At 53.7% G+C, this 71,276-nt stretch overlaps 1 protein-coding gene across 1 annotated transcript; it reads right to left on the reverse strand.

Moving 5' to 3' along the window:
* Nucleotides 1–7,500: 7,500 nt before the first annotated feature.
* HIF3A (hypoxia inducible factor 3 subunit alpha) lies at nucleotides 7,501–41,104 on the reverse strand. The gene is made up of 15 exons (XM_075536607.1): nucleotides 41,079–41,104; nucleotides 31,989–32,179; nucleotides 29,130–29,275; nucleotides 27,847–27,931; nucleotides 27,231–27,343; nucleotides 26,390–26,598; nucleotides 24,333–24,439; nucleotides 23,925–24,072; nucleotides 18,515–18,633; nucleotides 16,107–16,297; nucleotides 14,823–14,921; nucleotides 13,045–13,316; nucleotides 11,756–11,873; nucleotides 9,582–9,663; nucleotides 7,501–7,598 (listed from the first exon to the last, which is right to left on the reverse strand). The coding sequence occupies exons 1-15, from the start codon at nucleotides 41,102–41,104 to the stop codon at nucleotides 7,501–7,503; spliced, it is 2,004 nt and encodes a 667-aa protein (XP_075392722.1).
* Between the last annotated feature and the right edge of the window lie 30,172 nt (nucleotides 41,105–71,276).

Raw genomic sequence — 71,276 nt, forward strand, 5'->3', positions numbered from 1 at the left:
CTGAGAGGAATTCTTTATGGGTGTAGCAAGTCCCGTGTTTTTTTTCCCCCCAGGGACCGGTTGGTGGATTTGAACTGCTGACCTTGTGGTTAGCAGCCTTATGAGTAACAACCGCTCCGCGACCAGGTCTCCTGCAACCTTCATAACTTAGGGTTATTAACACGCTTGCCTCTTCAGTTTCTGAAATCCTGTTGACTTTTCAAAATGAGTCTGGTTTCTCTCTGCGGCTTCTCTCAGGGTTGCAGCTGCTGTCTGGCTTGCAGCTCACCTTCAGCCTCCCTTTAGTTTACCAACAACCCCCCTCCATCCCTACCCCCCCACTCCCACGAAGTTAGAAAGATCTTTTCCAATATGTGATCATCGTTGCCCCTCCCAAACTTCAAACTCACTGTCATGGGATCCGTGCCATCTCCTAGCGACCCAAGAGAGGAATCTGCCTTGGACGAAGTACAACTGATCGGTGGGAAGATTAGGGATTAAAAAAGGGGGTTCTCTCCACCGAGTGCCTACGCTAAAAAACAATGAGCTGGCCCTGCCACCACAGAGGGGTTGGGCCGAAATCAGGCACCTAAGGAGATAATCCAAAACTGGGGAGGCTCAGACCAAGGTCACCTGGACACAGGTGAAGGTCAACCTGTGAGGCAAGCACGTTAGGCACCAGTGACGACATCAACATCACATTACAGGTGCGCCTGAACTCAACCACTGAGAACGGCCAATACCCTCAACCACGCCCCTCACCCCATGGGGATTGCAGCTACTCCCCGCACCCCCCACCCCGGTGGGGAATGCAATCACGTTGTCGTTCCCCCACCCCCAGTATGGATAGGAGGGGATAAATTGCACAGGCGGAGGGCAGGCCTCTCCCTTTCAGGTAGAATCTCTCCTGGGTGTAAGGTGCATGTACTGTCTTCCCCTTTTGTGTCTGTGGACTCCGCTTTCTGGCCGCTCATGCTCCTCTGAAGCGCTGTTTTCGCTCGAGAACTTTCCCACTGCCCCGCCATGCAGCCTCGCATGCTTTCCAGAGATAGCGCGTTACCTGAGATTGTAATACCTGAGACTTCCCTTTCCCTCAGCAAAAGTGCTTCTGCTGCCTGAGTTCTTTCAGTGTTGAGATGCAAGAACCGAGGTAAACCATCCCAGAATACCTAACACAGCCCTTAGAGGCCAGCAAGTGAGACGCTTGGTCTCACGTGATTTGGACATGTTACCAGGACAGACCAGTCCTTGGAGAAGGACATCGTGCTTGGTGAAGTAGAGGGGAAGCGGAAAAGAGGAAGGCCCCCGACAAGACAGACAGACACCGCGGCTGCAACGAGGACAATGGTGAGGATGGTGCAGGACCGGGCCATGTTTCAGTCTGTTGTGCGTCGGGTGACTGTGAGTTGTAACCAGCTTAATGGCACCCACAGCAACATATCACGTCACCACCTTCACCCTTCTTCAGTGGCTCTCCAATGTCCTCTTTCTTGCACACACATGCTTCATTACAGAGATTATAACACACACACACATACACACACACACAGTCCAGGTAGACTAGAGAAACAAATCCAGGTGACTCGTGTGTGTAAGAAAAAGCTTTATATAAAGAGTAATTGTACCTTTAAAGCATCCTAGCCCAGTCCAGATCACGTCCATAAGTCTGATATTAGCCCAAATGTCCAATACCAATCTATAAAGTCCTCTTCAGGCTCACAAAACACATGCAATGATGCCGAATGCAGGAGGATCACAAGTCTTGTGGATCCAGTGGCATTGTCAGCATCTCGGCACTGGCAGGCGGTCTCTACATGGCTTCTCCGGCTCCAGAGGTCTGGTTGCATCAGGGTAGGTCCATGTGGCTTCTCCAGCTCCCAGGGCATAGCATCATGTGTCTTGTCAGTAGAGCATCTCTCAGAGAGTGAGCAGAGAGAGAGAAGTGTCTCCTGCCTCCCAGGAAGAAAATCCTGGATTTCCCAGAATTCTTAGAAGGCTATACCCACACAGAGGCCTCATTGGCTGTAATCTGATTGACAGACTAGACTCCATCCCTTCACTCTTAATCCTCTCAAGTCCCAAATTGACACCAGAGGATGTAACTGCCACAGGAACCCTATAGGATAAGGTTGAACTGCCCCCGTGAGTTTCATAACTCTTAGTAGAAAGCCCTGGCTTTCTCTTGAGATGTGGCTGGTGGTTTCAAACTATTGACCTTGAAGTGAGTAGCCCCATGCCACCAAGGATCCTCAGACATTCCCAGGGACCAGAAAATTCCAGGACTTCAAACTGGTTCTTCCCAGTCAAGTCATATCTAACCAAGTACAACCACAATGCACCTGAACTTCTAAAACGTAAGTGTACCAGAATGATAGCCAGAATGGGCCCTGATAGAAAGCTCATCTTGGGAGTGGTGGCCCTCGGACTGATTGTGTTTGTACAACTCATTTTAAAGGCGATGTAAGTGGTTGGGGCCGGGGGAGGAGAGGGGACAAATGTTCTAAAACGGATGTGGTGATGATTTCACAATAATCCTCCTGGATAGGATCGAACAGTTAAATTGTGTTATATGCAAATGATGTGCCAATAAAGATGTTGGAGTTTAAAAAAAAGAAACTGAGTGTCCTTGGAAACCGAGGCAGTGGGCATGTTGCATGCCAACGGTCTTGCCTGACAGGGTCAGAGATCACAATACGGGGCGCAAAGGTGGCAGCCAGCCATGATGCTTTGAGCGTGCATTGCTCTGCAGAGCCTTGGCCATAATCAAATATCCTATATCAGGCTCCCTAAAGAGCTCACTGCACCTTTTCGAATCACCTACTCCTGGGTTTCCACCTGTAATTGAACCCCTTCTCGGTATCATTCGGCCTCATCCAAATTTTAAAAGTTGGAGTCTGTTACCATCTCACTGCCTTGGGTAATTTGAATCACTTCCAAGCCCCGGGTGAGGATGGGTAGGGTGGGTGGAATCACATCGCCCCTGTTTATCAAACAGAGACTCAACATAACTAGCTACACATAGGATGCAGAATCAATTCACCCAGCTATCAATACATATGTAGAAAGAATTACCAGTCCCCCCCCCAGATTGTCACACAATAGTATGACATATATACATACAATGATGACCTCACTGGTAATACACCGGTTACGTGGCCCCACATGATAGATAGGTAGACAGGTAAGTAGGTAGACAGATTAAACAAAGCAACTCCAATTCCTTGCCACCCAGTTGATTCTGGCTCATAGCTACCTTCTAGTCAGGGTAGAACTGCCCGTATGGGTTTCCAAGACCATAACTCTGCAGAAATAGAAAGCCTCCCCCTTTGTTCTGCACAGCAGCTGGTGGTTCAAACTGCTGACCTTGCAGATAGCATCCACTACGCCACCAGCTCCTTGGATGGATGCACGGATGGGTGGGTGGGTGGGTGGGTGGGTGGATGACAGCTAGGTAGGAGAGAATGAATTCATCACCTTCCACTCATGGCAGTGAGTGGTATGCACAACAGAACAGATGGTTGCCTGGTCTTGCACGAGCCTTATGATAGCTGGTATATTTGAATCCATCGTTGTCTGTAATTGCAAGGTCAGCAGTTTAAAAACTACCAGCGGCTCCGACAGACAAAGAGGAGTCCTCTCTATTTCCATAAAGAGTGACAGCCTCAGAATCTCACTGGGGCGGTTCTCCCCTGCCCTACAGGGTCGCTAAGAGTCGACCTCGACTCGATGGGGTTTAGATGATGGGTCCAGAGGAAGCAAGTCGGATGGTGTTGGGGTAGGTTCATTCTCAGAAGGGTGCTGTCATAATGTGTTCATCTGGAAGCTCTGGTCTGTCGTAAGGTGTTCATCTGGAAGTTCTGTGATGGGACCCATCGGCCATGGGTGATCCTCCTGGCACTTGACGCACCAGGGCAGAGCGGGCCGCATCGCAGTGGACCGACAGATGAGTGACAGGCCCACCCAGACACAAGGACAGCTTCACCCATTCATTCCTCTTCCCCGTCTCTCTCTCTCTCTCATGCACACACTCGCTCAGGAAGTAGCGGGGACACGCAGGTGCACGCAGTGAGTCACCCGGTACACCCACAGACAGACGAGTCAACACAGATCTCTGGTGCCTACGGAGGCAGGTGAGCTCTTTATGGTAATCTGATGATTAGTGGGTTTCAGAGCCAGCCTGTGGCTGGTCTGGCTCCTCCCCTCCCCCATCCCGGTACAGTTCCCACCACGGAAGGCCAGGATCAGGTTGCCCCCCCACCCCGCCCCCGGATTAAACATAGTGGGCAGTGCCTTCCAATCAATGGGTGAATCTGGCTATCAAGGGGAGGCCTTTCCTGTAGGAGGCCAGGAGTAGCACCATCCTAGAAAGGGAGGTGGGGAGCAGCGGGGTGCACAGGAGGGGGCAGAGAGCTGAGGAGGCCTGGCCTGGGTCCCCACCCTGCAGGGTACAGAGAGGGGTGTGCGTGTGCCTAGGTGGCAGCTGGAGGAGTCTCCTGGTTTGCAAACCCCCAAGTAGGGCAAGGGGGCCCACAGGACCCCCAGACACCTGGGGTGTGTCTACAGGGCTGGGATGAGGAGTGAAGGGGGTGTCGTTGAGACCGAGAAAGGAGCGTCCCAGACATAAGGTCTCCAAGCAGAGAAGCCCAGTAGGCACAGGAGGGATCTGGAGTTTGAAGACAAAAGACAGAGGGTGAGAGCCACAGAGAAAGTTGAAGGGGGTCCTGTTATGGCTTGAGTTGTGCCCCCACCTCCCAAATACAGAGGTGGTAGGGAGCCGCAGGGCTTCCAAAATCTCATGGGGGGGGGGGAATGGAATTAAAAGATCGTGGGACTTCCCCACCTGAAGAGCCCTCAGATGTGTTGAACATCCTATTCCCCTCTCCCTGCATGTGGTTATCTTCACACGCGGGAATAGGTTCCCTCGGTGATGGTGAGGAGGCCAGGTGTGTGTCCAGCCTCCTCTTCTGAGATAGGAAAGAGACTGACAAGCAGGTGAGGAAGCAGAGACGGAGGAAGCCAGATGCCGAGCCACCTGAACATCACTCAGGAGCAGAAGCTCAAAGAGGACCGGGACCTTCCAGTTCCTCCAGAGCTCACAGGGCAGGGAGAGCCCTCTCCTACAGTGGACACCCTGAACCCGGACCTTCTAGCCTTCCTCCACTGTGCGAAGACAAGTCTCTGCTTGCCAAAGCCAGCCACGTGTGCTGCGTCCGCGAGAGCAACACCAGAGACCTGAGACAGATGGGAAGCCCAGAACCCAACTTGGAGGACAAGGCCTGGGATCAAGAAATCGGAACCGGAGGAATTTACAAGGCAAGGTTGGGAATCAGAAGCATTCGGGTCTCAAAGCAAAGGGAGCTGGAGGCTGCGGGGCCTAGAACCAGAGAAGTTCATCGCGGAAGGACTAGAATGAGAGGAAATCTGAAGGTCAAGTTCTAGGGTCATAGGACTTGCTGGAGCCCTTGACTCCAAGGCTGGGTAGAAACGGTCAGGCCTGGAACCAGAGACGTTTATACGACCCCAGGGGGTATGTGTCTAGAATTAGAAGCAGTTCAAATGCTGAGTTCTAGGCTGAGAATATTTGATCTGGAGTGAGGGGTGCTGGGGCCTGGGAGTTCAGAAACTAGAAACTAGAACTAGGAGACCCTGGTAGCTGAGTTCTGTGGCCAGAGAAATGGGAGATCACCAGGTGCGGCGTCAGAGAGCTCCGGAGAGAGCCTTGGAGGTTTGCAAGGTCTAGAGGTTGGATAGTCTAGAACTGAAGAGACTCAGAACACGGTGTCTTGGTTCTCAAAGAAACTGTTGAGATCCAGACAGAAGACCCACTCTAATGCTTGTCGGAAGTTGAGAAAGCTAGAGCGAGTGGGACGAGGGCCCTGACGGTACAGGGGTTACGCAGTGGCTGCCAACTGCAAAGGTGGCACCTGGAGACCACCAGTCACTCCCCAGGGAAAAGAAGACGGGGCGTTCTCCCCCCATAAAGAATGGTGGGGTTAGAAACTCCCAGGGGAAGTTGAGTCTGCATTGACTCGATGGCAGTGACTGGAGGGGACAGAACGTGGAAGCAAAAGGAGCTGGGTATCATATTTAGAACCAAGATCTTTTAAGACATCAATTGGCCTAGATTTGGAACCGAATGGACTGCAGATAAGGAGTTCTAGAGCCAGTAGCAAGCTTGGGGTTGTGGGGTCCAGAATCTGAGGAAATCAGAGGTCCTAAGACCTGAAATCAGAAAGCAGGCTGTGTTGGCATGGAGTGGAACCACAGGGTGTTAGAACTAGAGGCATTCCTAAAGCGCAGTCTAGAGCCCGGAGGCATCCCTAAAGCATATTCTAGAACCCAGAGGCATTCCTAAAGTGCAGTCTAGAACCCAGAGGCATCCCTAAAGCACATTCTAGAACCCAGAGGCATTCCTAAAGTGCAGTCTAGAGCCCGGAGGCATTCCTAAAGCATAGACTAGAACCAGAGGCACGTCTAAAGCGCAGTCTAGAACCCAGAGGCACACCTAAAGAGCAGTCTAGAACCCAGATGGACCCCAAAAGCGCAGTCTAGAACCCAGAGGCAGTGAGAGGGTGGCAGCTAGAAGGGAGAGAACGCTGGTTGCTCCAGGAGTCTGGAGCTTCAGTTCTGGAGCCAGGAGGAGTTGGAAGCTGTGAGGCAGTAGAGCCTCCGTGGGGTCTGAAGATCACGGGGGTTTGCAGACAGAGTTGGAAGATGACAGGCCAGAACGGAACACGCTGAAGGCTCTAGAATCAGGGTTGTGGGCTCCAGAATCAGAGAAGGGCAGCCGGAGGCTGTGCGGTGTGGGCGCAGAGGTAGTTGGCGGTGCACCTGGAGCGGGAAGACCATGCAGGAAGTCAGTGTGCACGTGGGGCTGGGTGCAGCAGGAAATTCAGAATGCTCCAGAATGAGGCTGAGTTGGTGCAGCCTGAGAGCTCCATCAGAAGTAGCAGGGGTGGGGGGACAGGGCAGGGCTGGCCCAGAGACACCCCCGCTGATGCCTGAGGGCAGGGAAGGAATCCTGAGCTCCTATAGTCCCCAGAAACCTATAGCCTGGAAAACCCTATTGGGCAACAGCAAGAAAAAGAAGAAAAGAAAGATGGAGAGACACAAATGTGATCATGCCTATCAGTCTCCACCCAGAGCCCAGAAAACACAGATCCACCGGACCCTCACCTCGTAGCTCCCCCAAATAAAGGCGAGAGGGTCTGAGAACGGGATAATGAGGTAACCCCCAAACCAAGAAGAACCCCAAGGGAAGCCCTGAGAGAATGAGGAGGAGGGGAGCAGGGACCCCCACTCTCCCGGAGGTCGCTGAGCTGAGAGACCCCCACCAACGAGCCCCCAGACAGGGGGCCAGAAGGCTGGGGGGCTGAGGTAGGCCCGAGGTGGGTGGGGGGGCACACGGAGGAGAGAGGGAACCCCTCTCTTCGCACCCCCATCCTGTGTGTTGGCTGTCAGCTTGGAGTGTGGGCGGGGTCCTTTCTGGAGGAACGGAAGGGAAGGGTGGGAAGGTCTGGCTCAGTTGACCTGGGCCAAGCCTGCTGTGGGCAGGACACAGGTCAGGGGCCGGGCAGCGTCCTCATCCGTGTAGAGAGGGAACATGTAGGGGCCCGAGCCTGCGGGGGGAAGATGGAAGATGAATTAGCACGGCGCCCCGTCTTCTCTTCCTGTGGCAGGAGAGCCTGGAAGGATGTAAAGAGCCAACCTCCCTTCAAGGCAGTTCTCTTATCAGAACTTCAGGGCCCAGGGACACTTGAGGCTAAGGACCCGGCCTGGTCCAGGTGGTGTGTCGATCCATTTGCTCCGCCCCTCCCCCCTGTAACAGACACGCAGTCCACGAAGGACCAGGTCTGAGGCCCTGTCCTCTGGAGACACAGCCGAGAGTCCCCGCTCATCCTCATGGGACTCGGATGCAGCCTGGGTTTGAATCCGAGCTCTGCTACCGACGTGGTGGCGAGCCTCCGTGGCACTCTGGGCTGCGAACCGCAAAGTCAGCAGTTCAAACCCACCGGCTGCTCTGCTGGAGAAAGAGGAAGCTCGCTTTCTGCTCCCGTGATGATCCACAGCCTCTCGGAAACCCCGGGTGGGGGAGTGGGGGGCAGCACTACTTGGTGGCCAATGAGTGAGCTGAGCACCCTGGGGCAGATGTTGACTTCACTGCTCTGTGCCTCGGTTTCCCCATCTGTCAAGTGGGCTGATGACAGAGCCTTCTGGGTTACCGTGAATGCGTACATCCTAGAGAAAGTTCTGTGAGCAGCCTTGAGGAGGTGAATGCTCAGTGCCGTGTGGCCTGGGGAATGGGACTCTGTGCAGGTACCTACCTCCCTGATGAGAACCCCCTTACTCAGAAGTATTTCCTGAGCACCTACTGAGCGCTTGGCCCTGGTGCTAAGTGCTGGCAGCCCCTTAAGGAGCTGATGTTCTAGTGGGAGGCATCAATTAGATCACAGATATAAAGCTTAAGGGGGGTGCAGTGGGTTAACAGCACTGAGCTGTTTACCGCAAGGTCAGTGGTTCAAACGCACCAGCTGCTCCAAGGGAGAAAGAAGAGGCTGCTTGGTCCCTAACGACAGACACCTGAGGAACTCTAGGGAGCAGCTCGACTCTGTCCTGTCAGGTCTCTCTGGGTTGGACTTGATGCTGTGACAGTGGATTTGGTGATATAAACCTGGACAGAAGAAAAACCACTTGCTGTGCAGTTGACAGGAGCTCCGGTGGCCTCGTGGTTACTTGGTGGACTGCAGCCCGCAAGGTCAGCTGTTCGAAACCACCCACCGCTTGGTGGGAGAAAGATGGGGCTTCTGAGTCCCCATAAAGAGTTACAGACTCAGAAACCCACAGGGGCAGTTCTACCCTGCCCTCTAGGGTTGCCAGGAGTCGGCAGGGACTCGATGGCCGTAAGTCCGTTTTGGCGATAGGTCTTGCCGTCCATGCGTGAGGAAGCTTGTCTTTGCGAGGTACGAGGGAGCCATGGGAGGGCTTTGGGCAGAGGAGGGCCAGCGTCAGAACCCTGCCTTGTGCAGTGGAGCCATGCCTACTAATGGTTGTGCTGGGTGACACTGTCAAGTGTGCACAGCAGTTCATCTCAAGTCCTGTGGCCGGGCTGCGGGGACCCTGCGGCCGCCACGGACCCAGCATGGAGGCAGCGTGAGTGCCTACCATGGGCTGGGGACTTGTGCCAAGTACTTCCCGCGCTGCATTCCTGTGGGTCACCAAAACATCTTCAGGAGCCAGTATGGTCCCAATCAACAGAGGGCAAGACTGAGGCTCCAGAGGAGGGCGTTTCAAACTGTGAGGAGGTCAAGGCGGCTGCACCAGCCATTCCACCAGGCACCAAAGGACCACCCTATGCAGGTTTCCAGAGACCAAGGCTCGGGCTTGGGCTTGGCTTTTACCAGCCAGGGTGGCCTGGGTAAGCCATGCCCCCCACAGGGACCTCACTTTCCCCAGCGGAGCCCACAGCATCCCTGGGAAACTGCCTCCCCAACATCCCAATTGCCTCCAGGGAGGGCTCCATCCTCTCTCACCCACTGGGGTTCCTCTCAAGGGCAAGGGGGTGGTAGAACCCCGGGGCCCTTGAACACCAGGCTGCTACTCACCCAGGGTCTCCCGCAGGCCCAGGAAGTGGGTGCTGGGGTACTGCTGGCTCCCGTGGGCTGGCGCTCCTGTCAGCAGGAAACTCTGTGAACGGGGACAAAGCCACGGGGATGGTGAAGTTTATTGTTAATTGGCCGTTTGACCAAAACACATTTGTCTGAACACTGCCGAGAAGGTCTGTGTGGGTGTGATGCACATTTTTAACCAGAGGATTCTGAGTAAGGGCAATAACAAGGGTGGGCCTTACACCATCAGTTGGTGCAAGGTGTACACCATAAGAACAAATACCGAGGTTTCTGAGAAAAGGAATTCTGCCATGAGATTGTAACCTTTAGACGTCCTGCCGGAGCTTCCAGCCAGCTGCCTGCCGAGTTGGGATTTCCAGGCCCCATTATTGCATGAGCTAATTCCCTAGCACCAACCTCGCTCCGTGTGTGGGAATTACATCACCTGGTATCAACTTGAGACTATTAAGAGTGAAGGGGTGGAGCATAGCCTGTCCATCAGGTCACAGCTTGATTACCTTATTTGGAGGCGCTACGGAGCTAAATAGCTCACTGGAGGCGGGACACACACACACTCCCTGGGAGACATTCCTGTTGACAAGCCACATGGAGACACACTGATGGAGCCAGGGCCCTGGCGCTGGAGGAGCCACGTGGAGACCCACGCCAGCGCTGAGATCATTCCACTGCCACTGGATCCACAAGACCTTCCACCCACTAGCCTGTGATCCTCTTGCACTTGGCGTCATTGTGTGTGCTGTGTGAGTCTGAAGAGGAATTTGTGGTCTAGTATTGGATCTATGGGCTAATATTGGACTTATGGACTTGATCTGGCCTGGGTTAGGATGTTTTCTTAATATTCAATTGCTCTTGTAGATAAAGCTCTTTCTTATACACATTTGAATGTCCATGAAGTTGTTTCTCTAGTCAAACCCAGACTCACACACCCTGTCTCCCTTTGTCTGTCTGTCCCTACCTCTGTCCCTGACCCCCGCTCCATCTCTCCATGTCTACACACACACCTCATGGCGTGTAGAATTTCAAAAGATTTGTGGAAAAATTCCATTATCTTTTGATTCCACTTTTCCATGCATTTTTTTGCAGCCCCTGTGCTTCTGGGTATGGATATGTGTGTCCACATATGTGAGTACATGCATGTATATGCACACAGGTACACACAGAGAAGCATACTATAGACGCCGTGCGTATATGCAGAATATACACAAGACATAGACACACACAGGGGTTTTGGAACACTGGCATAAAAAGTCCATCTTCCACTACCATGTTGAAGCCCGTGTGTGTATGTGTGTGTGTGTGTGTGTGTGTTTTCACAGAGATCTACCTGGATGGGTTGACACAGTGGCCACAACAAGGGGCTCCAACATAACCACTGTCTGGCAGTGTTTCCTTCTGTGCACACCCCATTGTCAGAACCGGCTTGACGACGCCCGACACCACCACCACCACCACCATCTTTCTGGGCGTCGCTGGGGTGGTGTGGAATCGCTGATCCACTTGGCTGTGGACCAAAAGGCTGGAGGTTTGAGTCTGCCCCGAGGCGCCTCAGAGGAAAGGCCTGGCAGTAGCCTTCCACAAAGGCGGGCATGGCAAACCCCATGCAGCCCGCCTCCACTCAGGCACCCGTGAGTAAGCGCGGGCCGGAGAGTGACTGGTGTGACTGGTCTCCCTCCCCTCTTCTGTTTCCTGGGAGAGTCCCGACAAATGCCACCACCACCATCGCCCTCACCAAACTCCAGGGAGACAGGGTGGTGCAGTGGTGAAGGGTGGTGTGGGTGAACCTGGGCACACCCTTATGTCAGATACCCTATGCATGTGCCTGCGGGGCCACCTTGTTCCCCTCCCCTGCCTCTGTGACCCTGGAGGCTGTGACCTGGCTCTGGGGGTGCAGATGGGTTGGGGCATTTCTGCCTTCCTCACTGTGGTTTCCCTGGTGCCCCCCACGGTGGGGCACCTACTGCGTGTGCTCAATGACTGCAGAGCCCTTCATACCCCTTCCCTGAGCCAGAACGCCAAGGTCCTACCCTTAGCTCAACTGATCACCTCCAGCAGCCCACGACACTCCCTGGGCCTTGGTCTTCCATCTAGAGAATCGCCTTAAGTATGTTAAATCCCAACAACCAGAGGGTCCTACCAATCTCCAAGCTTACCAGGCTGATGGGAGGCAGCAGGAAGTGTTCGGGCTCTGAGCTGGGGACACGCTTAGGGGGTCTCAGCCCGAGTAACTCCGCCCCTTCATCCTCATCTTCTGGGCTGGGGGCCAGGGTCCTGAAGGAAAATAGGCAGGAGTCTCAGAAGATAGGAAATCTGGACAGGTGTGGGCACCCAGTTAAGCAGGTAATAAGCACTCATTCACTCTTCTAAGTACCTGTTTATTTTCTACTCATATATGCAGCAGTCCACCCATCTACCCATCTACCCATCCATCCATCCACCTGTTCATCCTCTGTCCAGCTCCACATCATCCATGTGCTCACCAATCCACCCATCTATCATCCATCCATCCATCCATCCATCCATCCATCCATCCATCCATCCATCCATCCACATGAACACATCCTCTGTCCAGCTCCACATCATCCATGTGCTCACCAATCCACCCATCTATCATCCATCCATCCATCCATCCATCCATCCATCCATCCATCCATCCATCCATCCATCCATCCACCTGTCATCCTCTGTCCAGCTCCATATCATCCATATGCTCACCAATCCACCCATCCACAATCCATCACACACGCAGCCATCTAATCCTCCCATCGACCTTTTATCATCTACTTACATATCCATCCACAAGGAGCCCTGGTGGTGTAGTGGTTATGTGTTGGGCTGAGATCCTAATGGTCAGCAGTTCGAAACCTTCAGCCGCCCCATGGGAGAAAGCTGGGGCTTTCTACTCTCGTAGAGTGACAGTCTCCGAAACCCGCAGCGGCAGCTCTACCCCATCCTCTAGGGTTGCTATGAGTCGGCAGGGACTCGCTGACAGTGAGTTTGGTTTGGTTTGAGGTGTTAACTTGGGCGAAGGGGGAGGCAATGACCTCAGAGGGAAATGGGGGGAAGGGGGTGGGCGGGAATTGGGCACGCGTTGGGAGGGTTGATAAGTTGTGGAAGTTACAGAATTACAAAGGCAGACACATACACTCTTACCTAATTCACAACACTCACTGCTCTAGAGTTGATGCTGAGTCAAAGGGACCTCATAGGGCAGGGAAGAACTGCGCTTGTGCTTTTCCGAGACAAACACTTTCTGGGGAATGGAAGGCCTCCTCTTTCTTCCTGGGAGCAGCTGGTAGTTTTGAACCGCTAACCTTGCAGTTGCCAGCCCAATGCATAACCACTATACCACGAGGGCTTCCAAACACAGAGTGAATGAGGAGGCTGGAGCGGTACCCCAAGCAAGACGGGGATGGGGGGGCCCTCCTGGAGGGTGGCTCACCTTTTCCGAGCCCCAGCCATGGGGGAGGGCGCCGAGGCATCCCCTCCGGAAGCGCTGGAGCAACTCAGCCGAGGGTCACTCCCCCAGCGGGGCAGCAGCGAGGGCTCAGGGGTTGGGGGCGACGGGCCATGGAAGCTCCGGGCTCGGGGCCGGGGGACAGCCCCTGGAGGTCTGTGGCGGGCCCTGGGAAGCTGCTCGCTGGAGCTGAGCTGGAAGTCGTCATCCATGGAGATGTAAGGGGCCAGCATTTCCAAATCCAGGTCATCGATGCCCTGTGGAGGGCAGTGGGGAGTTAGAGCAGGAGCCTGGGATTGGAGGGGAACCCGGGCCAGAGTCCCAGCTCCGCCACTTCTGAGCTGAGTCTTGGGGGTCAAAAGTCTGAGTTTCAGTTGCCTCATCTGTGGAATGGGGGTCAGGAGCCTGTTGGTAGCCGGTCCCCAAGATGTCCCCTAAGGAAATACACATGGATTAAGTCTCCGGTGGATTCCTTCTGCCCACAGAACAGGGATGTGCATAACCTTTCCATCCATGCAGGAAGCTTTGGAAAGTGGATCATTGCAGACGCAGTTAGGTTAAACTCTACCGCCTTATCATTTGCTCTCCCCTTTGACCCATTTAAATTTGGTTCTGGTTTTTAATACTTTCTGCTTTCTTTTCGATGGGAGGTTTCCTTTGTTATTGCTGTTGCTTTTTTGTTGTGTTCGTCTTTTTGGCGGGGAGGGGTATGTTTGTCTGTAATATGCAATCAGGATGGGTCAATCTATAGAGACAGTAACTGGATTAATAGCTACTTGAGGGCATGGCAGGGGGGGATGAGGGGTGGGTGGGAATGGGGACCTAAGTACATGTTCTGTATTGGGGGTCTCTAGCTTTCAAATTACGTGCTCTGGGAGAAGCCAGGTGCCATGTTGTCGGGACATTCTGACAGTTTCTACCCAGAAGCTCACGTGTTAAGGAACTTAGGTCTCCAGTCAAAGCCATCAGGGAACTAAGACTTTCCAACAGAAATTCGAGTGACCTTGTACTTAGTTCCTATAGCCTCAGAGGGCTGTAACCCTGGCTGACAGCTTGACTTCAGGTTCATTGAAGACCTTGAGCCAAAAACAAAACCACTGAGCGAAGTGACTCCCAGTGTCCCGATGCTCCGAAGTGTTGTGGCTTAATAATGCTCGTTCTAAGCTGTTAAGTTTTGGGGTGACTAGTTATACATCAATAACTAATCTATGAAGCCATTGTCATCTCTACTCACTCATCCATCTGTCCAATGAACTGATGGTCCACCTATCTATCCACCCATCCACCCATCCACCCATCCACCCACCCATCCATCCATCCATCCATCCATCCATCCATCCATCCATCCATCCATCCATCCACCCATCCATCCACCCATCCATCCATTCATCCATCCATCCACCCATCCATCCATCCATCCATCCATCCATCCATCCATCCATCCAAATACCTATCTAAAAATCATCTGTTCATCTAATACCACCCGCCTAATGAATCAATGATCCATCTATTCAACTATGTCTTCATCCATTCACCCACCATATCTATCTGATGAACTGATAGTCCGCCTATCCATGTAGCTATTCAAACATTCATTCTTTTATCATCTACATAATAATGCAATAGTTATCTAACCATCCATCTATCCGTCCATCCATCCAACCATTCCACCATCCTTCCCTTAAACCTTGGTATGTCAACCCCAAAGGCACAGACCCAATTCCAACGCCAACCCCAACCATTCTTCCCTTACTTCGCCTCACCTGAGCTACGTCTAGATCTGTCTCCACTACCTTGAGGTTCTTCCCAGAGGCAAAGAGTCTGTGTGACTTCTCCACAAGTAACTCACTGGGGAGATCCACCTGTGGGGGAGACAGAGTGGAGACTTTAGGAGGTCTCGAGCCTGGGGGATGTCAACAGTCAGGAAGTCTGGGCATTTGAGCTCAGGAATAGAAGTGTGTGTGTGTGTGTGTGTGTGTGTGTGTGTGTGTGTGTGTGTAGTGTCACATGGATCCCTAAGGTCAAAGGTCAGGCTATCTGTATCCTATATAAGAAACGATCATGTCTATAGCTTATTGAGCACCTCCTTGGGCCAGATCCTTCCTTAGCGCTTGATCTTGAGTGATCTCATTTAATCCTCTTGTGGTAATTACATTCTCTGGTGTCAATTTGAGACTATTAAGAGTGAAGGGGTGGAGTTTAGCCTGTCAATCAGGTCACAGTTTGATGGCCTCATTTGGAAGCACTACAGAGATACATAGCTCGCTGCTAGACATTCTCTTCCTGCGAGACATTCCTGTTGACAAACCACATGGAGCTAAGCTGACGGAGCCAGAGCCCTGGAGCTGGAGGAGCCACATGAAGACCCACACCAGTGCTGAGATGCTTCCTCTACCGCCACTGGAGTCACGAGACTATCCACCCACTGGCCTGTGATCTTCCTGCTTTCGGCGACACTGCATGGCTGCATGAGTCTGAAGAGGAATTTATGGACTAGTATCGACATATGGGGTAGTATAGGACTTATGGACTTGATCTGGACTGGACTGGGATGTTTTCTTAATGTATAATTGCTCTTCAATATAAAGTTCTCTCTTATACACATGAGTGTCTCTGGATTTGTTTCTCTAGTCAACCCGGACTAACAGACCTCTCACCTGGTTCCTCTTAATCCTCATCATATAGGTGCAGCAACGGAACTCACAGCTGATCAGTGGCAGGTCAGGATTGGAATCGAGCTCTGTGTAGCTCAAGACATTACCCATTCCTGATGCCTTGTGGTCAAAGGTCAGAGACCCTGTGTCCTTGCTCAGTCACCACAGAGGCCACCTGGGTCAGCACCTAACATCTCTGGTGGGGTCCAGACTCTGGAATTATACTGGTTGAAGAATCGGAAGCCTAGCTCTTAGGAGAACCCCAAGCCTCACCTCGTCCCACTCTTCCCATCACACAGGTAGAGAAACTGAGGCCCAGAGGACAATAAAGTAGAAAAACCAAAAGCCAAGGCAGCCTGGATTCTGAGGCATCACATGGGTGGGACCGCTCACCGGCAGAGGGTTTTGGGGGCGTCGTACAGCCGGGGGTGCGCTGGAGCTGGCCACTGCTGAGGCCCCATCCAGGATGGGCGCCAGGAGGCGGCGGAGGTCAGGGCTACAAAAACGGCGGGGGTCAGCGGCCAGGGCAGCCTCGCTCAGGGCAGGGGGGTGTAGGAAGGCCAGGATCCGGGGGCCAGGGGGCTCTGCGGCAAACGGAGAGAGGGGAGAACATGGGGCGCGCAGTCAGCCAGGGCCACGGGACCCAGCCCTGGGAACATGACTGACATCTCCAACTGCCAATCAGGATGTAGCAGCAAATGATCCAAGGCGCTTGCGGTCAGCACAGGAAGCTAAGCAAACTCACTGCCCTGGAGTTAGTTGAGTCTGATTCGTGGCGAGCCTATAGCACCGGGGGTGGGGTGGGGGGGTGGGGGGGTGGAGCTGTAAATCTTTACAAGCTGTAAATTCCAAGCTGTCCATCAGAAAGCCTCAGCTTTCTCCCATCGAGCCACTGGTGGCTTTGAACTGCTGACCTTGTGGTTAACGGTCCTAGTCAGGCAGTTAGGAACAACACCCCCCCCCACCACCACCACCACCCCACCCCAGAGGGTGTAAACTACTCTTGGTGCTGGGAGGAAGGCTTCTGAGGAGCCCCTGCTAGGCCAGAGGCTTGGAGTGACAGGTTGGTAAAACCGAAAAGAAAAAAAGGTCAAAAAACACAAGCACACTGACTGCCCACGGAGTCGCCGCCGACTCACAGCGACCCTACAACATGACAGTGGGTGTGGGTGCAGGCAGCCTCCTCATTCTCCTTTGGAGCGGCTGGTGGTTTCGAACCACGGACCTTGTGGTTATCAGCCCAACGTGTAACCCACTACAGGAGCAGTCTGCCGGGTGGCACGGAAGTGCTTTCGCCAGTCACATCCCCGGGGTTCCCACCGAGTTGGCGTTCGACTCCCAGCGACCCCATGTGTCAGAGCGGAACTGCCCCCAGAGGGTTTCCCAGACTCTCAGAGCGCATCGCCAGGCCTTTCTTCTGCTGAACCTGTCAGTCGCAGGAGGGGCCTTGGTGGTGGCGTGGTTACACACTGGGCTGAAATCCACCAGGTCAGCAGTTTGAAACCACCAGCCGCTCGGAGCTTAACAATCTGGTGTCAGCTTAAGACGATTCAGCGCGAAGGGGTAGAACTTAGCCTGTCGATCAGGTTGCAGCTTGATGGCCTAATTTGGAGGCTCAATGGAGATAGATAGCTCACTGGAGGCCAGACCCACCCTCTCTCCCTGCGAGACAGTCCTGTTGACAAGCCACACGGAGCTACGCTGATGGAGACAAAGTCCTGGAGGAGGCTCCATATGGAGACCCACACCAGCGCTGCAATGCTTCCATCACCACTGAATCCACAAGACTTTGCACCCACTGGCCTGTGATCTTCCTGCATTCGGCGTCATTGAATGTGCTGCGTGAGGCTGAAGAGGAATGTGTAGATTGGTCTTGGACACAGGGGCTAATATCTAACTTATGGACTGGATCTGGACTGGGAGGGGATGTTTTCTTAATATATAATCACTCTTTTATAGAGAGCTCTTGCTTCTACAAATGAGAGTCTGTGACTTCGTTTAAATCAGTGTACCACCAAGGCCGGAACAGATGAGTGAGCCCCGATGCCCCTGGCCACAGAAGCGATGCTGGCATGTCAGGCACCCAGCCTGGTCTAAGCCCTCCAGGGGATGACAAGGTCCATGTGGGGTTCGAGGCTCAGGAAAGGGCAATCAGTGAGTGGTAAGATGCACACATTGACGTGTGCCCGGACTGCCCGTGTGAGGGTGGATGGGGCAGCAAGCCTTTCTGGTTATCTCGCCTTGTCTATTTGGGAGCCCCGGTGGCGTAGTGGCTGTGCATTGAGCTCTTTGCCACAAGGTCAGAGGTTTGAACCGATCAGGTGCTCTGAGGGACAAAGAGGAGGCTGTCTGGTTCTCTCCTGTCTTGTAGGGTCTTGGTGAGTTAGCATCGACTCAAGAGCAGTGAGTTATGCATCTATTTCATACACACACATGTACGTCTTACCATTTAAAAAAAATAATAAAGAGAATTGGCTTTGAGCTAGATCAGCAAGGGTAGGAACAGCCCCCATACCCAGGCCCGGTTGCCAGCCAGCAATAGCAGTTAGGATGGAAGACTTCGCGGCAAGACAAACAGGACGATTGGGGGGGGGGGGGGGCGAGGGAGGACGAGGTGAGAATCAGCTGGATTGGGGAGCACGAGGGGGATTATGGGGAAGGGGCAACGAGTACAGGAAGAAGCTGAGGGGGGAGGCCATGGGGAGCCATAGCAGGTTCTAGAGCAGAGGCTGACAAGTGCTTGAAGCAGCCTTCCCGGAGACGCAGCCCACCCCCCTCCCCCCCGCCCAGCCAGCCCATACCCAGACTGTCCCCAGGACTGGAGAAGTCCTTCTGAGAGGCGGTGGCCCTCGGGGTGGGTCTGCGAGAGTGTCGCTGCGTCTGCTCCAGGGACAGCACCACTCCGGTTTCTTCTACCCGGCTGGGGTACAGGGCGGAGACAGGGGAGCAGTGGTCAGGAGCTGGGGCCCCTCCCAGGCTTCCCAGCCGCCAGGTGTGGAGGGCTGTCCGAGGGCTGGAGGGCATTGGGTGAGGAAGATTTTGCCACGTGTGCTTGTTTCTTGTAAAGATTTCAGCCTGTTTTTGTGCCTGTTTTTCCATAGAATGGCCTTTAAAAGAACAGAGTGTGTTTCCTCCAAAGCTCCCTCCGTGGAAAGGAATACGGAGAAAGGGGCTGGATTCAGCCTGAGGGGTGGAAGGGGGAGGGAAAGAGGAGGTGGGGGAGAGGGGACTAGAGAGAAGGGGTACTCAGGGGCAGAGAATGCAGGAACATGGTGGCAGAGAATGCTGGGGGCTGCCCAGGGGCAGAGAATAGGGGTGGGGGATGGGGACCCAGTGACAGAGAATGGGGAGGCCAGTAGAGAATTGGTTGGGCAGGGTCAGAGAATGCTGGGGATCCAGGGGAAAGAACAGGGGGGTTCTGGGGCAGAGAACTTGGGGGCCAGGAGCAGAGAATGGGGGCCCAGGGACAGAGAATTGGAAGTCCAGGGTCAGAACACAGAGGAACTCAAGGGCAGAGATGGGGGAACTCAGGGATGGGGGGTGGTCAAAGGTGGGAGGACATAAGGGCAGAGAAAGAGATCAGGGAAAAGGGGACCTGAGAGGTGGGGTGGGGGGCACTGAGGGGAGCAGGGGGGAGCAGAGAGTCAGAGAGGGGGGAATCCAGAGGCAGAGGGACCCTCCTCCTTATAGATAGTGACTTCAGATCATATTCTGCTGATCACACGGAAGAAGAATATATTTTCCTATATGTTCTGGAATTTGTTACCAAATAAGAATCGACAGGGACATGCTTTTATGAATAAGATGGTATTTATGAAGCTTCTATTCATAGGCATTTTTTTCACCAGCAAGGGGATAGGTTTATAAATAGGCCCTTCCGATGTCCCCGCATTTTCCACCCCCAGGCTCTAGCTGCAGCGAGGATCGGAATGTTCAGAGAGCAAATTAGTGACAGCGGTGTGGTCTGGTCTGATGCAGGCAGAGAGGGGGCCAGCTCCTTGCTTACATCTCATTTGCATCCTACCCATGGGCTCCCAAATCAAACCTGCTAGAGCACCGACTCTCAACCTGGGGTCCGGGGACCCCTTTGGGGGTTGAATGACCCTTTCACAGGGGTCTCCTAAGACCATCAGAAAACACATATTTCTCATGGTCTTAGGAACCGAGACACCACTCTGTCCGTCTCCAGGTCTGTTCAATTTGTCACAATAAAAAGACAATCCTGCCTATCAGATATTTACATGATGATTCATCACAGTAGCAAAACGACCGTGATGAAGTAGCAATGAAAATAATTTCATGGTTGGGGGAATCACCACCCCATGAGGAACTGTATGAAAGGGCCACGGCAGGAGGAAGGTGGGGAACCACTGGTCTAGAGCAACCCCGTGAATAGCGTCCAGAGCCCTAGGGGCAGAGTGGGGTACTCACTGAGTGGTTCACCACAAAGGTCAGCTGTTTGAACCTACCGGCCACTCTGTGGGAGCAAGAAGAGGCTCTCTGCTTCTGTAAAGATTTAAGGCCTTAGAAACCCACAGGGGACAATTCTAGTCTGTCCTATAGGGTCACTAGGAGATGGGATCTGCCCAGTGGCAGGGACTTTGGGGTTTTTTGTTTTTTTTTTTTTGCTTGACCAGAGTAGACATGCCTCCCAGGGACGCTCCAGGTAGTCAGTCGTCAAGGAAGCCGTCAGTCACATCTTTCTTCCTCGAAGCTGGTGGGTTTGAATCCTTAACGTTTGGTTAACAGCAGAGCGCGGAAGAAGTTATGATCCCCTCCCCACCCTCACCTGGGTCCTCCTGGGTTGGAATGACCCCACTTTAGACTGGATTGAGCTATCAGCACCCTCCTAAAACACACACACACACACACACACACACACAATTTTACAATGATGCTTGGTAGACCAAAGCACAAAGGAGCACTGAGATACCCAAATGTACACACACATACACACACACACACACACACACACAGATATGATAGAATGTACTCGCTGGCTCACACAGGTAGACACATCACATGAAACGTATTTATTCCACAAACACTGGCTTGATAGCATCATAGTGAAGAAGCAAGGATCCCATAGCCAGCAGCCCTGAGTTCAAATCCCAAGTCTGTTGCTTACGGGAGGAGAAAGCCTCATCTTTTCCCCTAGAAGCCTCTGGGGGGTTCGAACTACTGACCCTACCCTCTCACTTAGCCACCCAATAGTTAATCCACTGGGAACTCAGCAGTCAACAAGATGGGCAGAATTCTTCGCTGTCATGGGGATTCAATGATGGTGGGCAAAGACAGATTTTAGATAGAATACATTGTTTGCATGCTAAGTGTATTTACCTGGGTATGAAGCATGCTACATATCTTATATCAGCTTATCTTAATCTGAAAGAACTCAAGAGAAAATTCAAGCCTCGAGTCGCAATCTTGAAAGATTTCACGCGATGCAGGAAGCACCAAAAGATGGAAAGAGTATACAGAGTCACTCCACCCCCAAGAACTAGGGGATCTTCAACCATTCCAAGAGGTGGCATGTGAGCAAGAACCAATGGGGCTGAAGGAAGACACCCGAGCTGCACGGAAAGCCTGAGCTAAAGCAAGGCTCCAGACATTGATGGAACACCAACTGCGATGTTTCCACAAGCCATTGAAGCACTGGGGACACTCGCTTGTCGACGCCGAGACATTTGGAGGACAGCTACATGGCCAACCGACGGGAAGAGATCCATAGTTGCGCCCCGACAGAACGCTCAAATTATGGAACACGATCAAGGACATCACCTGCAAGCAAAATGTTGCTGAAGTTCATCCAACATCAGTTGCTGGAGTCCACGGACAGGGAGCTGCCCGAGGTTCGGGCCGGATTCAGAAGAGGACGCGGCATAAGGGAGATTGTTGCTGAAGTCAGACGGAGCGCGACTCAAAGCAGCGAACACCAGAAAGACGTTCGGTTGTGTTTCATGGACTGCGCATACATCATTGTGCTCAGGCAGAACCTGGATCTGGATAAAGAGGCCGTTGTGGGACCAGAACACGGGAATGCTGTGTGGTTGAAAGTTGGGACTGTATCCTGTCACTATATTTGCTGAGCCAATCATCAGAGACGCTAGGTTATATGAAGAAGAGGCATCAGTACTGGAGGAAGGCTTGTTAACGACCTGCGATATACGGATGACACCGCCTTGCATGCTGAAAGTGAGGAGGATTTGAAGCCCTTGCTGGTGAAGGTCAAGGATGGCAGCCTTCAGGATGGATGACAGCTCAGTGGAAGGAAGACCAACATCCTCACCACTGGACCCGTAGGAAGCATCCTGATAAATGGAGAAAAGATGATCGGAGTTCTCAAGGATTTCATTTTTGGCGGGTCCACCATGCGTGCTCACGGAAGCAGCAGGCAAGAGAGCAGAGAGCTCATTGCACTCCTAGGTCAATCTGCTGCACCAGACCTCTTCAGGGTCTCGCAAAGCAAGGAGGTGACGTTGGGGACTACGGTGCACCTGAGCCAAGCCATGGTATTCTGAGGAGACCCAGATGCATGTGAAAGTTGGCCGTTGACTCGGGAAGACTGGAGAGAGCTGGATGCGTTTGAATGGCCGTGTTGGCGGAGGCTTGTGGAAGTACCCCAGACTGCACACAGCACAAACGCATTTGCCTCGGAAGCAGGACAGCCAGAATGCTCCTCAGAGGCAAGGACGGTGACACTTGGACTCCTGTGCTTTGGACATGCCATCAGGAGACCCCTGTCCAGGGGGAAGGACGTCGTGCTTGGTAAAGTGGAGGAGCAGCAAAAAAGAGTGAGGTGGAAGGATGCAGTGGATGGCATCAGCTCTTCCCTCATGAGGGAAGCAAAGGATTCTGGGTAGGGCAGCAGTTCTCAACCTGTGGGTCGCGGCCCCTTTGGAGGTCAAACGACCCTTACATAGGGGTTGCCTAAGACCGTCAGAAAACATAGGACATTGGTCCTCTCTCCATCTCCAGGCGGGTCCGCCCACATGCAGACACGCCCACCTACGAGTGTACCTGGCATGAAGACTGTGGGCCATGCTTCAAGACATGTCATTGATTTGTCATTAGAAAGAAATCTTTCACAATCTATAATTACATATTGTTTTGTGATTCATCACTCTGCTTTCATGATGTTCTATTTGTCACAATGAAAATACACCCTGCCCATCAGATGTTTACATGATGATTCATGACAGTAGCAACATGACAGTGGTGAAGCAGCAACGAAAATGATTTTATGGTTGGCAGGTCACCAGCACAGGAGGAACTGGAAGAAAGGATCGCGACATCAGGAAGGCTGAGAACCACCAGGGTAGAGGGAACTGCAGGTGAAAGGGTCCAGGACCAGGAAAGAGTCTGGCCCATTCCAAGAACATTCAGAAGTTGGGAAGTGGGGCGAGGCAGGAGTCAGCTCCCAGGCCACATGCGTGTCAGAGCTGGAGCTCGGCTCAACCCAGGCTGGCCCTGTGGCACACACACACACACACACTGACACACACACCGACATAGACACACACACACACTGACATAGACACACACACACTGTACACACACTGCAAAAGGTTCCTAGGAAAATTCCGTTTCCCCAGGAACCTAACAAACAGTTTATTGACATAGAATTCACGTATCATACTCTTCCATGGTTCCGTCAGATTGAAAAGAGTTGTACAATCATCACTAGAGTCAGCTCTAGAACATTTTCTTCCAAATCCATCCACCCTCTCCTCCCCCACGCCCAATACGCCACGAGTCCAGTTACTGTCTCTCTATATTTAACCATCCTGGATTCCTTACAGTGGAAAACATACAAACAACAACAACAACAACAAACAAACAAAAAAAGACCAACAGCAATAACGAAATCAACCAGAGGGTCAAAGCCACTCAATGGAGAAAAAAGCAGGATGATGAACACGGAGAACAAAGTTAAAATAAATCAAAAGGAGATTAAATGGGAAAGAAAGGAGATTAAATGCTCAGGTGTTCCATGTTCAACCTAATGGTATCTGCCACAACCCAGTTTACAGTCCTCTGTCTGATAGCAAGGCTGCTCACACCCCTCACCTGGGATCAGAGAGGGTCCCATGAACATTTCAAAGAGCCTTCGGACCTGTCCCCTCCACTGCCCCCCCATCCCCCTACCCCCCACCCCCATGAAAGCCATGCCCACCCACTCAGCCACCCCGCCCCCTGCATGTCACTCACCTGATCAGGAAGTGGATGCAGATGATGCTCTCAGATTGGGGGCCCCGGCCCCCCGAGACCACAGTGGCCTGGGTCTGGGTCCACAGGTAGCCACCACTCTGGGCCAGGAAGCGATACTGCCCGGTTACTGCCTGGCCCTTGCTCAGTACTGAGAAAGGGGGACAGAGAGGGGTAAGGGCTGAAGAAGGGGCTGCTGGGAGTAGGTCTGGGGGGAGTGCTGGGGGCTGGGAATGAGGCAGGCAGGAAGGGGAAAGTGCCTTGGGGTTTGGGGAAGAGTGGGGCTCACTTGTGACAGGGTAGGTGTAAGGGAGAAGACACCTTGGAGTTTGGGGGGTATGTGGAGGGCAGGCCCTCTTTGGGGAGCTGGGGTCTGAGTTTGGGGTCAGGCCTGGGGCAGGGTACACGCACAGGTGTGGATGCTCTTGCTGACCGCATCTGAGTCTAGGGCGTGGATGTACTCGTAGGCAGAACAGCCAATCAGGTCCTCGGGACGGTAGCCGGCGACCTCCGAGATCCTGGGGGTGGGGTGTACGAAGCCCGGTCAGGCCTGAGTTCAGCAGGCTGGGGAAAGCAAAGGGTTCTGGGGGCACAGGGACAAAACCAGCCAGGTGGAGAGAGTCAGGGTTAGAATAAAGAGAATGGGAGAGGGTGGTAGAATAAATAGGGGAGGGGGAGCGGTGTGGTAGGCTGGAAGAAAGCCCGGGGTCACAGTGACTTCTACCCAAGAGGTCTGCAGTTCAAATCCACCAGGTGCTCCTTGGGACAAGGATGATGAAGAGTGTATAGGCTTGGGATCCCTAAGTTAGTAGTCAAACGTGAGCCATCTGTGACCCCCAGGGACCCCATGTGAGTCCCAGCTGGACGGACGCATTTTGGAGACAGTGTGGCACCCCATCAGACTCGACCGGAAAACACTCGTAAACAGACCTTGAACTATTGATAGGCTTAAAAAAAAAGAAGAATTTGGTGGAGAACACTCAAAGTCCCACGGCTCAAAGTCCCACGACCGGCCACAAGAACAAACCGGTCTGTCTTGGAAGAAGTACAGCCAGCATGCTCCTTAGAGGCCAAGCATGATGAGACTTCATCTTCCTGACTTTAGACAGGTTGTCAGGAGAGACCAGGCCCTGGAGAAGGACATCGTGCTTGGTAACATGGAGGGGGCAGCCGGGGGAAAGAGAAAGACCTTGAACGAGAGAGGTGGACACAGTGGCGGACACAGTGGGTTCAGGCCTAAGAGCCATTGTGAGAATGGTGCGGACCGGGCAGTGTCTGGGAATCAAGGTTAAAGACCAGCTTCGCCGGAGCCTTTGGGGCAGATTCCAGCTCATCCTAAAGGAAACCCAAACCCTCCCAACTGGGCCGAGAGTTTCCCTCCATCATGCCTCTTGGAGAATGGGGAACGGAGGAGAGATGAATGTTCTTCACAATTATATCTGGCTCTGCTCTACAATCCACGCTCCTGGTAGGGGCAGCCAGGGAGATCAATCGATAGACAGGTTGCCTTGGGTCCTGCCGCACAAGACCTCTTCAGCACCTGCTATGCGGGTGAACGTTGGATACCCAATAAGGAAGACGGAAGGGAGATGGATGCATTTGAATCGTGGCGCGGGGGCAGAAGGCTGAAAGTACTCTGGCCGGCCCAAAGGACAAACAAACCTGTCTGGGAAGAAGACAGGGCAGAAGGCTCCTTGCAGGCAAGGATGGTGGTCAGCAGACATCGGTCCCTGGAGAAGGATATGGGGGAGGGGGTGATCAGCGAGGGAGGGGCAGGCCCTCCAGGAGGTGGATGGGCACAGAGCCTGCAGCAGTGGGTCATGGTGAGGATGGTGGGCACAGGACCGGGCAGAGGTTTGTTCCTTTGTGCAGACGGGCATTCTAGGTCGCCACCGACCGGCTGACCCAAAACCACAAGAGCCGGAGTCGGAACTGACTCCATGGTGACAGGTTGGTTTGAAGCGCGGCTAGAGACTTCTGAGCATGCGCACTGGGAGAGACTCGCTAGGAGGCCCGGGGATGCTACAGCAGCCACCGGAACCTAAAGCAAGGAGAGAAGAAATTCCCAAACTCACTGCCAAGGAGTGATTCCAACGCGTTGCGAACCCTCATAGGGCAGGACGAAACTGCCCCGGCGCCTTCCGAGGCTGCCCGAGGTTTCTAAAAAGCCTTGCGGAGCGGCTGGGCTTCGAACCACAGACCTCGCGGGTAGCAGCGCGACGCGTCCCCACTACCCCACTAAGATTCCCGAGGGAAGACCAGGAGGGAGAATTTAGGCAGGACGGGAACTGCCTTACCGGAAATGATTGGCTCACAGCAAGCCACCAGAGGACATGGCTGGAGGTCCTCGGAAAGTCAGAGAGAGACAGACGGACAGATAGCTGGAGTCAGAGAGAAGCACACACCGGGAGGAAAACATGGGGGCGGGGGGGGGGGATGGGAAGCAGTGAATGGGGACCGCCGCCCACCTCTCATCACAGTACGTGAACTTCATGTCCAGGCTGTGGCGGCTGAGGAAGGCCCCCCTGCCCAGCGGGGGCTCCAGGCTGCCTGGGTGGGGGATGGCCTCACAGATGAGCACCAGGCACCTCAGGGGGGGCTCCAGGTCGGGGGTCCCAGCTGAGCAGATCTGGGCGGGGGGCTTGTAGGCCCTCATGTGCCCGGAGCAGTGCAGCACCTGGTGGTGGTGTGGACAGGTCAGTAAGAGCCACCTGAGAACCTGTGGGAGGGAATCACTGGGCCTGAGACACCAGGGGGCTGAGATGGGAGCTGAGAGATCCCTGAGGGTGGCAGTGCACACCTGCCTGACCGAGCCACGAGGACCCCCAGAGCCCAGCCCCTTAGAGACCCACACACTCAAGACCTAATAACCCCACAGTTCCCACCCCATGGGGACCCAGGCCCAGGGGTCCAGGCAACCCAACAGTTCCCATCCCATGGAGACTCACGCTTGGGGGGGTGTCATTACAAACAGCCCCCTACATTCCTAATCTATGGAGACCCAAAGCTGGGAATCCTGATAATCCCCAATTTCCAACCCCATGGAGACTCAGGCTCGGGGATCCTAATAACCTCCCAGGTCCCACCCTATGAAGACCCAAGCCTGGAGTCCTGCTAATTCCCAGGTTCTAATCCATGGAGACCTCAGTCTTGGAGGACTGAGAGGTCCCAACCCCAGGCCCATAGAGCTCTAGCCCAAGAAAGAACCCCCACCACAGGCTCCCCATACCCTCATAGCCCAGGGCCCATTAGACTCCACCTCTGGGGGCCTGCAAGACCCCACCCACATAATCTACCCATATGACCCACCTTCCAGGTGGCCGCTTTGAGGTTGAGGGTGCGGCCACGGCTGGTGAGAGTGCTCTTCATGCGCAAAGAGAAGCACCTCTGAGTGGGGGCCTCCAGCTTCTTCTTAGACAGGCCTAGAGAGGGCCACAGGGGTGGGGTGGGAGGGGCATGAGCAGGAAGCTCGGAGAGAAGCCCTACCTGGAATGCTCCCAGGGTCACCTTCATAATTGGGACCTGGAACCAGAGAGGGTCCCCCAGAGCAGGGTCATGTCCCTTCAGACCCCAAGGAAAGGCTACATCCCCTCAAACCCCCTAATTCAGGGCCAAGACCCCTTCAGATCCCAGGGCAAGATGATACTCACTGACTCCCACAGGGCAAGATGATACTCACTGACTCCCACATTCAGGGCCATGATCCCTCATATTCTAGGGCAAGGCCAAGCCCCTTCAGGGCAGAGCCACATCCCCTCACACCCACCCACCTACTCAGGGCGGCATCCCCTCAGACTCCAGGACATGGTGTTCTCCAAAAGCCTCCCCCTTCACATTTCCCTCAGTTCAGGGTGCAGAGGAGGAGAGGTTATGCCTCCATTTTCTCCTCTGTCGAGGGGGGACTTTGAGCCCCCAGGACACTCACTCTGCGTGGGAGTCAGGGCGTCCTGAAGCTCCTCTTGGTCACAGGGGTGGATGAAGTCAAAGATACTGTGTCCCATGAGCTCCAGCTGCCGGCAGGGGGCGTGGAGAGGGGGGTCTGGAGGGAGCGGGCTCTTACCAAGGCCTTAGCACCCTCCGCTCACCCCCATGGCCCTGCCTTAATTCAGAGCCTGCGTGATTTCACCTGTTCTCCTCATTCATCCACCCGCCTGCTCACTCGACAACACCTGCTTATTTCAGTACCCACGATGGACAGACAAGAAAAAGAGGGGCTGTCTGCTCCTCTTAAAGAATTACGGTCTCAGACACCCTACAAAGCAGGGGTGGGGAAAGCCTGGCCTTCGGGTCATATCCAAAAAAACCAAGCTCACTGTTCCTGAAGTCGATTCTGACTTATGGTGACCCTACAGGACAAGGTATAGCTGCCCCTGTGGACTTCTGAGATGGTAACTCTGTATGGGAGTAGAAAGCCCCGTCTTTCTCCCTTGGAACGGATGGGGGTTTCAAACTGCTGACCTTGGGGCTAGCAGCTCAATCACAACCACTATGCCACCAGGGCTCCCCGTTACATTAAGTGTGAGTTAATTAAATGACCAACTAGAGCAGACTAATTTTTAGGTCAATAATTTCGTATGGCCAGAGAATGACATTTTAAATACCCAGGAAAAAATGGTTCCCCACCCCTGTTAGAAAGGGTCGCTGCTATGAGTTGGCCTTGACTCGACACAAAGGGGGTTTGGTCTCTAAAGTGTTGAAAAGCAGGGAGGTTACTTTGAGGACTAAGGGGTCCCTGACCCACACCATGGTATTTCAGCAGCCTCATTTGCACACTTGGATTAAGGGAGATGGAAGAAAAGGCGATGCATTTGAACTGCAGTGTTGGCGAAGATGACTGAAAGTGCCGAAACAAACAAGCAAATCTGTCTTGGAAGCCACAGTGCTCCTTCGAGGCGAGGATGCAGTTTCATCATCATTCTTCCTTGATGGAGACTGTCCCATTCTGGGAATCCCCATACATCTTGAGCTGCCTCACGCCTTCGGGTTGTAGCTCAAATGCCTTTTATTCCAAAGAAGCTCTCTCTTACCTGCCTCCCACCCCACGGCTGGGCCAGTTATGCACCCCCATGTCCCCACTTGGGGTCCCACAGCCTTACCCAATCTGAGTTTTCCTGTCTGCTGACTGTGAGTCCCATGAGGGCAGGACCAGAGACTGCCCAGTATCGCCCAGCAGCACCGCCTGGATAGTAAGCAGACATCTCTTCTCACCTGACTGAGGCCCAGGTGTTTGCTGACGTTCTCCGACAGGTAAGCCATGTCTCCCTCCGCCGTGAGCACCATGACGAAGCCTTCCAGGGCCTTCAGGTAGCAGGCATCCAGCGCTTCTCCCCCAGCTCCTACCTGGTTCCACTCCCCTGGAGCCGGGGCAGGGGGTGAGCAAGATTGCTCTAGTCAGCCCTGGGGGTCACCCTGGCCCACCTCCCTCGGTTACAGGTGCCCCAGGGGACACATCTGAGGGCCTTGAGTCCCAAGGAAGTGGCCAGGGTCACCAAGGAGTGAATTCTAAGATCTCCCAAACGGACATCCAGTAAGCATCTGATTGCTAACCACAAGGTGGACAGTTCAAGTCCACCAGTTGCTCCTCAGGAGAAAGAAGAGGCTACCTGGTCTTTAAAAATTTAAACTCACTGCCATCGAGTCGATTCCAATCCTAGTGACCCTGTAGAACAGAGCAGAACTGCCCCTGTGCATCTTTATAGGGGCAGACAGCCTCACAGTTCTCCCCTGGAGCTGCTGGCAGTTTCGAACTGCTGACTTTGTGGACTGCAGCACAATTTCTAACCCGCTAAGCCCCCAGGAAATCCTATCAAGGGTTGCTGTTATTCAGGAATGACTAGGCAGCAGTGTATGTGTTTTAGGGAAACGAGGGGTCTCCCAAGAGAATAGAATTAGAAGGGGATGGCTTTCCTAGGAAGACAGCATTCTGAGAGGATGGATCTGCCCCGGGGTCAAAGTTCTAAGGTGGCTAAATCTCCCAGGGGTTCGGAATTCTTGGAGGGTGGGGTCTTCACCCCAAACAGCCTCCAATCCCCTGCCAACAACCACTAAACCGCCCCCCCCAAAAAAAACTAACAGTTGTCTTTGAATTGCTTCCACCCTAGGACGCCCTCTTGTGTCACAGATTAGAACTGCGCCCCATGGAGTTCCCCAGGCTGTGGATCCCTGTCGGAAGCAGATGGCCAGGCCTTTTTTCTGAGGCGCCTCTGGGTGGGTTTGCCAGTCTTGGGGTCAGTAGGTCAGGCCTTAACTGTTGGTGCTCCTAGGGGATCCAGGTGTGCCCCAAACTCACTGCCATCGAGTCAGTGCCGACTCACAGCCACCTTATAAAAGACAGGGTAGAATTGCTTCTGCAAGTTTCAGAGACTGTAACTCATGACCAGAGTAGAGAGTCCAGTCTTTCTTCCGCAGAGTGGCTGGCGGTTTCGAACAGCTGACCTTGCGGATCCCAGCCCGAAGGTGTAACCGCGAGGCCACCATGGCTCCTTCTAGGGGTTCCCCAGGGAGTCAGAGTTATAAATGAGCAAGAACTCTCAGGGGACACGTTTTCAAAGGACCAGAAGCTTCCAGAAAAGTCCAATTTTGCGGGGCCGGGAATTCGCATGCATAGGAACAATTGTGAGGATGGCACAGGACTATGCGGTGTTTCGTTCTGTTGTGGATGGGGTCCTTATGGGTCGGGTGTCCAGTCGATGGCACCTAATAACAGGAAGGAATTTTCTTGGGACCCGTTAGACCACTCTACTTCCTTCATGAAAAAAACAAAACAAAACTTTTCGGGCACGTGGGATACCAAGGAGGAGCCCTGGTAGTGTTCTGGTTAGTATTGGACTCCTAACCACAAGGTCAGCTGTTCTAAACCGCCAGCATTTCCTAGGAGAAAGACAGGGCTTCCTACTCCCATAAAGAGCTACAGTCCCAGAAGCTCACTGTGGCAGTTCTACCCTCTAGTCCTCTAGGGTCGCTGTGAGTCAGCACCGACTCGATGGTGGTGACGTTTGGTTTGGGGTCTGGGGACTACCAAGGTGGGAGGGGGTGGGGTGGATAAAGACTCCCGCAAAGTGGAATTGTCATTGAGTAGAGGACACAAGGGATGGATGGCTTCTAAGGGGGCAGGGGAGAGCAGTAGGGGGAGAGAGAGCAAAGGCAGGCAAAGACATTCTTCCAAGTAAAAAAAAAAGGGTGGGTGGTGACACTACACAGGAGTGGGACAATCTCACACATTTTCTCCACATCAGAGATTGTGCTTCCAGGTCTGGCTGCCATCTGTCTCTTTCCTTCCCGTAAAATGCTTTCCTTTAGAATCAAAGCCCCTTTTGGGGCAGTTTTTCGGACCCACACGCTGCTCTGAGGGAGAAAGGTGAGGTGTCCTGCGTCGGGAACGATGGACAGCCTGGGAAAGCACAGGGCCAGGTCTACTTTGTCCTAGGGGATGAGTGAGACTGCGGTGGAGCAGGCAGTCAGTAAGGTAAGCACGGACTCACTTGTGCTTACTTACTGAAAATAAGCGGTGCTCACGTTGCTGAGTGAAAGGAGGCGTCCTGGCGGCACACTGGTTATGTCTTGGGCTGCCAACCGCAACGTCAGCAGGTCAATGTGCTAAAACCATCTAATGCACTGAAAAATCTACAGCCTCTGAGACCCACTGGGACAGCTCTATCCTATCCGATAGGGTCACTCTGAGACGGGATTGACTCCATGGCAGCGTATTTTTTTTTTTGTTTGGAAAGGGGCAGACCCAACCAGGAAAGTCTCCCAGGATGCCCAACCACTTAGGGTGAGGCCCCCAGGGGCTTATCGCGCCCTCCCATTCCTTAGAGTTCGAAGGAGGCGGGGCTCCCAGAGGGGCGGGGCCTCGAGAGTGATAGACGTTTAAAGAGGCGGGCCTTCCCAGAGAACTCGGCTCAGAAGTGGATTCCTAGGGCGGTGCGCCGGAGATACGTCATCAAGGGGCGGGAGCTGGCGTCCAGGGGGCGGGGCTTTGCCTGGACCGTAGCTTTGCCCCACGAGCGGGGCAAGTGGGTGCAGGGACCTGCTTCGCCCCACGGCCCCGTCAGGGGCTGGGCTCACCTGCGGCGCAGAGCCGGTGCATCCGCAGGTAGCTGATGGTGAGGCGCATGATGGAGGCCTTATCCAAGTGGGCGCTGACCCCGCGCGCGAAGGGCAGCGTGTGCGCCAGCTGGTACAGCACTTCGGTCTCCTGGCTGCGCCGACTGCGGGCCGCGTCCCGGGATTTCTCCTTGCGCAGCTCCGTGCTGGACCTGCGGGCAGGGGCAGCGCTCAGTCCGAAGGGAAGTGGGGAGGGGAGGGTGGACGGGCCCAGGGACAGCCCGCAAGGAAGCTGCCCACAGTGTGTGTGTGGGTATGGGGGTGGGGGTGAGCAAGGGGTGCTGGATCACAGGGGCCTGGCTGCGTGGTCAGGGCATATATCCAGCGCTCTCTGGACCGGGAAAGATTCCCTCCGGAGCGCTGAGCCTTTTGTTACGTGTCATCGAGTCCATTCCGACCCACCGCCACCCTATGCACAGCGGTTCCTAGGCCCGAGCCTCTTGTTACAGCCATGATGTCCACCCATCCCGCTGAGGGTCTTCCTCCGTTTCGCTGCCCCCCTGCTTTCCCAAGCATGATGTCCTTCTCCAGGGACTGCTCTCCCCTGACATGTCCCAGCTATGTGAGGCGAGGTCTAACCTAGCCCAGGAATTTACCTGTGCGAGATCGGGCCCATGCTGCATTCCCAGCGCCTGGCTCCTCTCTGAGGCGCGCCCCGGGGGCACTGGGTCCCCTCCCTGACTTATCTGTTTATTTCCCAGACTGGGGACCGGAGAGGCCTCCTGCTGGGAGGGGGCTGACAGAGCTGGCTCCGGGCCAAGAAAACAGGGAGCCTGAAGCATCCCACGTCCCCTGTCCTGCAGGCCGGAGTCCCCTCCCTGCCCTTTCCCCTCTCAGCTGAGTCTTCAGAATCATAGCGGATGGATCAAAGTCCAGCAGGGTCCCTAGAGGGGTCAGGGCCTCTCCTGGGTGACAAAGCAAACAGACCTCTGGTTTCATTGCCACCCAAACGAAAAACTCCCTGATATGGAGCCAATGCCGACTCATAGCAGACCCTATAGGGCAGGGTAGAGCTGCCCCTGTGAGCTTCTGAGACTGTAGCCCGTTACAGAGTAGAAAGCCTCCCCTTTCTCCTTCGGAGCGGCTGGTGGATTCAAACTGCCGACCCTGCAGTTAGCAGCCCGAGTCACAATTACATTACTTAGGACACAGTCTGCACAATCTTATCCAGATGTGATGGGAAGCCCTGTTGGCACCGTGGGTTAAGCCTTGGGCTGCTAGCCAACCACACGGCTGGCAGTTCAAACCCACTCGCTGTACCCAGTGAGGTTGTCTGTTCCGGGAAAGATTTGCAGCCTCGGAAGACCTAGATAGACAGGGTCACTGCGAGTCGCTAACGACTCCGTGGCAGTGAGTTAAGTTTGGGGGTTTGGTTTACATGGTCAAAGCCATTCATAAACAGCAATGACGTACACACACGCACCCCTGCCTTGTATTCTACCTCCCAGACTCTAATTCCTCGGGGTGTATGTCAGGGGTCAGGTAGAAGTGGGGTGCCAGGACTGCGTTTCATTCTGTCAGAAATAGGTCACTCCGGTGATGCATTCAGTTGTCAAACCCCGTGGTTGGAAGCCAACCTCTGGACAAGCTCTGTGTCCCAGTCCTGCTCATAGACACACACACAGGCTTCCCCATAGGGTGGACTCACTTTAAGGCAACCGGGGATGGTATCCAGTGCTTATAGACCGTTTTTAGGACAGGCATGTAACTTCATACACACACACACACGCTCAAGTAGTGTTCTAGAAGGTGATAGTCTTATCTCTAAGCTACAGGCGAGGAAACCGAGGCACACAGAAGGGCAGTGTGAAGCCAGACTGGAGGGAGCTCCCTGCGACTCTGGGCGTGTCTCCAGGTTTTAGACCTGCTCCCTATTCCTGCCAGTCTTGCCCGTCAGATCAGGGAGAATTCAACGTCTGTACACGTGAGCTTTTTGAGTAATTATACTGGAGCATTGGAGCGTATGTTACATCTAAGGCGCATCTGGTGGTGCTGTGGGATTGACACTGGACTGCCAACCGAAAGGTCGGTGGTTCAAATTCACTAGCTGGTCAGAGAGAGATAGAGGCTGAGTGCTGCGGTAAAGATGGACAGCCTTGGACATGGCACATCCGGTAGCCCGTGGAGTCATTATCAACTTGATGGTAGTGGGTTTAAGATTTATATATATAATATTGTTAAAACCATGATTACACCAGAAACCCAAACTCGCTGTTGGCAAATCGATGCCAACTTGTAGCGCCCCCATAGAGCAGGGTAGAATGGCCCCTGCAGATTTCTGAGATTGTAACTCTTTACGGGAGTAGAAAGCCTCGTTTTTCTCCCATGGGGCGGCTGGTGGTTTTGGACTGCTGACCTTGAGTTTAGTAGCCCAACTCTATGTAACCACTATGTCACCCAAAACAAACCCACTGCCATTGAGTCGATGCCGACTCATAGCAACCTTACAGGACAAGGCAGAACTGCCCCCGTGACTTTCCAAGACTGTAACGCTTTAGGGGAGTAGAAAGCCTCATCTTTCTCCTCGTGAGTGGCTGGTGGTTTCAAACCGCTGACTTTGTGGTTAGCAGCCCAACTGCGTAATCATCACGCCACAGGTGAACAGTCATGATTTGCTACGCCCTCCTGTCTCTCAATTTGTTGGACTGTGTGGTGTTATGATGGGGGATGTTATGCCACCAGTATTTCAAAAGCCAGTGGGGTTGCACACAGTGGACAGGTTTCAGCAGGCCTCCCAGACTCAGACAGACTAGGCAGAAAGGCCTGGCAGTCTATGCCTGAAGAGTCGCCGGCAAAGACCCCACTGATCACAAACTCTGGCCTAACACTTCCACTTGCTTGCCTTGGATCAAGGTATCAAAAGGGATCGACCGACCAGTGGAGAAAGACATGCGATGGCCATGAGGACAGAGTAGGCCTGGCAACATTCCTTTTTTTCTGTAACCCACAAGGTCACCAGGAGTCAGATTCGACAGGACAGACAGCAACTGACACCACCCACATTGTGTGCTAAGTGTGCGTGGGCAGGGCACTGGCTAATTGCCTAAAGCGTATCCCCTTAGCTTTCCAGAGAGCCCAAGAAAGGAGGTTATCTTAAACTTCCATGCCACAAGGGGGAAACGGAGGCTCCGAAAGGTGAAGTTCTTTGCTCAGCAGGGCACAGAGCCAGTCACTGGCCAAGCTGGGATTTGAACCTGGCCAGTGAGTGGCACCAGCTGGCAAGCACGGGACGGCTAACCGGCAGTTCGGTGGTTCAAACCCACTGGCCGTCTCCTGGGAAGAAGAAGAGACCACCTGTTCTCGTAAAGATCGACAACCTGGGAGACCGACCGTATCCGGGTCACTAGGGGTTGGAATTGACTTGGTAGCAGTGGGTTTTTGTTTTGTTTTTGCTGAGGTTGTAAAACCTTCCTCCTTCTCTGGTCCTCCTCCTTGTAGTGACTCACCCCAAGAAAGCAGAACTTCTAGGGTTGGGGGTGGGAGAGGGCTCCAGGACTGTCAGAGGCCCATTTCTGGGAGTGGTATCAGCCCTCCCTCCTCCTGGGGGAATGAAACTGGCAGGCCCATCCCCAGGCAAAGGCAGAGAGGGCAGTGGATTTTTTCTGACTGTAGAATGAAAAAAAAAAAAAGCTCTACAGGGTGGGGGAGACACTGTAGGGGGCAGGCTGGGTGGGAGTTGGGGGTTGGGAGTAAAGCTCTAGAAAAGTCCCTTCCCCTCCCTCCTGGCTGGTGGGGGTCAGGGGCCTCCAGCCCTGCCCTGCCGCCCCAGGACATTTTGTCCTGTCCTGTTCTGTCCCAGTGTTTGTCTTCCTGCCCAGAGGGTGGGGGTGGGCGGGCCTCATCACTCTGGGGCCCCCAACAGAGGGAGAACAGGGAGTGGAAACTGGAATGGGGGTGGAGCCGGCCCCCACACCTCCCAGGCAGCTGGGTTCTGTAATCCTCTCTCTGGGGCTGGGCCAGTCTGTCCACAGAAGGAGCCAGCTGGGGACCTGGGGACGGCAGAGGGTCCCTTATGACTGTGCCCTGCCTCTTCCCGGAGTGTCCTTCAGAGGGATGGGTGGGCCGCCCATGGAGCTTGGCTTTCCTCGGTTGAATAAAGCAAGCCAACCTCCAGGAGTGGCGTCCGAGTGGCCACTGGTGCAAACTGCATGCCAGCGTGCCAGGCCTTTCTTCCGAGGCACTTTGGGGTGGAAAATCTTTGGGTTAACTGAGTGCTTAATCATTTGCCCCGAAACCCCAACTCAGCCCAGACCCACTGCTTTTGAGAAGTGATCCCCAGCGACCCTATATAGAACAGAGTGGAGCTGCCCCACTGCGGCCACAGTGGCCGATGGGTTTGAACCGCTGGCCTCTTGGTTAGCAATCGAGGGCTTAGTACTGTGATACTGGAGCACCTTCATTTGCATGAAAACCATAACTGTGGGGTCGGCTTTGACTCATAGCGACCCTCTTCAGGCGGAGTAGAATTTCTCCCTGAGGTTGTAGATATTTACAGGCGTCGGATGAAAGCCTCATCTTTCTCCCACAGGGCAGCTGGTGGGTTTTGAACTGCAGATCTTCAGGATCGCAGAACATGGCTTAACCCACAGCGCCACCAGAGCTCCTTTCATTTGGGTTGAGTGGGGGCTGATTTCTCTGCTTCAGGCAGGGGCTCTAGGCCCGTCTCCACCACTGGTCAGCTAGGTGACTCTGGGCAAGTTGTACAGCCTCTCTGTGCACAGTAGGGTCTTTCTTATTTTTTTTAAACAATAGTATTTTGAGAATTAGAACATGTCAAAGACTTAGGACCCAAACTCACTGCCATTGAGGCAATCCTGACTCATAGTGACCATGAAGGACAGAGTAGAACTACTCCTGTGGGTTTTGAAGCTGAAAATTTCCAGGGGAGTAGCAAGCCTTGTCTTTCTCTCTCCAAACAGCTGGAGCGGGTGGGGGAGCGGTGTTTTAACTGCTGACCTTGTGGTCAGCAGCCTAATTCAAAATTAGTGGTTATGCATTGCGTCGCTAACCGCAAGGTCTCCTAGCCGGCAACTCTTTCTGGAAGCAGACAGCTTCATCTTTCTCCCTGGGATTCAAACCGCTGACCTTGTAGTTAGCCACTCAGGGCACAGTGGCTGCAACCCTGGACTCAAGCAGACCAAGCATCATGAGAGGTGGCGGCATAGAACCAGGTAGTGCTTCATACTGTTATACATCAGGTTGCTAGGAGTCAGAGCCGGCTGGACAGCCACTAACAATGAACGTAACAACACAAACAATGTTAAACGTTACTGTTATGCTTCTTTTGCCCACATCAGGAACGAAGGGCCAGGCTGAGGAGCCGCCTGAATCCTGGAGTCGCACACGTGGACACACGGCACAGCCTATGTCCACCTTCCGAGTACATACGTGGCTAATACACCTGGGGTGAGACCTCGACGTGATCAATCACAGCGGCAGTAATAGAAAAAATCTTCAATGTAGTTCTTCAACTTTTCAAAACCAGCAGTTCTTGGTACTCACTGCCGTGGAGTTGACGGCGACTCGTGTCACTGGGCCGAATCCAACCGCCCGTGTGGGTTTCCGGGAGCAGAAAGTCTCATTTTTCTGGACACCCCCCGCCCGGTAACGCGGGAGAAAGACTGGGCTGTCCACGTCCTCAAAGAGCAGCAGTCTCGGAAACCCACATGCGCAGCCCTACCTTGTCCTGCAGACTCGCGAGTCGCTGTCCACTCGATGGCTGCGCGTTTGCTTTCGGGTTTGGGAGACCTTGCGGTGTGCAGCCGGGCGCGTAAACACGACGCCTCCACGGCTACGCTGGTCCTTGTTCGGTGCCTCCCAGCGCGTTCCGACCCACGGTGCCCCGTCGGTGACAGAGTGGAACTGCTCCCTGGGGCTTTATTAGAGAGTATTTCGAAGGTGAGCGGGCTGGGCGGGTTTCTGCAGTTTCCAGACTCAAACCGACTGGGCCTTTTCTTCCGCAGCAACGCCTGGCGAGTGTGAACCGCCAGCATTTTTTTTTTTTTTTAGCCTAGAGCTCAAGTGGAAACCGTTTGCGCCACCTGGAAACCCCAAACCCCACTGTCACCAAGTCGATTCCAACTACAGGACAGAACTGCCCCTTTGGGTTTCTGAGACGGCCACTCTTTACGGGAGCAGACAGTCTCGTCTCAACCCCAGGAAGCGACTAGTGGGATTGAACCTCGGGCCTTGTCACCATTCAATCATTGAAAAGACCCTATTGAGTGAAAAACACAAAAAACCTCACTGCTCTTGAAGTGATTCTGACTCCTATAGGGCAGGGTAGACCTGCTCCTGTGGGTATCCGAGATTATAACTCTTTATGGGAGCAGAAAGCCTCGTCTTGCTCCCAAGGAGCGGCTGGTGGTCTCGAACTGCTGAGCTTGCAGTTAGCAGCTCCCTGTGCCCCGTCTATGCCACCAGGGTTCCTAAGTAGTAGCAACACCCAACCAAAGCCACAGCATCCGTGTGAGATTCCAACTCATAGTCAATGGAGCCGAGCTCTCTGGATGCAGACAGCCTCATCTTTCTCCCAAGGGGCAACTAGGGGCTTCAAACCACCAACCTCTCGGGAAGTAGCTCAGTGCTTAACCCACCACACCACCAGGGCTCCGTTGTCAATAGCAGAGCTGAGAGTTAAAACGGGTGCCCCCTGCTTCGGTCCTGAATGCTTTTTGACTTGAACACCTACCTGATGACCCACCTAGCTATCTGTTACCTCCCTGGTTCCCCATCTAGTTCCTGTGTGGGGATGTTGGGGGAGGGAGTGTGGAGACCAGACCCCATTTGCCAAGATAGGAAAGCCTTCCAGAGGCAGTTACTAGTGCAGCGTCCACATGGCCAGCAACCAGGTGAGCTGACCTTTGAGCTCTGACTTGGGGACTCGTGTGCTTGAAAGTCACCCCTTGGTGGGTCCCATTCCCTGCCGGTCCTTCCCCCCCCCCCCCAAGCCCTGAGCTCTTCCCCGGCTGCCTCTGGATTGTCCCAGCTGGCTGGTCTCCCCTGCTGGCTCTGAGCCCAGGCCTGGTCCAGCCCCCTGGCGCTGTGCCCAGCTTGGGACGTGCAGCTGGAGTGCTGCCACCCGTGCTCTGTGTTCCAGCGGAGAACAGGGGCGGGGCTGGGCCCCAAGGCCCCGAGACAGGGGCTTCGGAATGGGGGCTGGGGCCTGGCAGCCCCAGCCAGGGGAGCGAGAAACCCACCACTTTCCTGTTCTGGGGAACTCACCACCCATCAGAGAAGGTGGGGGAGACCCTGTCCCACATTCAGGACAACTCCTGCACCTCCATTCTGCACACCTTGGGTATTAATTAAGGTTTGGGAAAAAATGTAAGAGATTAGGGGCAGGAGGGCTGCTGAGGTTCTATCTGGCTGAGGACCTCTGCCCTGGCACCGCCCAGAGCTGGCCTGAGAGACCACAGGTAGTGTAGAGCAGGAACCTGGGGTGGGGGTGGGGATGTCTCTGAGACTCCAATCCTACTCATTACGGAGGACATGGCATGCCAGTGAGGTGCCCATCCTCCATACCCTGTCTTTTCTAGCATCTTCTCTGCCTCGGTCGACACCCCAGCAGGGACTCCCCAAGAATATCCCCAACCTGGGGTGAGATGCCAACAGTCAGAGACAAGGGCGGGAAGGAAGGGGCGTGGGGGCCTACTCACCATCTCCCTGACCGGCACCCTTTGGCTGAGGGGCCATGCCTGGGTGCAGAAGGGACCGGGTGGCGGCTGGGATCCGGGTGCGAGTTACGAGTGGGTGGTACGCAGTGGCGGTGGGATGACCCGACAGGAAAGGGCTGGCCTTGGGTGGGGAGGGGGTGCACCCCAGCTCAGCCAAGAGGGGCCCCACCCAGCCAGGAGGGGGTGCCGGGAGAGGCAGGGCTGTGGCTGGCCCCAAAGAGGGTGGGATGGAGTTCCCCTGTGGGCCTTGGGCCAGAGCCCAGAATAGAACGAGATGGGGAACCCTTGTGGGGGAGGGCAGTGAGAAACAGGGGTATAGCCTGATCCAATCAGGCCTGTGAAAGCAGGGAGGAGGGAAGGGGGTGAGGCTTGCTGGGCTACTCAGATTGGGCAGGGAAAACTGAGGGCCTGGGGGCACATCCTGGGGCCCCCTGGAAAGTCTGCCAGCAGTGAGCCCCATGGGAGTGGACCCAGGGCCCATGCTCCCCCTGTCTCTGTCGGGCTGCACCTGCCAGAGGTGGATATGGAAGTACCGCTTAACTTGACCGGGGCACTTAGATTGGGGGGGGGGGTTCCTATCACAGTTCGCCCTCAATCAGGCATCACCCACCTCCCTCCTGTGGGGCCTACCCCAAATAAGGCTTGGGTGGGGCTCTCCTATCCCTTTAATTTATGTTTCAGAAATAGGGTCTGGGGGAGGGAGAGACAAAGTGGCCAGACTTTGGTAAATGACTCAAGCCGGTCTCCCCATTATTAAACGGGCGTCCCAACTTTTCAAAGGGAGGCAAAAGGACTCCTGAAAGGGGGTTCCTCTCCAGGGGATGCCAAAGCTAAGGGGACTGTATCAGACAGGGTTGGGCCAAAGGGCTCTTCCCAGCAGTCCAAGGTAATCCCTCTCCGCCCTGGGAAGGCTCAGTTGGGGGTATCCCATATCTCCCAGAAGCCCAGGAGGCTGTGGAAAAGAACATCAAGATCTGGGGTTTCCAAGGCCAGAGGGGTCATTGGCCGGTGGCAGAGTGACTCCACTCTCCCAGAGACCTGGGGACAGTGCAAACTCAACCGGCTCCACTTCTGTGGGGACCCCGCGGTCTCTCCCGCAACCAGGCGGGGAAGCGCCCCAGGGCTGCAGGGAATAGGGGCTCTCTGTCCCAAGACGCACCTGGCGGGAGGGGCGGGGCAGCCAGAGACTTCGGGACCCCTCCGCCAGAGCACGTCCTCCAGGGTGGCGGACACCGGAGGGGATGAAACTGCTCCAGCCCAGGCCCCGATCGTCCTTGGCTTGCACCCGTGCACACCCCCACCCGGATCAGGGGGGTCCCTATCAGGAATCCCTCCCCCCCAATTTCCATCAACTCATGGTCTGGAACCCCGGTACCTTGCGCGCTGCAGCCCAAGAGCCATGGCTCCCTAGTCACCTCCGTTGAGCCCTTGGAGGCCCAGGGGGCCCCCCCTCCCCTGGCCCTGCGAGCCCCCTCCCCAGCTCCGCCCATTGCCGCGTAACTGGCTGAGCCGCAGTCAGCCTGCAGCGCTGGTTGGACAGCGGTTCCGTCACTCTCAGAAAGGAGACGGGACCAGAGGCAAAGGCTTGCCAGGCTGAGAGGGGTGTGTGAGTTGGGGGGTGGGGTAGCGTAACACACACACACACACACACACACACACACACACACACACACACACACACACACACAGCCACGCCCCCGCGCTGAGGACTTCCTCTGTAGTGTCGCCAGCCTCCCTCCACAGCATTTCCAAACGCTCTAGAAGGCTCGCTGGTCACTGTTCCTTACACCCGAGCCCCCATCCTCTCAGCGCCCCCTCCCATTTTTCTCCTCCACTCCCCCACCTCCAGTCTCCCCAGCCTGTCTCCTCGCCCAGCCTCCCCCTTTGCGGAGCTCTGCCTCTACCCTCTCTTGCGCATCCCTCACCCCCACCCCTCTTCCATCCCCCCAACTCCTAATCCCACCCTGTTTCTACAGTCCTGCACCTCCGTAGCCCACCCTTCCCCCTCAGTCCCCAGCCCCTCCCTCCAGCCCTCCCTCCGGTGCTCTGACGCCCAGGGGGCCCCAGCCTCACCTTCTTCTTCGCCTCCCTCCACCCTGACCCCTTTGTCTCTCTAACTGCCCGTTCAGGTTCCCGTTTGAAGACTGCCCGAGCGCACGTCAAGTAAATATGTGGCATGGAATCACGCCCTCATCCTACCAAACCCAAAACCAACCTAACTGCCCTCGGGTAGATGCTGACTCATAGTGACCCTGTAGGACAGGGTGGAACTGCCCCTGGAGGGTTTCCGAGACGGAAACTCTTTCTGGGAGTCGAAAGTCTCGTCGTTCTCCCTCCGAGTGACCTAGTGGTTTCGAACGGCTGACCTTGTGGATAGCAGCCCAAAGCAGAAAACCACGACGAGGTTCAGGGTCACCCAGTCCCTGGATAGGGCAAATAGTTAAAAATCCTCCGTGGGCGGTTGGAGTCCCGCCCAGGGGTGCCTCCAAAGAAAGGCCTACAGAGATGTACTGCGCCCAAAGCAGGCATTGACAATCAAGGGGTTCCCTGTGCGTTGGAGGGGGCTCTATGGCACCTTTAAAACAAACAAACAAACAAGATCATCAAGGAGAGATGGGAAGCATTACTGTGGGAGGAGGGACAGACGATTAGCCTGTGTGTGCACGCGGTTGGGGAGGGTGGCCTGGCTTGTATGCTAATCACCAGCGGTACCCGGAGACTATTGTTACTTGCGACTATTAATTAGTCCCAGACACTTAGCGACAACAGGACGCCACTCCATCCTGCGCCATCCTCACAACTGTTACGTTTGGGCTCATTGTTAGCAGGGAAAGGGGTTAAAAACCCAAACCCACCAACTCCCAGCCCCTCTCATGGAGTCTATAGGAGTCACCCCTACCCTATAGGTACCTATAGCTACCAAGGCCGTACATCTTTAAGGGACCTGAAAGCTTCATCTTTCAAAACTGCACTGGTGGGTTCCAATTCCCGCCCTAGATCTTGGCGACGGGCTAGAGGGGTCAGACCTAGCCAAGCCGGTTAAATTTGCTTCCCTGGTTATGGCGATTGGCTCAGGGAAGCCATGTGACCTGGAGCGAGTCCAATGAGAACCAACTCTGAGATTTGCTACGCCCCTCTGTAAGCGGATTCACTCGCGTCCGCTGCAGCTTCTGATGCCAGTCTGCACTTGGGTGCCTGGATCCGGCCATCTATCGACTCCTAACCGAATCATTGCCCTTACACATGCACCTGTGTGGGTCCTGTTGCTGATTTGCGGTTAAAGATGATTGTATTCACGAATTTATTGTTTCCCTTGAATTCGTTTGAGTTGATTTCAGCTTTGGGTACCCGCTCTTGATAAGCAGAGACGTTAGCACCAGAGCCTCAGGGTGGAAGCCTGTGGGGCACGAGATAAGGAGAGGCCTGAGTGAGAGGGGGCCCCAGAGGGAACCTTGGAAGCGAGAATGGCGCGACTTTGACTCCCTGGCTTCTGACGGCAGGAAAGACCAATCACCAAAAAAGGAGATCATGTTGGCAAAGTAAAGGGCCAGCAAGCAAGGAGGGAAGCCATCACGCAGATGGGCTTCTGCGAGAGACACAATAATGTTGTTGCTGTTAGGTGCCAACGAGTCCGTGCCAGCCCTCGGTGATTGTAGGCACAACAGAAAGGAACTGTGCCGGGTCCTGAGTCATCCCCCCAATTGTTCCTCTGCCTAGCCCGTGGTTGCAGCCACTGTGTCCATCCATCTCATCGGAGGACCTTCCTCGTTTTCACTGCCTCTCCACTTTACCGAGCTTGCTGTCCTTCTCCAGGGACCCGTCTCTCTTGGCAACATGTCCAAAGTCTGAAACAAGGGACTCAAACATACTGTGGCCGTTACATAATCTCCTGTCAACTTGAGGGAAGGGGTGGAGTCTAAGCCTGTCCATGAGGCCTCGGTGTGGGCATGGCCTTCTCCTGAGGATTCGGGGAACTCCTGTCTTCCTCCCTGGACACGGGACACCCACTCTCCCTGAGAGACATTCCTGTTGATCAGCCACATGGAGCTAGGCTGATGGACAGAGTCCTGGAGTTGGAGGAGCTTCATGGAGATTCACACCAGCACTGAGATGCTTACAATGCCTCTGGAGCCACAGATTTTTCATCCCCTGGCCTGTGATCTGCCTGCATTTGGTGTCCATTGCATGTGTTGCGTGAGTCTGAAGAGGCATTTTTAGATTGGTAGCAGACATATGGGCTAATTTCGGATTTATGGACTTGACCTGGCCTGGGCTGTTTTCTCAATATGCAATTGCTCTTTTATTGAAAGCTCTTTCTTATACACATATGAGTGTCTCTGGATTTGTTTCTATAGTCCACCCGGACTCGCACACAACCAAGGATCATGTAGATGGTGCAAGACTGGGCAATGCTTTGTTCTGTCTCCCAGAGTAGAAGTTGACTTCTTGGTAACTACCACCACCACCGCCACCACCACCACCACCACCATCACCACCATCACCACCACCACCACCTCCACCACCACCACCACCACCACCTCCACCACCACACCACCACCACCACCACCTCCACCACCACCACCACCACCTCCACCACCACCACCACCACCACCTCCACCATCACCACCACCACCACCACCTCCACCACCACCACCATCACCACCACCATCACCACCACCACCACCACCACCACCACCACCACCACCACCACCACCACCATCACCACCACCATCACCACCACCACCACCACCATCACCACCACCACCACCATCACCACCACCACCACCATCACCACCACCACCACCATCACCACCACCATCACCACCACCATCACCACCACCACCACCTCCACCACCACCACCTCCACCACCACCACCACCACCACCACCACCACCATCACCACCACCATCACCATCACCACCACCACCACCACCACCACCACCACCACCACCTCCACCACCACCACCACCACCACCACCTCCACCACCACCACCACCACCACCACCACCACCACCACCATCACCACCACCATCACCACCACCATCACCACCACCATCACCACCACCACCACCACCACCACCATCACCACCACCACCACCACCACCACCACCACCACCTCCACCACCACCACCACCACCTCTACCACCATCACCACCACCATCACCACCACCATCACCACCACCACCACCTCCACCACCACCACCTCCACCACCACCACCACCACCACCACCATCACCACCACCATCACCATCACCACCACCACCACCACCACCACCACCACCACCACCATCACCACCACCATCACCACCACCATCACCACCACCATCACCACCACCACCACCACCACCACCACCACCACCATCACCACCACCACCACCACCACCACCACCACCACCTCCACCACCACCACCACCACCTCTACCACCATCACCACCACCATCACCACCACCATCACCACCACCATCACCACCACCACCACCACCACCACCACCACCACCACCACCACCACCACCACCACCACCTCCACCACCAATGACTTGAGCAGTTGTCGAAGGGACTATCATTAATTTCTCCACATCTGGAGGGAAGAAGAGTGATGTCAACTGAAAGACGTATAGAAACAACTAGGCTCATTTTCGAACAGACCATGTAAACATCACTCTCCACCATTCTGAGACCAGAAGATCTAGACGGTGCCCGGCTTCCATGACTAACTCCTCTGAAATGGATCACTTTAGAAGGGCCTGGGTAGAGTGGGAGAGCAATGTGGAACTGAACTGGAAATCATAAAAGAGAGCAATCTTACTAGTCAGAGTTAGGTGAGACACCCTCTACCCCATGACCATGGCTTGCAGTCACCCTTCAGGTCTGGGACTGAACACACAGCCGTGTTAGAATAACCAACCATTTAGAATCAAAAGGGCAGCATGTACCCAGACAAAACCTTTACTGGAGCGTCAGGAAAGGAAATGGGAAGCTTGAAATAGGAAATAGCCTTAAAATAGGAAGCATGGGGAGAAGGCAGACGGAGTGATGGTATGGGGATGGAAAAGCAGTGGACGAGCTGCAACAGAATGAGGAGGAGTGGTTGAAGGAAAGATGGATATCTACTCTGCAAACTTCTTCCCATAGCACAATAAAAGCTGTTCCTTTTGTCAACAAACAATACAATAACAATGGCTAATGGCACTGAGCATCTTCCCGTGAGGGTAGTGACCATTTGTAGTTCATCTTTGCAGAAATGTCTGCGTCGTCTTTTATTCGACATTCATGCTTTGCTCAGCGAGTGCTCGTTTGCTTCTATGGGAGCCCTGGTGGCTTAGTGGTCACTCGTTGGGCTGCTAACCACCAGGTCAGCAGTTCTAAACCACCAAGCACGCGGGAGGGTTAGAGATGAGGCTTTCGGCCCACGGGATGAGTGACAGCTTAGCAAACCCGCAGGCGAGGTTCCACCCTGTCCTGTAGGGGCCGCTGTGGGTCAACATCGGCTGGAAGGCAACGAGTTCGCAGCTCTGACTTTCTTTCTGTCTGGTTTCTTCATCTGGTGATGTTCCCGGGGCCATTCAGGCTGTCCCCGTGCACGACAGAACTGAGCGCTCCCCGGCTCTGCACCACCCACTAGAATCAGTTTTCCTTGGCTCACTGTGATCCATCGGTTGGGTTTTGGAAGTCGATCACCAGCCCTTTCTTCGTAGCCCAACTCAGTCAGGCAGCTCCACTGACAACCCCCTCTTAGTCCTCACTGAGAGGCAGGTCGTGATTACTCCTGAGCTGCAGAGGCTCGAGTCCTCGTCTACCTGCACGGGAGGTGACCATTCTACCACCACCCCACTTCCCAACACTGCCCCCTACCCTCCTCGCAGGCTCTTGAGATCCTGGGAAGAAATGCTGCACCGTCAATCCAGAACGGTGCATGCACCCCGTGCCGGTCAGCCACCGTCTCTCTGGCTGGTGTCTCCTGAACCTTTGGCTCAGGCACTGTGTGTGTGGCACTCACTCCTTCCGGGCTCCGGGACTGAGGGGCTCCTCGCCCCTACATGGCTACCTCTCATCATCTGATCTTATTTCCACTGCTCCCCCCCCCCCACCACCTGGACTCTGACTCCTAATAAGGTGGGCTTAGAGAAGTCAGCTGCCACCTCTGGCTCCCAGCCAGGGGCAGAAAATCCCTCCAACCCCCAAGCCAAGGCCAACCTTTGAGTTCCGTGATGGAAATAAACAACGCGAGTCCCCAAGCTTTGTGCCCTGGCGGTGCGCCAGGCACTGAGGGCACTCGAAGCCCTTTACATTCCTGCTCCGGGACACTGATGGCCTAGTGAGTCACATGGTGGGCCGCTAGCCCCAGCCTTTCCACACCAAGCAGTCGCCCGTGGGGGAAAGAGGAGGTTTTCTACGCCTGGCATGACTGAGCGCCTTGGATGGCCAAAGGGGCAATTCTATTCTGTCCCACAAGGTTGCTCTGGGTTGGAGTCACTCGATGGCAGTGACAGAGGTTCCGGCTTGGATCAGTACGTCACTCTTTTGGACGGATGCCTCTAGTCTTCTGTAGGGCAGTGGTTAGGGGCCTGGGCTCTGGAGCCAGCCAGCCTGGGTACAAATCCTGGCTCCAGCACTTACCAGCTGGGTGACTCTGGGTGCTTATCTGAACCTTGCGGTCACTCAGAGGATCAATTCTGGGATTTGATTACCAGAGACATGGTGCCTTCCGGCGGTGGCATTGGATGAAAACATAAGAGCCCTCTAGGTGGCCCAGAAGGCTGGCACTTGACTGCTAACCTAAAGGTTGGAGGTTTGAACCCACTCCGCGGTGGCACAGAAGAAAGGCCTGGCAGTCTGCTTTGGTGAAAGTCATAGCTGAGAACCCCTCTCTGGAGCGAGCACAGTTTTGCTTTCTACCATGGGGGGGGGGAGGGAGGGCACCAAGGTGGCAGCTGTTAGGAGCCATCGAGTTGGCCACCATCCACAGCGACCTTATGCACAACAGAACAAAACACTGCCCGGCCCTGCGCCACCCTCACCACCGTTCCCATGCCTGAGCCCATTGTTGCAGCCGTGGTGTCCCTCCAACTCCCCGGGAGCCTCCCTCTTTTTCCCTTTCCCTCTATTTTGCCAAGCATGATGTCCTTCTCCAGGGACGGGTCTCTCATGACACCATGGCCAAAGGAGGTGAGATCAAGTCTCCCCAAGGGGCCCCCATTAGCCAGAATCAACTCCAGAGAAGCAGGTTGGTCCTGTTTGTTTGTTTATGTAGCAGCAGGTTAGACGGGGGTATCAAACTCAATGAAAACATTGGCTATTTGGTGAAACAGACAAGATTCACGCGGGCCACATCACATTGACAGATTTTGTTCAATTTATATTTTGAAGTGAGGCTTCAGGAATATGGATAGGGTAATGAAAACACTATATAATTGCTTTTATTTAAAGATTTATTTTATTTAATGTATTTACAAAACTAAAATGTTTCTTTTTTAGTCGAAACTTGTCAGCACTTTCCTCTTACCAGTTTTCCAATATCTGGATTCAAAAACTGAGAATAATCTTCATTAAGGCAGATAGATATTTATCAGTTAATCTTGATCTGTATGCCGTTTTATTTAATTTCATGGATGAAAATAGTTGCTCACACAAGTATGTACACCCAAAATAGCATAAAATTTGTGCAGCAAACTTTTTAATTTCCGGGTATTTCTCACCTAAATAAGAATATACTTTGGGAATTCCTACTTCTCGATATTTGTCTTTTAAAATGGAATCATTCTGGAAATCAGTTAATTCAAAATCTTGAATAAAATACTTAAAGAAATAAACTAGCATTTTTGACAAAAGTGCTTAAATGCAGAGATAGAATATATAAAATCTATAACCTAACAAAGGCAGCATAACAAATCCCACTCACCTATCAATATACACTTTAAGATGCATATAATTTAACGCTAACTTTAGCAAAGTCCAACTATGACACATTTTTGCTTACCTCTTATATTGTGACCGGAAAATATAACAAAGTAATTAATAAAAAAAAACACAAAATGTTGGACAGCTGACAAACGTGATGCACAATCGTAATGGCTTCCCTCTAAAAATGGTAACTCGCGCTGCCGCTGGGTATGATTCATAACAGCGCAACCCAGAGGGCTCTTTGTAACCTTGTCACTATTGGGATCTGTTTACATGACGTGACACTGAGAGTGGCAGACACATCGCTTCCAAAGGTCGCCGGAACGGAGTCAGCCCATTTATACACGTCCACAGGCCCCCAGGAAAGGCACCGGGCCACGTGTGGACTCGTCTTCAGCAGTTAAAGGGTTAATGAGGGAATTGTGTGCATGGCATTGCCTGCATCTCCCCTAAGCGCTATTTTCTTCATAACAATTCTTTCTATTTTCATTTTATTTCAGAGCATCGTGGGCCACAAAAAATTAACTCGGGGCCGCATGCGGCCTAGGGGCCGCTAGTTTGACATCCCTGGGTTAGACAGTGACTTCCAAATCTCCAACCAGCCAACCAACCAACCAACCAACCAACCAACCAACCAACCAACCAACCAACCAACCAACGCCTATTGAGTTCCTTTGGACTCACGGTGACCCTCTAGGACAGAATAGAGCTGCCCCCTCGTGTTTCCAAGGCTGTCCATCTTCCCGGGATCAGAGAGTGTCATCTTTGTCCCTGGAGCGGCTGATGAGTTTGAACCACTAAACTTGTGGGGAGCAGCAGCCTGCTGCTTAACCTCCTGCACCACTAGGGCTCGACAGGTGGACGCCCAGGCTCATATCTTGTATCGGAGCTTACATTCTGAGCAGCAGGGTTACAGAAGGCACCCGGTGACGGCCCACAAGCCATTTGCATTGAGTCCCATCGAATTCCTTCTGATCACTAACCAGGGGTGTGGACAGTCTTGCCCACAGGCAGAGGACATTAGAAAGTAGACTACCTCAGCCAACAATGAGAGTAGAGATACCAGGAGGATTAGGGGAGGGTGGGGGGGCAGAAAGGGGGAATCGATCACAAGGATCAACCTATATTCTCCTCCCAGGGGCACAACCAATGGAAAAGTGGGTGAGGGGTGATGGAGGACGATGTTAGAAATGAAAATAATAATCTATACCTTATCAAGGGTTTCTGAGTGAGGTCGGTTGGGGGAGGGAGGGGGAAGTGATGGGGAGCTGATATCAAGGGCTCAAGGGGGAAGAGACTGCTTTGGAAATGATGATGGCGGCATATGTACAAAGGTGCTTGACACATTGGAGGAATGTATGGATTATGATAAGAGATGTAAGAGCCCCCAATGAAAGTACTGAAAAGTAAGTAGACTACCTCACCCCTTACTCACCAGCCCAGGGAGGAGCTGTCTCCTTGAGGGGCTGTCCTGGGTGTGTACTTGATGGAGATCTCTCTGCCGGGGTGGCACAAGTACCAAAGGTCTCCTGACTCTGTCTTTTGAAGACTCTGGACCACTTGATGTGTCCCAATCACGGTCCCAATCATGGTAGATTTATAATCATTTGTCAATTTGAGGATTCAGAGTGTAGGGGTGGAGTCTAGCTTGTCAATCAGATCATAGCCAATGAAGGCCTCTGTGTGCATGGCCTTCTCCTGAGAATTCTGGGAAATCCGGTACTTCCTCCTTGGAAATCCCTCCTCTCTCTCTCTCTCTGCTACACTGTGGGAGACATGGCGGCTGATAAGACACATGGACCCACCCTGATGCAGCCCTGGGTGCTGAGAAGCCATGCAGAGATCCCTGCCAGCAATGAGATGTTTCCAATGCCACTGGATCCAAAGACTTTCTACCCAATGCCCTGTGATCTTTCTGGATTCAGTGTCATTTCATGTGTTTCATGAATCTGAAGAGGACTTTATAGATTAGTATCAGACATATGGGCTAATATCAGACTTATGGACTTGATCTGGGCTGGGCTGGGATGTGTCGCCAATATTCAATTGCTCTTGTATATAAAGCTCTTTTTTTATACACATATATGTGTCCACGGATTTGTTTCTCTAATCAACCCAGACTAGCACATGGTACTATTTCTGCGTCTGTCGTTCTACCGGTCACTGGGATGCATGGATCCACCACGGATCCGGTGTCCATTTCCTCTGCCCAACCATGTCCTTTTTAAGACTCCAAATCCCCGCAGGCCCGTGGACGCCATGATGACTTCCTGCGAATGGCCGTCCTCATATGGATGATGGGGCTGTCTGTGTCTTATCTTGGTCCCGTTGAAAACGTCAACCATGTGCTCTTTAAGTTACAGTTGAGAATTGGAGTGTCTTGGCCCGAAAACCCCTATGCATGTCACACACGCAGGGGCTGAGTCCCAGGCTGTCAGCACACGCTTCTGATCCAACACAGATCAGAGCAGCGCTTGCCCTTGTTTGGAGCGGAGTAGATGGCCAACTCTTTCTTCCCAGTCTCTCTTAGTCTGGAAGCTCCCGAATGCCTGGGTCATATCAAGATGAGCTTGCTGGAGACGAAGGCAGAAGGACCCAGGTCGGCACACGGGCTGATGACGGTGACAGCTGGGTGCCCAGGAGTCTGAAAATTAGCCAGCCCTCCTGGTTAACTTGGGAGAAAGGTGACATTCCTGGCTGTGGCCACATGGCCTATAAAGGTCTCGCCCAAGTTGTGTTTTCTGCTTGTAGATGCTGGTGTGTGACGGGGATGTTGCCACTGCCCCATAGCCAGACCTTTCCTTCTGCACCACAGCTGGGTGGCTTCGAACTCTCAGCCTTCAGGTTAGCAGTCAAGGGCCAACCATTGGCCACACCCAATGATGGATGTTGAGGTTCAAATCCGCTGTTTGCCACTGGGCGGCCCCTGGAGGAGAACTTCCGCTCAACCCATAGAGGCCCCGCCCACAGCCCCGCCCCTATGCCAGCCCCTTCCGATGCCACGCCCCCTGGAGGAGCTCATGGGGCGGGCTTCAGTTGCTGGCGCCATCCTGGGGGGTGTGAACCCGCAGCTCTGGAGTCCACCCTGTCCCACAGTGACCCTAGGACTTCCATGGGGAAGCTCCCATGGGACTGCCAAGACTGTGAATCCCAGGTAGCCGAATGTCATATGGGGGCTCCCAGCTACGGGCCCCAAACTTTGATGCCCTGCTTAGTCCTGACAAAGTGGGCTTTCCAGGTCTAAAGGAGACCCGGTTCCCGTGGCTGCTAACTCAGACAGGCTGTTCGCAACCACTAGCCTCTCTTTGGGGGAGCGACGAGGCAGTTGGCTTCCGTGAAGATTTGCAGTCTCTCTGAGAAACCCTACGGGAGCAATTGTATCCTGTCCTATAGGGTCGCTGTAGGAGCCCTGGTGGCATCGTGGTTACATGTTTGAAACTACTAGCCACTCCGTGGAAGAAAGAGGAGGCCTCTGCTCCCATACATCTTTCCACTCAGAAAACCAGAGGGACAGTGCACAGGGATAGTCTATCCTGATTCATAGCCATCTGTGGTAGTTACACACTCTAGTGTCAATTTGGGACTTGAGAGGATTAAGGGTGAAGGGGTGGAGTCTAGTCTGTCAAACGGGTCATAACCAATGAGGCCTCTGTGTGTGCACGGCCTTCTAAGAATTCTGGGAACTCCTATAGTTCCTTCTTGGAGCCGGAAGACACTACCGCGCTCTCTCTGCTCACTTCCTGCCAGACATCCCGGAGGAGAAGCCGCATGGACCTACCTTGATGCAGCCCTGGGAGCTGGAGAAGCCAAGTGGAGACCCCTGCCAGCGCTGAGATGCTTATAAGCCACTGGATCCAAAGACTTTCTACCCACTGGCCTGTGGTCACCCTGCACTCTGCATCATTGCATGTGTTTCATGAGTCTGAAGAAGGCTTTATAGATTGGTATTGGACACAGGGGCTAATAGACTTATGGGCTCGGACTAGACTGGCTGGGATGTTTGCTCAATATTCAACTGCTCTATATAAACCTCTTTCTTATTTTCATGTGAGTTTCTATGGATTGGTTTCTCTAATCTACCTGGACTAACACATGACCCTATTAAAAAAATCTCACTGCCAGTGAGTCAATTTGAACCCCTAGCAATCCTACAGGGCAGAGTAGAACTGCCCCTGTGATGTTCTGAGAGTGAGGCCAAGGCAAGTATGAATGAATCTTCACAATTCTGAGGACTAGAACATCTCCCAATTTTAAAGGTAAACAGTAAGAATTTTGCCTCATTTTCTGATCCTCCAAATTTCCAGGGAATACAACTACATGTGAACCACGATCACATTTTGGGCAGAAGGTCGGTGTGTGGGATGTTCAGCCTGTCAGAGACTCCTGCCTTCTGCCCCCTTGATAGTTTATAAGAGTGTGAAGGGATCCTAAAGACCAAAACGTTCGTGAGCTACTGACCTACTTAAGGTAGGAGCCCTGGTGGCGTAGTGGATAATGCATTGGGCTGCCGACCGCGAGGCTTGGAGTTTGAGACCAACAGCTGCTCTGCAGGTAAAAGATGAGGCTTTCCACTCTCTTCAAGATTTACAGCCTTGATATAAAAGTACTTCTTGATATGAAAGTCTTCCATCTATTCATATGAAAGATAGGAGCACCAGATCTTTCCTTCTGCACCCCAGTGGGCGGGTTTGAACTGTCAAACTTCAGGTTAGCAGTAAGAGCCATCCGTTGGCCATGCCCAGGGCCAGGGGGGAGTTTGGTGAAGCCTTCAAGTAAGCAGATGCGCCCTCTGGTGGACAAGATTAGGATGTGCCCATAAAATCTCCCCAAACCCCCAAACTAGCGAACATTAAGCTTTGCAATCACGATCTTACAAAGATAAATATTAAATATTACCATTGTCATCAGTAAAAACAGAAGAAATGTGGTTTACACACGAATTGACAAGACATTCATGACTTCCAGGAGGCCAGGAACAGGGGTGGGAACAGGAAGAGAGAAGGGCGGGGGCGGGGGGGGGGGAGGGACAACCCCCTCCCTCCCACGTGTGGAAGATTTAACAGGATATTGTTGGTGATTTTATTTCTTGAGATGGACTGTGTATAGTGTTGCTTTAAAAACAATAACAACAACACAAATCCCTCCAGATTCCTCATCTCTTGTCCCTAAATAGAGGTTTGAGTGGCTTAAATAAATAAATAAATAAAAGGCGGGGAAGTAAAATTCAAATGTATTTGGAGTCTTCTGTGACAATCAAGTGCATGTCAAACAAACAAACAAGTAAAAAAAAACACCCCAAACAAAACAAAAATTCATCAGAAAACAAACAAAAACATACTGCCATCCAGTTAATTCTGACTCATGGGGACCCTCCAGAGCAGGGCAGAACTGCCTCTGTGAATTACCAGACTGTGACTCTTTATGGGAGTAGAAAGCCCCGTCTTTCTCTCTGAGAGAGACTACTGGTTTTGAATCGCCGACCTTGTGACTAGAAGCCCAATGTGTAACCACTATGCAACTGGGGGTCCTTGAATATACCCATCATGGCAGCTATTCTCAGTGTGCTTGTTCATCCATACATCCGTTTATTACAAATAAAACATGGTTAAACATGTCTCTGTGAGCAGTGGGTGGCTGTGGACTTGTTCCCCCAGTAACTAGTTGTCTTAATTTCACGAGGACATGGTGGTAGTTATATAATCTGTTGTCAATTTGAGAGGATTAAGAGGGAAGGGGTGGAGTTGAGCCTGTCAATCAGGATGCCACTTGATGACGTCATTTGGAGGCGTGAAGGAGATGAATAGCTCACTGGAGGTGGGACACCTGCTCACTCCCTGGGAGACATTCCTGTTGACAAGACACATGGAGCTACCCTAGTGCCCTGAGTTGGAGGAGCCACGTGGAGACCCCCGGCCAGCACTTAGATGCTTACAAATGCCACTGGGTCCACAAGACTTCCCACCCACTGGCTTGTGATCTTCCTGCACTAAGTGTCATGGCATATGTTTCGTGAGTCTGTAGAGGAATCTACAGACTGGTATCTGACATATGGACTAAGATCGGACTTATGGACTTGATCGGGACTGGGCTGGGATGCTTTCTTAATGTACAATTACTCTTGTATCTAAAGCTCTTTCTTACACACATAGGAGTGTTTATGAATTGGTTTCTCTTGTCAACCCAGACTAACACAGATACCTTTAAAAACCAAAAACCAAAATGGTCCAATCAAAATTGAGGCTCCAGAGAGGACCACCTGGACCCAATCTGAGGCAGAAAGATCAGCTTAGAACAGTGGTTCTCAACCTGGGGGGTCATGATCCCTTTGGTGTCCAATGACCCTTTCACAGGGGTCACCTGACTCCTAACAGTAGCAAAATGACAGTGATAAAGTAGCCACAAAAATAATTATTATTATTTTAAAAGTTTTATTATTTTTTTAACCACAAAAATAATTTGATTGCTGGGGGTGTCACCACAACATGAGGAACTGTATTCAAGGGTCGCGGCATGAGGAAGGTTGAGAACCACTGGCTTAAAAGGTCACCAAACCAAACTGACGGCTATCGAGTCCATGCTGACCCCTAGCAGCCCTCTAGGACAGGTAGAACTGCCCCTATGGCTCTCCGAGATTGTAATGCTTTCCAGGGATGGAAAACCTCCTCTTTCTCTCAAGGGGCAGCTGATGGTTTTGAACTGCTGGCCCTGTAGATCGCAGCTCAACTCGTAACCACTCCGCCACCAGGGCTCCTGCTTAGAAAGTTACAGCCGTTGTTTTCTGGGACCCCAAAGGCATCACTTGAAAGATGGCTTTCAAAAGTAACAAACAAACAAAGGTAGCTTTCAAAAGTTAAAAAAACAAACAAAAGAAGAGAGATGTCTTTCGAAGGACACAGGGTGATCACAGGGGCTTATTAGGAAGGACGTTTTAAGAAAATCAAACATTGTATTGATGAGAAAAAGGCCAGGAGAAGTTGTTTAGAGGAATTCTTCCATCCCCCGAGCCCCCAGCCCCAGCCCATCACGACAATACATCTCCTTCCTCGAGGCCACCTAACCCCTGACCTTGCTCCTAAAGACTTTGCTCCCCAGAAGTGTGGAAAAGTCGGGCCAGGGCCTGGTGGGCTCAGGGGGCACGGCTGGGGGCCAGTCTAGGTTTGTGGGGACACTGAGGGGCAATAATTTGGCAATGAGGGCACACAGCTCAGGGTTTAAGTCCTGCCCTTCCCTTCCGTCTAGACGGAACCCTGCTCCATCCCATTCCTGGAACACTCATTCCAAGAGCCGCTCTTGCTCTTCCCGGAGTGGCCTGCGGTGATCTGCCAAAATAGTTCCTGCCAATCACTAGACCCAGAAAACCCACCAAATTCATGCAAATCAAGAGGGTCGAAACTTCGGGGCCACTTTAAGGAAGCCCGTGAACCTGCCCAGGCCATCAAGGGTCAGCATATCTGGAAAGCCACCAGGTCTTTGAAAGAGGTCACTTTGCAGACGCAGTGTGTGGCCTCTGACTTGACAGTAGTGACATGGGACAGGGGTCCCAGGCCAGAGAGCGGGGCTGGACCCAGGGTCGGTGGCCCTAAGAGAGTGCTGACGTTTTGCTGCGCATGCTTAAAAATGCAGAGTCAGGGCTGAACTGAAGGGTTTCGAGGTGGGTTCTCTGGTCACTGAGCACATCCAGGGGAACAAAGTCCCCAAGGTGCGCCGAGAGGGACTTACAGAGCTCATGGTGGGGTCCACCCATCCCTGAGCTCCCCCTGCCACCCTGACGGGATCCTCACCGAAAAGGAACAAACCGTTCCCAAACCAGAAGAGGAAGCCGTGCAGGAGAAAAAGATGCCACAGAAGAAAACACGGAAGAAGCAACAATTTATGTCTCGCTAGTAAATTAAGCTTAAAAAAAAAAAAAAGGAATCACTGTCAAGGTTGAAGGTCTGAAAAGAAGGCCTCGGGCGCCCCCAGTGGCGTCCTGGGTAAATGCAATCTACACGGTGCCCCCACCTGCTAGAGGCGTGGAGTAGGTTTGCAGGTCACAGTGAACGAGGGGCCAAGTTGGCCCTAACTGCAAAGAAAAGCCAAAGTCCTGGACCTGCTTGTGCTGCAAGAGTGAACCAGAAGCCTCCTTTATAGAGTCCCCTGCTGCTGTTTCCTGAAGTCATCCACAGACGATTTCAAGGACATGATTATCCAAAATGCCCCACGGCCACAGAGTCCATTAGAACCTGTATCCACCTGTCTAAGCGGAAGAGAATTGCCCTTAGGCTGTACTCATTACAGAAGCTACAGCCTTATCTTTCTGCTGTGTGTGAGGCAGAGGAGCAAAAGAAATTCCATTTTTATCAGCTGCTAAGTCACTTGCCCGTTCCTCCCTCCCATCTCAGATAGTTGACTGCTGGTTGACCTGCCTCTTCTCCCTCCCCTTCTGGGAAAGTCTCTGCTGGTGATTAATTTTAGAATGTACTCCCATGTCCCCAGGTTCTAGACACTACAAGTAGTTTCAATTATTCTTCGATATATCGTTTGTTCTGATTCGATATTGTTCCCTTAGACGCTGTCATCTGAATGGTACAGTTAATTTTGTTATGGTAACCAGGATGTTATAATCAATGCTGGTATCATTTCTTTTATGATAAGACATGTGCCTTGTAACGCATGCTTACTCTTCTCGAAGTTACAACGAATCCATTAATGTTGCGTTCTGCTTCTGTCCATGCTTGCTTGAACCCTAGACAGGTGATAAATGAGCTTTTCCGCCTTTAAGTTGGACTGAGAGGTGGACTCGGGGCTGCAATCAAAGAATGGCTTTTAGATTCTAGCAGTCTGGCTATAAATGAATAAATGCTCTTCTAAATGATCAAGACATTACAGTGGCTGTCACTTATTTGAACCTGCACCATTTGGTGGCTGGTGGCTTCCAACCACTGACCTTCTTGTTTGCAGGCAAGTGAGTTCACCACGGTGCCATCCAACCCCTGCCCCTGGGCCCCTACATGCTCACAGGGACTGTAAAGAACAGAGAACTGCCTGTAATGGGCCTCGTTTTCATCCCTGAAGTGGCTAGTAGATTCAAATGGACAACCTTTCAGGCAGAGTAGAACTGCGCCCCCAGAGGGTTTCCAAGCTCAAATCTGCATGGAAGCAGAGTGCCTCGTCTGTCTCTCCCAGGGCAGCTGATGGGTTAGAACCTCTGACCTTCAGGCTAATAGCCCAATGATTCATACCAGGCCCGGAGTGAAACAATCCCCAAAGGCGCTCCCTCCGAGTGTGGGTTGTCTGGGGACAAGTCAGCGGCTCCGCTGGACCAAGAATTTCCATGAGGGCAGGGCAGAGGCCGCCTCTTCCCCAAAACAGAGGATGTTCAGGGCCTATGAGAAATAAGAGTCCTTGTACCAGCTCCATCTTCACAACTCAGAGCCTTCCATGCAAGGAGACCAGGCAGGATGGCCCAGGTAGGACACTGACATAGTTTGTACTGGACCTGGACCCTTTAGCTCCCACTCAGAGGTAACCATTGTGACTGACCAGGGCCTCTGGAAAGGTCTGGGAGACCCTGAGGCAGGTGGCTCAGGACTAGCCCAGACTCTAAAAGGCTGAATTCTCTCCTGGGAGCCTCAGAGAATGATTCTTCTACCCTCTGAACACCCCCTTCCAGGAAATAGGGGCCAATGGGGTGGAGTTTCAGGAAGTGCAGGCAGGTGTGTAGACATCACGGAGGGGGAAGGGCTGGGACTCCTGAGGCCAATAGGGTCACCCTGTGCTGGGGCACTGCATGTTGTGGGGGACGGTGGGTGCTGTTGGACTGACTCGGAGTGACCCCAAGTGCAACAGGGACAGGAAGCAGCCCAGCCCGGCACCAATGGCCCCTTGGTTCTTAACTTGGAGCTCACTGAGGACGCAGTCATGATGTCAATTCGTCCTGTGAAAGGTCTTCCTCCTGGTCGCTGCCCCTGCACTTTACTAAGCATGATGTCCTTCTCCAGAAGCCAGACCGTCTCTCCCAAGATCATGTCCAAAGGAGGGGAGACAGTGGTCTTGCCATCCGTGCCTTGAAGGAGCATTCTGGCTTTACGTTTTCCAAGACGCACCTCTTTGTTCTTTTGGCAGTCCTTGGAACTTACCATATCCTTTATCAGCACCGTAATCCAAACGCCCCGATCTTTTCCAATTTTCTTCATTCATTGTTTCCTGTGGATCCGAGGCTAGGGAAGCTACCAGGTCTTGAATCAGCACCACAGGGGGGCTCACCAGGACCGCCTAGGGCAGCAGTTCTCAACCTTCCTCACGCCGAGACATTTTCATACAGTTCTTCATGTGGTGGTGACCCCCAACCATGACATTATTTTCACTGCTACTTCGTCATTGTCAGGTTGCAACTGTGATGAATCATGTAAATATCCGATAGGCGGGATGTGTTTGCATGGTTACAAATGGAACATCACAAAAGCAGAGTGATTTACCACAAAACAATACGTCATTCTAGATTGTGAAATATTCATTTCTAATGACAAATCAATGAAATTTTGTCTTGAAGCATGGTGTAGCATGGGTAACAGTCTTAATATCACAACAGTAAACCACATTGCTACATTTTGCGACAGTTTGCATACAAAGCCAACTTCAGGGGGGGAGGTTGAGATAGCTTCTTTCTCACCAGATCAGAAATTCTCGGGGAACTCTTTGCAAGAGCACAACGAAGATCATCTTCCACACCAAGTCGACTTCTGTATTTAGACTTGATAAACAACAAGCTGGAAAACCCTGTTTCACAAAGATATGTTGTTGGAAATGGAAGAAAGAGGCGCAACACAGTCGCAGACAGAACAGGATATGTCTACAAACACTTGATCCAGGATTTTGTAACTGGAATTGTAGAGAAATCTGTTCTTGCTGCATCGCTGCTAATAAGTTCAATGAACTCCGCTTGTGCTGTCTCAGGAACATCTTCAATTTGTACTGTGAACGGGCTTCTGGCAGGTGCAAATGCGGTGTCAGGTAGATTTGGAAAGCAAGGAAAAATTTCATCTGTAAGCATGTGCAAGCGTTCTTTCACAGAAATTTTCATCATAATCCTTTTGCCTGGTTCAATGCCATGTTCCTCAAATAAAGCAGATAAGGTAGGCGACATGTCAATTTTATTTGCATCCAATTTTTTTGGTAAAGCTGAAGTTTCCTTTGGAATGATTGAATCTTTTCAGAAAAATTGCGGCAGGTTGCATTTGGTCCTTGCAGTGATGAATTTAACTCACTCAAGATAGCAAAGATGGCAACCAAGTAAGCTATTTTCTGCAGTTCATTTTTATTGCTGAAAAGTGCTTTGAACTGCGGTCTTGCTTTCTTGTTAAAAAATGTTTTGAGTTCATCATGAAGCTCAAACACAAGTTTTAAAACTTTTCCTCTTAAATAGAGAAAAGAATTAGGAGGCAAAGGGCATTTATAGGGGCCTAAATAAAGGCATGTACATATGTAAATATGTTTATATATGAGGATGGGAAATAGATCTATGTGCATATATTTATAGGTTTATTATTAAGGTAGCAGATGGACATTGGACCTCCACTCAAGTACTCCCTCAATGCAAGAACACTTTGTTTTATGAAACTGCCATTCCATGATGCTCACCTTCCCGATACGATTGCTGAAGAAAACTGATGGTGCCCGGGTATCAAAACATATAACATCTGGGGTCTTAAAGGCTTGAAGATAAACAAGCAGCCATCTACCTCAGAAGCAACAAATCCCACATGGAAGAAGCACATCAGCCTTTGGGATCACGAGGTGTCGAAGGGATCAGGTATTAGTCATCAAAGAACAAAAAAATCAAATCATTGTGAATGAGGGGGGATGCAGATTGGGGACCCAAGACCCACCTGTAGGCAATGGACATCCCCTTACAGAAGGGTTTCATGGAGGAGACGAGCCAGTCAGGGTGCAATGCAGCAATGATGAAACATACAATTTTCCTCTAGTTCCTAAATGCTTCCTCCCCACCCACTATCATGATCCCAATTCTACTTTACAAAATCTGGCTAGACCAGAGGATGTACACTGGTACAGATAGGAACTGGAAAGACAGGGAATCCAGGACAGATGATCCTTTAAGGACCAGTGGGGAGAGTGGTGATACCGGGAGGGTGGAGTGAATGGGGTGGAAAGGGGGTAGATTACAAGGATCTTTTCTACATATAACCTCCTCCCTGGGGGATGGACAATAGAAAAGTTGGTGAAGGGAGACATCAGACAGTGTAGAATATGAAAAAATAATAATAATTTAAAAATTATCAAGGGTTCATGAGGGAGGGGGGGTTGGGGGAGCAGGGAGGAAGGGGAAAAATGAGGACCTGATAGCAAGGGCTCAAATAGAAAGCAAATGATTTGAGAATGATGATGGCAACAAATGTACAAATGTGCTTGACACAATGGATGAATGTATGGATTGTGATAAGAGTTGTATGAGCCCCAATAAAATGATTAAATACAAAAACAAAAAACAAACAAACAAAAATACTTTTCCTTTTAACAAACATCTCACTACAGTGTGAAATAGCAGAGCATTATTCAGCGCATTCAACTCAGTTGCACAGTTGTGAATACAGTCGACTGTTTAAAGTGCTCGCCTTTACAAAACTGACAGATCTTAGGATGCTTTCCATTACTTCTTGCAACTCTTGTGGCAGTGTCGTCATTGCTAATAAATCATACAGGGAGTTCCGATGACTTTTGGTGACTCATTCAGTACCAAACATTGAAATCCAGATTGACATTCTAACACTGCTGGAGCACCATCTGTGCAAACACCACAAAGCTTTGCCCAGGAGGTCTTATGTCTTTCAGAAATGAACCAACTGTGTCAAATACATCACATGCAGTAGTTGTCGTTTCAAGAGGTTTGCAAAAAAGAAACTCATCTTAAAGTTGCCATCGCTAATATACCTCCCCTAAACCAGTCACTGAGAACAGTTTGCAATGTCTGTCGATTCCTCAAGTTGGATGCTAACGATTGGCAGTGGGGCAGATTGGATTTCCTGGACGACCGGATCAGGAATACCAGCAGACATGCCATCTGTTCTTCTGCAGACAGTGTCTTTATGTAAGGAAATTGCACTCCATTTCGTAACAAATTCATCTTGGATCCTAACTCCAACAGTGCCTCTGGTGGCTGACAACAGTAAATCCGCTGAAATGGTGTGAGGTCTCATAGCTCTGGCGATTCTGAGTGCAACCAAATATGAAGTTCAACGGCTGCTACGTTTTGTTTCTGGAACTTGCCAGCAGTGTCCAGTCTGGCTTTCTTGAGTCCATCGGCTTTGTTTCAAAAAGTGCTGGTCTCCTTGCTGACAACGCTCAGATGCTTGCTATCCAAATGGCGCTTTAGTTTGTTCATCTTCACGGATTCAGCTTATAGAACTTAACACTAAATACCACATGTTGCTGTAATTATTGAGGTAAAGCCACCCTATAAAAATCCTCACTATATTTAATCTTCTTAAAGTTTACGTTTACATGGAGTGGTTTGCTAATGAAAATAATATATAACAGTGGTTATCAGCCTCTGGGTAACAATCCCTTTGGGGGTCAAATGACCCTTTAACAAAGGTCGCCTGATACATAACAGTAGGAAAACTACAGTTATGAAGTAAAATGGAATTCTTAGCCCCTTTAAGTGCAGAACCTGGCTCCAGAAGGAGACTGGAACACCTCAGGGGCGGCAGCAGCAGCAGAGAAGGCTCTCAGGATGCACACCTTCCCTGGAGAGGCCGCGCAGCAGCCAAGCTGCCCAGGTGGAGCCTGCCTGTGCCCAATGGGCCCCTGGCCAAGCGGACAGGCGCCACTGGGGCTCCATGGGCACCGGGTCTCAGGCCCAGGTGGTGGTGCGGCCCCAGAGCACAGCTTTCAGCGTCAGCTCCTGCCTGGGCAACAGCCCCTCCCGGATGACCCCCAAGCCCCAGCGACCAGCCAGAGGGAAGGAGCCGCCCTGGACACGTCCACATCGCCAGCGGGAGGACCCTCCACGGGCAGCACAGTGCGCACACCGCCATCCCTCCCTACCTCTGCTCAACACTCAGCCTCCAAGCCTGCCCAGGAGACCTGCCAGCCCTGCCCACAAGCCACGGGTGGCTCCCCTCTTCTCTCCTGAAGCCGAGCAGCGACTGCTCAAAGCCATGGGCTGGCAAGAACCTGCCCAAGAGGATCACAACTACCTTCCCCTCACAAGCCAGGAGATCGCAGAATTCCACCGGAGCTATCCGCACCTCCGCAAACAGGGCGCGCGCAAAGCGCCTCTCCGCACGCTGCTCTCCTCGTCCTGGGCAGGCGCGCCCCGGCCAGCAGTTCACCACTTGGACCAGGGCACCCACAGCAGCAGCAGGGACACCTCAGATGATGAAGACTGGATGTAGCCACCCACACAGCCCACCGCCCCTCCCCATGCCCCTACCCCACCCCCACCCCCTCCTTCCCATGCATTCCCCAGGCCATCCCCTCTGCCTGCTGGCTCTATGGGGAGCTCAGGGAAGCATCTTGCCAATAAAAACTGCTCCCTCCCCTTCTCTCTCACTCTCCTTGTCTCTCTCTCTCTCTCATGCACACGCACATGCAGAACCAAATATGGATCACGTGGAACCATTAATAAAGGACAGCGAACCATTTGGTATTCGGACAGGAAATGCATCTCCAAAGACACACTGGGCGCAGAAGGAAAAGCTCAGGGAAAGGAAACCAACAGCAGAAAATAGGGGCAGCACATCCAGCCTGATGGTCAAAACCAGAAAGCCCAGAGACATCACCGTGGACGTCCTTCTTCCGACATGGGCTTGTTGGTTCCCTGGGCAGTCATCCCCTGCATTTTATTTCAGTGTTCCTCTCTCCATAGTTCCATTGCCACTTCATCCACCTCTCCTACAATTCCAAGTTCAGTCCGATTGAGAATGCTGCCATCATGGCCACGGTCCGTTGGACCACATTTTCCTTCCGTGTGCTCATGGCGACTCGGGTCCCGATTGCCTTCCCACGCATCCTGCTGCACGAACACACAAGAAACCACTCTCCGCTGCAAAGAGTCTCCGGGGGTCACGTCAGTGCAGCTGATGATACTCTTGGGGTTTCACAGACACTGTTGGCATCCTCTCCCAAATCTTCCCCCCAACATCGCCACCAGCTCTAGGTCCCTCCTTCTCTCTTTCTGTGCTGCTTCTTCTTCTTCTTCTTCTTCTCTTCCTCCTCCCCCTGCTCCTCCTCCTCCTCCAACTGCTCCTCCTCCTCCAACACCTCCCCCTGCTCCTCCTCCTCCTCTTCATCCTCCTCCTCCTGCAACTCCTCTTGCTGCTGCTGTTGGGCCCCCTCCTCCTAGTCTTCAGGCACATTGGGTGTGACTTCTTCTTCTAGATTTCCATGCAGCTTGCTGTGCACCGGGGGAAGGGCATTTCTCTGGTTTGCTGGGATACTGCCCATAGTCTCCTCTAGGTCTGTTCCTGACTTGGGAGGGAGAGAGATGTCCTGATCTCTTGGGTTTTCTTGGTGGGTTTCCCAGCTTAGGCTTCCAAAGGGCAGGGCGTTGTCCGGGGACGCTAATCCACTCCCCGTCCTGGCTTCTGGGGAGGAGGAGATGGCCTTGGTTGGGTTGGAGGACAGGGAAGGACCCAGGCCAGGTGGATCTTCTCACAGACAAGCCCCATTTGCATGTCAAAGGGACCCCTCCCAGAAGGGTGGCCAGGAAGTGTGCCCTGGGGCCAGGAGCAGGCTGAGGGGCTGTCCTGTGAGCAGCCAGTGAGAGCAAGGCAGTGGCCCTTGGGTGTGTCCCCAAGCCAGTATAAATAGAGGCAGAAAGTTCAGAGGGAGCTCTGGCAGTCCCAGTGGATCTTCCTGCTGGCAGCAGAGCCCCCTAGGAAGAGCAAGAGCAAGAGAGAGCGAGTGAGCCAGGGAGAGCGCACTTGAGCACAGAAGACCCTGCCTGCCCTGCCCTGCCCTGAGCTGTGCTGGGCCTGAGAGAAGCTGAGCTTGCAATGGAAGGCCCTCCTGCAGAGCATTTCCACCTTGGCTTCTGGCGGGTCAGAGGCCAGTACTGCAGCCTTGGTGTGAACACGGAGGACGCGCGAGGAGGCCACTGGGCATGGCGGAGGCAGCGCCAGAGGCTCAGCTCGGCGAAGGACACGCGTGGGCACAGGCCGGTGTTCCCTGGAGAGTGGAGACGTACTCCGAAGAGGCAAGGGCAGGAGGAAGCGCAGGAGGTGCAATTCCGCGCCCCCTTCAGGGCAGACGCTGGCTCCCAGACAGAGCCTAGCACACGAGGGCGACACAGGCACAAGCAGCAGCAGTGGCAGCAGCAGAGGCAGCAGCAGCAGCAGCAGCAGAGGCAGCAACAGCAGCAGCAGAAGCAGCAGAAGCAGCAGCAGCAGCAGAGAAGGCTCTCAGGATGCACACCTTCCCTGGAGAGGCCGCGCAGCAGCCAAGCTGCCCAGGTGGAGCCTGCCTGTGCCCAATGGGCCCCTGGCCAAGCGGACAGGCGCCACTGGGGCTCCATGGGCACCGGGTCTCAGGCCCAGGTGGTGGTGCGGCCCCAGAGCACAGCTTTCAGCGTCAGCTCCTGCCTGGGCAACAGCCCCTCCCGGATGACCCCCAAGCCCCAGCGACCAGCCAGAGGGAAGGAGCCGCCCTGGACACGTCCACATCGCCAGCGGGAGGACCCTCCACGGGCAGCACAGTGCGCACACCGCCATCCCTCCCTACCTCTGCTCAACACTCAGCCTCCAAGCCTGCCCAGGAGACCTGCCAGCCCTGCCCACAAGCCACGGGTGGCTCCCCTCTTCTCTCCTGAAGCCGAGCAGCGACTGCTCAAAGCCATGGGCTGGCAAGAACCTGCCCAAGAGGATCACAACTACCTTCCCCTCACAAGCCAGGAGATCGCAGAATTCCACCGGAGCTATCCGCACCTCCGCAAACAGGGCGCGCGCAAAGCGCCTCTCCGCACGCTGCTCTCCTCGTCCTGGGCAGGCGCGCCCCGGCCAGCAGTTCACCACTTGGACCAGGGCACCCACAGCAGCAGCAGGGACACCTCAGATGATGAAGACTGGATGTAGCCACCCACACAGCCCACCGCCCCTCCCCATGCCCCTACCCCACCCCCACCCCCTCCTTCCCATGCATTCCCCAGGCCATCCCCTCTGCCTGCTGGCTCTATGGGGAGCTCAGGGAAGCATCTTGCCAATAAAAACTGCTCCCTCCCCTTCTCTCTCACTCTCCTTGTCTCTCTCTCTCTCTCATGCACACGCACATGCAGAACCAAATATGGATCACGTGGAACCATTAATAAAGGACAGCGAACCATTTGGTATTCGGACAGGAAATGCATCTCCAAAGACACACTGGGCGCAGAAGGAAAAGCTCAGGGAAAGGAAACCAACAGCAGAAAATAGGGGCAGCACATCCAGCCTGATGGTCAAAACCAGAAAGCCCAGAGACATCACCGTGGACGTCCTTCTTCCGACATGGGCTTGTTGGTTCCCTGGGCAGTCATCCCCTGCATTTTATTTCAGTGTTCCTCTCTCCATAGTTCCATTGCCACTTCATCCACCTCTCCTACAATTCCAAGTTCAGTCCGATTGAGAATGCTGCCATCATGGCCACGGTCCGTTGGACCACATTTTCCTTCCGTGTGCTCATGGCGACTCGGGTCCCGATTGCCTTCCCACGCATCCTGCTGCACGAACACACAAGAAACCACTCTCCGCTGCAAAGAGTCTCCGGGGGTCACGTCAGTGCAGCTGATGATACTCTTGGGGTTTCACAGACACTGTTGGCATCCTCTCCCAAATCTTCCCCCCAACATCGCCACCAGCTCTAGGTCCCTCCTTCTCTCTTTCTGTGCTGCTTCTTCTTCTTCTTCTTCTTCTCTTCCTCCTCCCCCTGCTCCTCCTCCTCCTCCAACTGCTCCTCCTCCTCCAACACCTCCCCCTGCTCCTCCTCCTCCTCTTCATCCTCCTCCTCCTGCAACTCCTCTTGCTGCTGCTGTTGGGCCCCCTCCTCCTAGTCTTCAGGCACATTGGGTGTGACTTCTTCTTCTAGATTTCCATGCAGCTTGCTGTGCACCGGGGGAAGGGCATTTCTCTGGTTTGCTGGGATACTGCCCATAGTCTCCTCTAGGTCTGTTCCTGACTTGGGAGGGAGAGAGATGTCCTGATCTCTTGGGTTTTCTTGGTGGGTTTCCCAGCTTAGGCTTCCAAAGGGCAGGGCGTTGTCCGGGGACGCTAATCCACTCCCCGTCCTGGCTTCTGGGGAGGAGGAGATGGCCTTGGTTGGGTTGGAGGACAGGGAAGGACCCAGGCCAGGTGGATCTTCTCACAGACAAGCCCCATTTGCATGTCAAAGGGACCCCTCCCAGAAGGGTGGCCAGGAAGTGTGCCCTGGGGCCAGGAGCAGGCTGAGGGGCTGTCCTGTGAGCAGCCAGTGAGAGCAAGGCAGTGGCCCTTGGGTGTGTCCCCAAGCCAGTATAAATAGAGGCAGAAAGTTCAGAGGGAGCTCTGGCAGTCCCAGTGGATCTTCCTGCTGGCAGCAGAGCCCCCTAGGAAGAGCAAGAGCAAGAGAGAGCGAGTGAGCCAGGGAGAGCGCACTTGAGCACAGAAGACCCTGCCTGCCCTGCCCTGCCCTGAGCTGTGCTGGGCCTGAGAGAAGCTGAGCTTGCAATGGAAGGCCCTCCTGCAGAGCATTTCCACCTTGGCTTCTGGCGGGTCAGAGGCCAGTACTGCAGCCTTGGTGTGAACACGGAGGACGCGCGAGGAGGCCACTGGGCATGGCGGAGGCAGCGCCAGAGGCTCAGCTCGGCGAAGGACACGCGTGGGCACAGGCCGGTGTTCCCTGGAGAGTGGAGACGTACTCCGAAGAGGCAAGGGCAGGAGGAAGCGCAGGAGGTGCAATTCCGCGCCCCCTTCAGGGCAGACGCTGGCTCCCAGACAGAGCCTAGCACACGAGGGCGACACAGGCACAAGCAGCAGCAGTGGCAGCAGCAGAGGCAGCAGCAGCAGCAGAGGCAGCAACAGCAGCAGCAGAAGCAGAAGCAGCAGAAGCAGCAGAAGCAGCAGAAGCAGCAGCAGCAGAGGCAGCAGCAGCAGCAGCAGCAGAGGCAGCAACAGCAGCAGCAGAAGCAGCAGAAGCAGCAGCAGCAGCAGAGAAGGCTCTCAGGATGCACACCTTCCCTGGAGAGGCCGCGCAGCAGCCAAGCTGCCCAGGTGGAGCCTGCCTCTGCCCAATGGGCCCCTGGCCAAGCGGACAGGCGCCACTGGGGCTCCATGGGCACCGGGTCTCAGGCCCAGGTGGTGGTGCGGCCCCAGAGCACAGCTTTCAGCGTCAGCTCCTGCCTGGGCAACAGCCCCTCCCGGATGACCCCCAAGCCCCAGCGACCAGCCAGAGGGAAGGAGCCGCCCTGGACACGTCCACATCGCCAGCGGGAGGACCCTCCACGGGCAGCACAGTGCGCACACCGCCATCCCTCCCTACCTCTGCTCAACACTCAGCCTCCAAGCCTGCCCAGGAGACCTGCCAGCCCTGCCCACAAGCCACGGGTGGCTCCCCTCTTCTCTCCTGAAGCCGAGCAGCGACTGCTCAAAGCCATGGGCTGGCAAGAACCTGCCCAAGAGGATCACAACTACCTTCCCCTCACAAGCCAGGAGATCGCAGAATTCCACCGGAGCTATCCGCACCTCCGCAAACAGGGCGCGCGCAAAGCGCCTCTCCGCACGCTGCTCTCCTCGTCCTGGGCAGGCGCGCCCCTGCCAGCAGTTCACCACTTGGACCAGGGCACCCACAGCAGCAGCAGGGACACCTCAGATGATGAAGACTGGATGTAGCCACCCACACAGCCCACCGCCCCTCCCCATGCCCCTACCCCACCCCCACCCCCTCCTTCCCATGCATTCCCCAGGCCATCCCCTCTGCCTGCTGGCTCTATGGGGAGCTCAGGGAAGCATCTTGCCAATAAAAACTGCTCCCTCCCCTTCTCTCTCACTCTCCTTGTCTCTCTCTCTCTCTCATGCACACGCACATGCAGAACCAAATATGGATCACGTGGAACCATTAATAAAGGACAGCGAACCATTTGGTATTCGGACAGGAAATGCATCTCCAAAGACACACTGGGCGCAGAAGGAAAAGCTCAGGGAAAGGAAACCAACAGCAGAAAATAGGGGCAGCACATCCAGCCTGATGGTCAAAACCAGAAAGCCCAGAGACATCACCGTGGACGTCCTTCTTCCGACATGGGCTTGTTGGTTCCCTGGGCAGTCATCCCCTGCATTTTATTTCAGTGTTCCTCTCTCCATAGTTCCATTGCCACTTCATCCACCTCTCCTACAATTCCAAGTTCAGTCCGATTGAGAATGCTGCCATCATGGCCACGGTCCGTTGGACCACATTTTCCTTCCGTGTGCTCATGGCGACTCGGGTCCCGATTGCCTTCCCACGCATCCTGCTGCACGAACACACAAGAAACCACTCTCCGCTGCAAAGAGTCTCCGGGGGTCACGTCAGTGCAGCTGATGATACTCTTGGGGTTTCACAGACACTGTTGGCATCCTCTCCCAAATCTTCCCCCCAACATCGCCACCAGCTCTAGGTCCCTCCTTCTCTCTTTCTGTGCTGCTTCTTCTTCTTCTTCTTCTTCTCTTCCTCCTCCCCCTGCTCCTCCTCCTCCTCCAACTGCTCCTCCTCCTCCAACACCTCCCCCTGCTCCTCCTCCTCCTCTTCATCCTCCTCCTCCTGCAACTCCTCTTGCTGCTGCTGTTGGGCCCCCTCCTCCTAGTCTTCAGGCACATTGGGTGTGACTTCTTCTTCTAGATTTCCATGCAGCTTGCTGTGCACCGGGGGAAGGGCATTTCTCTGGTTTGCTGGGATACTGCCCATAGTCTCCTCTAGGTCTGTTCCTGACTTGGGAGGGAGAGAGATGTCCTGATCTCTTGGGTTTTCTTGGTGGGTTTCCCAGCTTAGGCTTCCAAAGGGCAGGGCGTTGTCCGGGGACGCTAATCCACTCCCCGTCCTGGCTTCTGGGGAGGAGGAGATGGCCTTGGTTGGGTTGGAGGACAGGGAAGGACCCAGGCCAGGTGGATCTTCTCACAGACAAGCCCCATTTGCATGTCAAAGGGACCCCTCCCAGAAGGGTGGCCAGGAAGTGTGCCCTGGGGCCAGGAGCAGGCTGAGGGGCTGTCCTGTGAGCAGCCAGTGAGAGCAAGGCAGTGGCCCTTGGGTGTGTCCCCAAGCCAGTATAAATAGAGGCAGAAAGTTCAGAGGGAGCTCTGGCAGTCCCAGTGGATCTTCCTGCTGGCAGCAGAGCCCCCTAGGAAGAGCAAGAGCAAGAGAGAGCGAGTGAGCCAGGGAGAGCGCACTTGAGCACAGAAGACCCTGCCTGCCCTGCCCTGCCCTGAGCTGTGCTGGGCCTGAGAGAAGCTGAGCTTGCAATGGAAGGCCCTCCTGCAGAGCATTTCCACCTTGGCTTCTGGCGGGTCAGAGGCCAGTACTGCAGCCTTGGTGTGAACACGGAGGACGCGCGAGGAGGCCACTGGGCATGGCGGAGGCAGCGCCAGAGGCTCAGCTCGGCGAAGGACACGCGTGGGCACAGGCCGGTGTTCCCTGGAGAGTGGAGACGTACTCCGAAGAGGCAAGGGCAGGAGGAAGCGCAGGAGGTGCAATTCCGCGCCCCCTTCAGGGCAGACGCTGGCTCCCAGACAGAGCCTAGCACACGAGGGCGACACAGGCACAAGCAGCAGCAGTGGCAGCAGCAGAGGCAGCAGCAGCAGCAGAGGCAGCAACAGCAGCAGCAGAAGCAGAAGCAGCAGAAGCAGCAGAAGCAGCAGAAGCAGCAGCAGCAGAGGCAGCAGCAGCAGCAGCAGCAGAGGCAGCAACAGCAGCAGCAGAAGCAGCAGCAGCAGAGGCAGCAGCAGAAGCAGCAGAAGCAGCAGAAGCAGCAGCAGCAGCAGAGAAGGCTCTCAGGATGCACACCTTCCCTGGAGAGGCCGCGCAGCAGCCAAGCTGCCCAGGTGGAGCCTGCCTCTGCCCAATGGGCCCCTGGCCAAGCGGACAGGCGCCACTGGGGCTCCATGGGCACCGGGTCTCAGGCCCAGGTGGTGGTGCGGCCCCAGAGCACAGCTTTCAGCGTCAGCTCCTGCCTGGGCAACAGCCCCTCCCGGATGACCCCCAAGCCCCAGCGACCAGCCAGAGGGAAGGAGCCGCCCTGGACACGTCCACATCGCCAGCGGGAGGACCCTCCACGGGCAGCACAGTGCGCACACCGCCATCCCTCCCTACCTCTGCTCAACACTCAGCCTCCAAGCCTGCCCAGGAGACCTGCCAGCCCTGCCCACAAGCCACGGGTGGCTCCCCTCTTCTCTCCTGAAGCCGAGCAGCGACTGCTCAAAGCCATGGGCTGGCAAGAACCTGCCCAAGAGGATCACAACTACCTTCCCCTCACAAGCCAGGAGATCGCAGAATTCCACCGGAGCTATCCGCACCTCCGCAAACAGGGCGCGCGCAAAGCGCCTCTCCGCACGCTGCTCTCCTCGTCCTGGGCAGGCGCGCCCCGGCCAGCAGTTCACCACTTGGACCAGGGCACCCACAGCAGCAGCAGGGACACCTCAGATGATGAAGACTGGATGTAGCCACCCACACAGCCCACCGCCCCTCCCCATGCCCCTAC

This window comes from Tenrec ecaudatus, chromosome 18, assembly GCF_050624435.1.
Source record: "Tenrec ecaudatus isolate mTenEca1 chromosome 18, mTenEca1.hap1, whole genome shotgun sequence".
NCBI lineage: Eukaryota > Metazoa > Chordata > Mammalia > Afrosoricida > Tenrecidae > Tenrec > Tenrec ecaudatus.

Bases quoted from the DNA above. Each gene is read 5' to 3' on its own strand.
- HIF3A (XM_075536607.1), bottom strand. From the start codon at position 41,104: ATGGCTCTTGGGCTGCAGCGCGCAAG. The intron at 29,276-31,988 runs GTGAGCCCAGCC...CCCCGGCTCCAG, and splicing joins GCACCGGCTCTGCGCCGCAG to GGGAGTGGAACCAGGTAGGA. The intron at 26,599-27,230 runs GTGGGTCATATG...CACCACCACCAG, and splicing joins TCAAAGCGGCCACCTGGAAG to GTGCTGCACTGCTCCGGGCA.